This window comes from Salmo salar, chromosome 27 (assembly GCF_965601325.2).
Source record: "Salmo salar chromosome 27, fSalSal1, whole genome shotgun sequence".
Classification (NCBI taxonomy): Eukaryota; Metazoa; Chordata; class Actinopteri; order Salmoniformes; family Salmonidae; genus Salmo; species Salmo salar.
In genome coordinates, this window is record NC_138317.1 from 22234858 (window position 1) to 22305798 (window position 70941).

Genomic DNA, 70941 nt, shown 5'->3' on the forward strand with positions numbered 1-70941 from the left:
GCTGAGCTGTAGTCGATGAACAGCATTCTTACATAGGTATTCCTCTTGTCCAGATGGGTTAGGGCAGTGTGCAGTGTGATTGCGATTGCGTCGTCTGTGGACCTATTGGGGCGGTAAGCAAATTGGAGTGGGTCTAGGGTGTCAGGTAGGGTGGAGGTGATATGGTCCTTGACTAGTCTCTCGAAGCACTTCATGATGACGGAAGTGAGTGCTATGGGGCGATAGTCATTTAGCTCAGTTACCTTCGCTTTCTTGGGAACAGGAAAAATAGTGGCCCTCTTGAAGCATGTCGGAACAGCAGACTGGGATAGGGATTGATTGAATATGTCTGTAAACACACCAGCCAGCTGGTCTGCGCATGCTCTGAGGACGCGGCTGGGGATGCCGTCTGGGCCGGCAGTCTTGCGAGGATTAACACGTTTAAATGTTTTACTCACGTGGGCTACAGTGAAGGAGAGCCCGCAGGTTTTGGTAGCGGGCCGTGTCAGTGGCACTGTATTGTCCTCAAAGCGAGCAAAGAAGTTGTTTATTTTGTCTGGGAGCAAGACATTGTGGTCCGCGACGGGCTGGTTTTCCTTTTGTAGTCCGTGATTAACTGTAGGCCCTGCCACATACCTCTCATGTCTGAGCCCATGAATTGCGACTCTACTTTGTCTCTACATTGACACTTAGCTTGTTTGATTGCCTTGCGGAGGGAATAGCTACACTGTTTGTATTCGGTCATGTTTCCAGTCACCTTGTCCTGATTAAAAGCAGTGGTTCGCACTTTCAGTTTTGCGCAAATGCTGCCGTCAATCCACGGTTTCTGGTTGGGGAATGTTTAAATAGACGCTGTGGGTACAACATCACCGATGCACTTGCTAATAAACTTGCTCACCGAATCAACGTATTCATCAATGTTATTGTCCGATGCTATGCGGAACATATCCCAGTCCACGTGATCGAAGCAGTCTTGAAGCGTGGAATCCGATTGGTCGGACCAGCGTTGAACAGACCTGAGCATGGGCGCTTCCTGTTTAAGTTTCTGTCTATAGGCTGGGAGCAACAAAATGGAGTCGTGGTCAGATTTTCCGAAAGGGGGGCAGGGGAAGGCTTTATATGCGTCGCGGAAGTTAGAATAAGAATGATCTAGGTTTTTGCCAGCCCGGGTCGCGCATTCGATATGCTGATTAATTTTAGGGAGCCTTGTTTTCAGATTAGCCTTGTTAAAATCCCCAACTACAATAAATGCAGCCTCAGGATATGTGGTTTCCAGTTTACATAGAGTCAAATGAAGTTCTTTCAGGGCCGTCGATGTGACTGCTTGGGGGGGAATATACACGACTGTGATTATGATCGAAGAGAATTCTCTTGGTAGATAATGCGGTCGGCATTTGATTGTAAGGAATTCTAGGTCAGGTGAACAAAAGGACTTGAGTTCCTGTATGTTGTTATGATCACACCACGTCTCGTTAATCATAAGGCATACAGCCCCGCCCTTCTTCTTACCAGAGAGATGTTTGTTTCTGTCAGCGCGATGTGTGAAGAAGCCAGGTGGCTGTACCGACTCTAATGACGTATCCCGAGTGAGCCATGTTTCCGTGAAACAAAGAACATTACAATCTCGGATGTCTCTCTGGAAGGCCACCCTTGCTCGGAGACTGGACATTGGCGAGTAGTATGCTCTGGAGCGGTGCGCGATGTGCCCGTCTACGGAGCCTGACTAGAGGATCGCTCCGTCTGCCCCTTCTACGGCGCCGTTGTTTTGGGTTGCCGGCTGGGATCCGATCCATTGTCCTGGGTGGTGGTCCAAACAGAGAATCCGCTTCGGGAAAGACGTATTCCTGGTCATAATGTTGGTAAGTTGACGTTGCTCTTATATCCAATAGTTCCTCCCGACTGTATGTAATAAAACCTAAGATTTCCTGGGGTAACAATGTAAGAAATAACACATAAAAAAACGAAATACTGCATAGTTTCCTAGGAACGCGAAGCGAGGCGGACATCCCTGTCGGCGCCGGAAGTACTCATTAGTGCAGGATTTAGGAATGGGAGAAAATCCATTGTAAAATTCACAGCACATCAAAACTGCTAAACCCACCGCTACTTTGTAACTGTAACAGCACACCAGCTAAATCCAATCAGTGCCCAGTTATCCAGCGCATGGGGTAAACAGCAGAAATGACGAAAGCTACCTTGCACTGTATAAGAAAGCAACAACATTGATTGACTCCATTGAATCTATTGAGACACGCTCAAGACGATTTGCTGGCAAAGCAGTGGATCACTATAGGGCAGAATTTTTTTACGTGTTGGATGGTGTGGAGGTTCAGTTTGGTGACCATTTTGACCAGGACAGTCTAAACGTCCTGCAAAAGTTGGAAAGAGTGCTTCTCACGGGGGAGTTGGATGAGTCTCTAGATCAGTACCCTGAGCTGAACATAGATTCTCTTTCAGTGCAGTTGCCTCTCTTTTGGAACAAATACCCCTGTAGCAGCTGTGGAGAGGCAGCAGAGGTCCTCAGGAGGCTTCCAGTGGAGGTGTGGGGTTGGTTGACCAAGTTGAGGTGCTGATCAGAATTTTGTTTGTGGTGCCAGTGTCTTCATGAGAGGCTGAGAGGAGTTTCAGTGCACTCCGTAGGTTAAAGACTTGGCTACGGGCTAGCATGGGCCAAGAGAGACTGAACGGCATAGTTGTCCGTAATATACATAAAGACAGGCTGGACAGTCTAGAGGGAAAATATCTGCTAGCAATTTGTTGGATCCATTGAAACCCACAAACATATGTTTGGTTCTTTTGTTCAGTAGTGTGTATAGCACTGGTTCTCAACCTTTTTTGGGTACAGGAACCCCTGTATATTTTGAGGCAAGGCAGGCAAGGTTTTGAGCGGTCCTCAGGGATCTCCACCCCCTCTATATTATATGTAAAGTTACTGGAATCCTTGTGCTGAATATGTTCATTACACCTTTTTATTTCACGAACACCTTGCAATTACACCAGGGACCCCTAGGGGTCCACGGACCCCTGTTTGAGAACCTCTGGTGTATAGTATGATATTTGTTCTTTTGTTTAGTAGTTTTAGTACCTGACAGTATACTTACAAATTATTTATTTTGTTATTTTATTTAAAATTGCATACTTTGTGTGACATACTTGTCCATAGCTGCTGTTTGAAGAGTTGAGACACTGACTGAACAATTAATAAGTATGCCCATGCCATAACCCCACTGCCACCATGGGGCACTCTGTTCACAATATTGACATTAGCAAAATCAGCCCGGTTGGACATACTGCTAAATTCTCTAAAACGACATTGGAAGCGGCTTATGGTAAAGAAATTAACATTCACTTCTCTTCCCAACAGCTCTGGTGGACATTCTTGCAGTCACCATACCAATTGCAAGGTCCCTCAAAACTTGAGATCTGTGGCATTGTGTTGTGTGACAAAACTGTACACTTTAGAGTGGCCTTTTACTGTCCCCCCCACAAGGTGCACCTGTGTAATGATTGTGCTGTTTAATCAGCTTCTTGATATGCCACACCTGTCAGGTGGATAGATTGTCTTGGTAAAGGAGAAATGCTCGCTAACAGGGACCCCTGTTTGAGAACCTCTGGTGTATAGTATGATATTTGTTCTTTTGTTTAGTAGTTTTAGTACCTGACAGTATACTTACTAATTATTTATTTTGTTATTTTATTTAAAATTGCATACTTTGTGTGACATACTTGTCCATAGCTGCTGTTTGAAGAGTTGAGACACTGACTGAACAATTAATAAGTATTTTAGAAGGATATTTTGGTTGATTTATTTGGGTTATTCATTGAAGTAGTTCTTTCGCTTTAGAACTGTACTTATTCTGAGCTTTTTGTTCTTGTAAAGCTATTGTAGTAGACTCAGGCCAGTGGCACATATTTAATGACTATATAAATGTATCAGAAAAAGGTCAATTCAATACGGAGACCAACTTTGTGATGGTTCTCAATGGAGAGTCTTTTAGATGAGATCACACCATGTTCATTGTATTTATGAAAACAGCACCCACACACAGTGTACAGTACCATTGCCACCTACTGACCTTTCTTGGTATTGCGGGTTGTAAATACAAATACCTGCATGCATACTGGACTGATAAGGAACACTGCTATAACTATTATTAGTAGTAGTATTATAATGATATAAACATTTGAACAAGTTGGGACAACACTTCAGTTAACTACTGTACCTTTCAATTATCCAGTTGTAGTTATTATGGTTCCTCAATATACATTTAACATAGTACAACGTAGGCTATGTGTTACAGCACTACCTTACTCAACAATAATCTGCCCAATTTGCGCGCGCTACCTTTCCTTCCGACTGTAGGCAATGCGATTTAAAACAATCCAGAACTTTAAAAGAAGCGAATGATCCTCTGTGGCCAAATCTTGCTTTAGCAGCCTATTTTGAGTGATGTAATGTATTTCTGTATAGACAGGAGTAGGCTAATTAGACTATATCATTTTGCCAATTCAATTTACTTTAGGACGCGCCACCTATGCATCACTTAAAAACATAACAGCCATTTGCAATTCGTGTGCAGGCTAGGGATGACGTTTTTTTGTGGGCCATACTAAATAAAAAAATGTATCCACCTATAGGCTATAATATAATATATGTAAAGACCAGATAGTCTGATGGGTGAGAATATTATCAAGTGCTGGTCAAATTGTGAATGAGAAACTGATTAAGTGTTTGCAGCCTACACAAGAAACAGAGCAGAGATCATGCCATTTCTGCAACTTTTTTCAAATCATCACTAAGAGTCCCATCATGCAGCCTTAGAATGCATAAAAAATCTAAACATATAGACTAGTGTTTGCATCACAACTAATGTTGCATAAATAACTCTAAATTAAACATATAGGAGGACGTGTTTCTTTGTAAACCACTCGACAAAGAATAGCCTAGTGTGCGCTCCCTCAGGAAATCGTTTGGAGAAAATATCCTTTCTATTTTATAGTTCCATTGTATTATTCATACTATACAATAATATAAAATAATGCCAAGGAATTCAAAGCAAATCTTGTCTGCTATAGTGAACAAAAATATAAATGCAACATGCAGCAAATTCTAATAATTTACACAGTTATATTTCATATAAGGAAATCAGTCAATTGAAATATATTCATTAGGCCCTAATCTATGGATTTAACATGACTGGGAATACAGATATGCATCTGTTGGTCACAGATACCTTAAAAAATAATAAGCCTCGCAATGGACAGGATCTCATCATGGTATCACTGTGCATTCAAATTGCCATCGATAAAATGCAATTGTGTTCATTGTCCATAGCTTATGCCCATGCCATAACCCCACTGCCACCATGGGGCACTCTGTTCACAATATTGACATTAGCAAAATCAGCCCGGTTGGACATACTGCTAAATTCTCTAAAACGACATTGGAAGCGGCTTATGGTAAAGAAATTAACATTCACTTCTCTTCCCAACAGCTCTGGTGGACATTCTTGCAGTCACCATACCAATTGCAAGGTCCCTCAAAACTTGAGATCTGTGGCATTGTGTTGTGTGACAAAACTGTACACTTTAGAGTGGCCTTTTACTGTCCCCACCACAAGGTGCACCTGTGTAATGATTGTGCTGTTTAATCAGCTTCTTGATATGCCACACCTGTCAGGTGGATAGATTGTCTTGGTAAAGGAGAAATGCTCGCTAACAGGGATGTAAACAAATTTGTGCACAACATTTGAGAGAAATAAGCTTTTTGTGCATATGGAACATTTCTGTGATCTTTTATTTCAGCTCATGAAACATGGGACCAACACTTTACATGTTGCATTTATATTTATTATACTTTTTATATTTATACTTAAAAAAAATTATTTATACTTTTATTTTTATATACTTAAGTATATTTTAGCAGTTACATTTAGTTTGATACTTAAGTATATTTTACTGGGTGACTTTTACTCAAGTATGACAATTGGGTACATTTGCCAATATATATATATATATAGATTCCGTCTCTCACAGTTGAAGTGTACCTATGATAAAAAATTACAGACCTCTACATGCTTTGTAAGTAGGAAAACCTGCAAAATCGGCAGTGTATCAAATACTTGTTCTCCCGTACAGACAGTATGGTGACTGTTTAACTGTCTGATGGCCTGGGGATATAAGCTGTTTTTCAGTCTCTCAGTCCCAGCTTTGATGCACCTGTACTTTCTCCGCCTTCTAGATGGTAGCGCGGTAAACAGGCAGCGGTTTGGGTGGCTGAGGTCCTTGATGATCTTCTTAGCCTTCCTGTGACATTGAGTGCTGCAGATGTCCTAAAGGGTAGGCAGTGTGCTCTAGCTGACGAGTTGGGCTGACCGAACCACTTTCTGGAGAGCCCTGTGGTTTGCGGACGGTGCAATTGCCTTAACAGGCTGTGATAGAGCCCGACAGGATGTACTCAATGGTGCATCTGTAGAAGTTTGTGAGGGTCTTAAGGACCAAGATACATTTCTTCAGCCTCCTGAGGTTGAAGAGGCGCTGCACTTTGTAACACAATAAAATGTAAAGCAATCCAAGGGGGGTGTAGAATTTCTATAGGGACTGTAAATGAGGACATTTGTTAATCATTTTATTACATGTACCTTTTGCAAAAGTACAATAACCTATCTTGGGAAAATATTGGTTGATCTAAGCATTGTTTCGCTAGGCTAATTTGGGTCATCTGGCTGGTGGAGAAGTCTACTGATAACCTAATCAAATACCATAGAATTCTGGGTGACATGTCATACACATCAGGTAGGCCTCTGCGCTTCAGCAAACAAAGGAAAATAGGAGGGGTGCTCAACAATAATGTAATATAGAATAAATACCCACTCACTAATGAATGTGCAGGTAGACATTTATTTTCATGAATCTTGCCTTGGAGGACTAAGCGATTTCCACTAGATGGGTCAGCTGCAATGTCAAAATTGGCTATATCGTAAAAAATCATGAAAAATTAGGTTAGGGTTAGCGGTGTGGTTAAGGATAGTGTTAAGGTTTAAGGTTTAAAATCATATTTTACTACTTTGTGGCTGTGCCAGCTAGTGATCACTCTGCAGAGCTGTCTCCAAGGCAGGATTCATGACAATAAATGCCAACCTGCGATGAATGCTCCCACTGTTAACAATGCACAGTAAAACAACATTGGCGTTCATCAGCGTGCAGGTATCTTTTCAGTATTTCTTAAGTACATTTTTTGTACCCAGCACCTATAAGTCATTAGATGTGTGTACACTACATTTGAAATGAGTGCTCAACAACAAGGACAGGAATCCAAAAAAGGGCTTACCCAATAAGAAATATTAGAATGCTTAGGCTTCGTTCCATGAGATGGACAGAACAGGTATACTGACGTGGAATTCAAACTTTCTGTTTGAAAAGGAAACTCTAGCACACTTGCTTTTTTTTGTCAAAATACCACCATCAATGTTTAGTACCAGATCCATTAAACACATTGTGGAGCATAAAATTGAGGGCAACATTTCCCACCTGACATGGGTCTTTATGAGAGGAAAATGTTTTCCAAGTATTTTTTTTCTTCTACCAAGTCTGCAAAAATGTTTTATTTCAACATTACCCCATTTGCCAGGTGTGTCATTGATAATAACTTCCATAGTACTGATAGCTATGTGCTTTAACAAACATTGATATTGGAGCATTGCCAAACCTTAACATATAAGTACCTCAAGGAAGCAACGTTCAACAGATCCTCACTGAGACCTCACTACAACAGTCATGATGTACCAGGCTTTTCTGCTGACGATCCCTCTACTGATGGTGTTTCAGACGTCATGCATAAACACTTCACCGCTTGATTCTGTAAAAACGATTGAGCAGGCAAGAGCTCCAAAAGTTAGCTTGAGCCGTCTTGGTGAGCTAAGAAATAGGGCTAAATTCATTGGCAGAAGCTGCAAGGAAGTGAAAGACCGATATGGTCAAGCTGAAGACGGTCTGTACTACCTGACCACATCTACTGGGGTGGTGTACCAGACCTTCTGTGACATGACCACAGCGGGCGGCGGCTGGACTCTGGTGGCAAGCGTGCACGAGGACAACATCTACGGGAAGTGCACAGTTGGCGATCGTTGGACCAGCCAGCAGGGCAACAATGCCAACTGGCCAAAAGGGGAAGGCAACTGGGCCAACAGGAAGACTTTCGGAACAGTGGAGGCAGCCACAGACGATGACTTCAAGAATCCTGGCTACTACGACATAGATGCAGAAGACATGTCGGTGTGGCACGTTCCCAACAAAACGCCCTTTTACCACTGGAACCTGGCTGCGATCATGCGCTACCACACTGAGAGGCGCTTCCTCCATCTGTACGGAGGAAACCTGTACTACCTCTTCCACCGCTACCCGGTCGAGTACAACGTTGGGGCACACCTGTCAGACAATGGACCCTCCATTCCCATAGTGTATGACCTCGGGGACAAAGAGTCCACCAAAATGTTCTATGGCCCTAACACTAGAGGGGAGACTGAGGGAGGCTTTATCAGTTTCAGAGCCATAAACCATGAACGAGCGGCAACAGCCATCTGCTCTGGGGTCAAACCCAAAGGCGGTGAGGTTGATGCATACTGTATTGGTGGTGGTGGGTTTTTCCCTCAGGGTAATCCTCTTCAGTGTGGGGATTTCACCTCCTTTGCCTGGAATGGCTATGGGACCAATGTAGGCTGGAGTGCATCAAAACAGATGCTGGAGTCAGCTGTGTTACTCTTTTACCGCTAATTCACAGTGCATTTACTTTTCTTTGAATGTTTCATAGATTGATTGATAGATTTTTGGGTAAAACAATTCGTACAGTTTTAAATGAAAAGTACATTTAAAAGTAATTTTGGTAATAATAATATTTTTTATCTATTCATTCCATTACTATAAAGAAATAGCATAAAGCAATAACCATTCCATCAATCATAAAAATATTTGCATCTCACACAATCATTAAATGCTTATAGCTTATAGTGACAAGTATTATTATGTCATGTGTTATTATGTCAACCACTTTGTGACACCTGTTGTGTTGGGGTGATGGGCGCTTGAAATTCAGTGTATGGATTGTGTGTGCTTGTTTGATCATTCTTCCTGCAGTAATGTAACAATAAAGTGGTCTATGGATCTGAGAACATTAAATGAGCCTACTGTACTTTTTCATTATACTATTTCTTTTTTGGTGGGGGGGGGGGTTAAGATGAACTTACCTTTTGTCAAGGAGGGAGAGAGAGATGAGAGGACATGTTCTGAGGAGAGAGGGGAAAAACAAAGAGAGGAGAGAGCTATAAGGTGAGAGAGAGAGAGAGAGAGAGAGAGAGAGAGAGAGAGAGAGAGAGAGAGAGAGAAAGAAAGGAATCAGAAGGAGGGGGAGCCGAAAGGACATAGAGAGGACTTGTTCTGAGTGCTGTAATGATGCCCCATTGTTTTGACACAACTAGCTACACTCAACAACAAAAAATGCTGGGTTGTTTGAACGACCCAACTGCTGGTTTGCAGGGATTGTGTCACTTAGTTGTGTTTTCTTTAACAAGAGCAAGGTTCTGATCTTAATGCTGGGTTATTGAGATATGACCCAGTGGGTGGATTATTTCTCCCACAAATGTAGAAGATCAACGTGATCCAGCAAGCTCGTGAATGAGGATTGTTGGAGCTGTGTACCATACAGTGCAGCTGGCACTGAGTGGAATTACTGACAATTACTGGCACTGAGTGGAATGACTTTTAGACAGGCAAATGGGCAAGGCTTTGTAGCTGACCAAAAACGGTAAGTAAAAAAAAAATAATCTAGGAATAAATGACCTAGCTATCATAATGACATGTTATCTCAGTAATTGACAATTTTATATAATCATAGCTAGCAAACTACTTATCTAACATTTTCTAATTTAGCTGGCTAGCAAGCTATTTTCTTGTGCTGTGTGTGGTACTAAACATTTTAAGTTTGGTTGTATTTTTTTTATCCTAATTGTTTCTGAATTAGCTAGCTAGCTGGGGATACCTAGTCAGTTATACAACTGAAATGTGTCTTCCGCATTTAACCCAACCTCTGAATCAGAGATCGACATAATTGGCATATCAGGCTGCATGGCCCTGATACTAAAGACTGCATGGCCCTGATACTAGAGGCTGCATGGCCCTGATACTAGAGGCTGCATGGCCCTGATACTAGAGGCTGCATGGCCCTGATACTAGAGGCTGCATGGCCCTGATACTAGAGGCTGCATGGCCCTGATACTAGAGGCTGCATGGCCCTGTTACTAGAGGCTGCATGGCCCTGATACTAGAGGCTGCAAAGCCCTGATACTGGAGGCTGCATGGCCCTGATACTGGTGGCTGCACTTGGTACACCACCAGTGTACTGAGTGCAGGTATCTACATATTGAAATGAAAGTAGTGTCTCAAATGGTTATCCATTTTGGCTGTCCCCTAAAACCTTGTTGTCTTTGTCCCCCAGATACTAAAGACGACATGGTCCTGAGAGTGCTTTTCCCACCACCAGTGTAACAAGTTGGAAAGAAGACTGTCCATCCAAGCATTGATGAGCTCAGAAAGTCATAATATAGCGTAAGTATAATGAATCATATTTTATATGTAATACTGTATACCATGTTCTGATACCACACTGTGTGTGTGTGTGTGTGTGTGTGCTCATGTGTGCAAGAGTGTTGCGAGTATCTTGATTATTGTTCAACATTTTATACTCATATTCTCTAGTCGCCAGGCTGGAACCAATATGGCTGAATATCTCCCCTAAGCGACCAAAAGAACAAAAGACTCTTGGGGACAATCGCCTCTACTCCCTGGCATTCACCATCATGAATGGGCAGGCTCTGGAGAAAACATTACGTTTCGTTGTTGTTGTTTTACATTCATTCCTATTGACAATGTATACCTGCTAGTGGTTGGGGGAGTAGAGGGTAAAGTGTTTACTTTTCTTCAGCCCCGTTCCTCAGCTTTAATTGGCAGGGCTGCTGGGATTAACAAATTCTGGGTTGTACTTCTAAAGTTTGTTTATTTGTGTGTTCCTTATTTGTTGTTTATCTTTGGGATTACATAATTTTGTAGCTGAAATTAATACCTGAAAATTAACATTTTGTATTTTATCAAAAATGTGTCATGATTAGCCATATGTCATTTTAAGAATTTCATAGACTGTTTAGTTACGTTGTAACATTGATTGTTATTGTTAGAATTATTTGTACCTTTAAAAAATGTACACATTATGTAGACCAAAAAAAAAACAGCAATAAAATAAGAAATAATCAACTGCTGGGTCTAAAACACATGAATAACAAAAAGAAAAAAAAGCAGCCCACTGCTGGGTCAAAATAACCACATTTTGGTGGTAAATCACATAACCCAACAGTGCTGGATCAAAATAACCCAGTGCTGGTTATGTACTGTAGTTACCCAGCGCTGGGTTACAGAAATTACGCAAATTGGTCATAATTGACCCAGCATTTTTTAGAGTGCATGTGATGTTCTGAAATGTAGATATGCATTATATGCTGCTGGCTGTCAGATTAAAACATGTTTGTCACTTGAAGAAAGACACTGGGTATGATCATATTTAATTAATAGTTATCCTCTGGCACACAGACATGGCTGAGAGGCAGCATGTGACACAATGATGAAGGGAAGAAAAGATGCCAGCCTGGCCTAAGAATGTCCATGGCCATACAGTATCATTATTTCTGGGTCTGTTTCCCTGGTTGAGGCTTTCCTGGAGGTTGAGAGCCAGCGATGCTACCACCACTATCAGAGGAAACGACACATAACTGGGGTGTTCTGGCTAACACACTTCACCTTGTGTTAGGATCACAGTCACACACAGTCATACACACACACCAGTGGAGGCTGTTGAGGGGAGGACGCCTCACATTAATGGCTGGAATGGAGTCAATGGAATGGTACACGTGGTTTCCATGTGGTTGATGCCATTCCATTGACTCCATTCCAGCCATTACTATGAGCCGTCCTCCCCTCAGCAGCCTCCACTGCCACACACACGCATCAAATCAAACTTTATTTGTCACATGCGCCGAATACAACAGGTGTAGACCTTACCGTGAAAAGATTACTTAAGCCCTTAACCAACAGTGCAGTTCAAGAAAGAGTTAAGAAAATTAAGATATATTATTTTTGACTAAGTAACATAATAAAATAACAGTAACGAGGCTATATACAGGGGGTACCAGTACCGAGTCAATGTGCGGGGTTACAGGTTAGTCGAGGTTATTTGTACATGTAGGTAGGGGTGAAGTGTCTATGCATAGATAATAAACAGCGAGTAGCAGTAGCGAAAAAAACAAATGGGATGGGGCGGGTCAATGTAAATAATGATTTGATTAGCAGTCTTATGGCTTGGCGGTAGAAGCTGTTAAGGAGCCTTGGCGCTCCGACACTGCTTGCCGTGCAGTAGCTGAGAAAACAGTCTATGACAATTTTATGGGCTTTCCTCTGACACCGCCTATTTTAAGTCCTGGATTGCAGGAGGCTTGGCCCCAGTGATGTACTGAGCTGTACACATTACCCTCTGTAGCGCATTATGGTCAGATGCCGAGCAGTTGCCATACCAGGCTTTGATGCAATCGGTCAGGATGCTCTCAATGGTGCAACTGTAGAACTTTCTGAGGATCTTTTCCCCCTCAGTCTCCTGAGGGGGAAAAGGTGTTGTCGTGCCCTCTTCACGACTGTCTTGGTGTGTTTGGACCATGATAGTTTGTTGGTGACGTGGACACCATGGAACTTGAAGCTCTCAACCTGCTCCACTACAGGCCCATCAATGTTAATGGGGGCCTGATCGGCCCGCCTTTTCCTGTAGTCCACGATCAGCTCCTTTGTCTTGCTCACATTGAGGGAGAGGTTGGTGTCCTGGCACCACACTTCCAGGTCTCTGACCTTCTCCCTATAGGCTGTCTCATCGTTGTCGGTGATCAGGCCTACCACTGTTGTGTCGTCAGCAATCTTGATGGTGTTGGAGTTCGGTTTGGCCACGCACGTAGGCAAACGGCTGAGAGGTTGAGCACAGATACAAGGTCTGTGTGTGTGTGTGTGTGTGTGTGTGTGTGTGTGTGTGTGTGTGTGTGTGTGTGTGTGTGTGTGTGTGTGTGTGTGTAGAAGCACAGAGAGAAACACAAGGGTAACCTACAGGCTAGTGCAATAATAGGAGGGAACCCTCACTGCACACACAGCAGAGGTATGTCATAGTTTTGAAACAAACTCTACATAGGACACTGAGTTATGCACCTTTAAGTGAGCCATTGAGAGCATACGTCATCACCCAACAGACGTCATCAGAGCGCACAACAGATCAGTGTGCTGTCTACACTGTTGTTTTCATGACATACTGTAGTTTTGATTAAATCGTTTTTAATCATGTCAAGAACAACAACATCTTTAACGATTGGAAGTTCTGATAGCTAAGGATTCCCTCTGATAGCTAAGGATTCCCACCCCCTTGGTGCCTTCCCCTTCCCCCCTGGGAACAAATGAAACAGAAAAGTACCAACAATTTCAATAATCAAAACTCTGAGAAACACAGGATTTCAAATAAGCTCTATCTGACTGAGCAACAAACTAACATAGAACATAACCATCAGCTCTCTCAGCAACAACTAACATAGTACATACCAAATCTTTTTCTGAGGAACAACCAACATATGATATAACCCTCAGCTCTCTTCTGAGCAACAGAACACTGGCTTATATAGCTGGAGAATGGGTCTAATGGTATACAGCTGTATCCTGACGAGGGGGCGGGGGTCAGCTCCAATTAGCAATGGGGTCGACCAATCAGCTGCTTGGGGGAATTTCAGGAAGCTATCCTGAAACACACACATACAAAACCATAACACAGAAACTGGGGAACATAACAGTTTCATGCATGTTAACATTAGAAGCCTCCTCCCTAAGTTTGTTTTATTCACTGCCTTAGCACACTCTGCCAACCTGGATGTCCTAGCTGTGTCTGAATCCTGGCTTAGGAAGGCCACCAAAAACCCTAAAATTTCCATCCCTAACTATAACATTTTCCGACACGATAGAACTGCGAAAGGGGACGGAGTTGCAATCTACTGCAGAGATAGCCTGCAGAGTTCTGTCATACTATCCAGGTCTGTGCCCAAACAATTCGAGCTTCTACTTTTAAAAATCCACCTTTCCAGAAACAAGTCTCTCACCGTTGCCGCTTGATTTAGACTACCTTCTGCCCCCAGCTGTGCCCTGGACACCATATGTGAATTGATAGCCCCCCATCTATCTTCAGAGTTCGTACTGTTAGGTGACCTAAATTGGGACATGCTTAACACCCCGGCCATCCTACAATCTAAGCTTGATGCCCTCAATCTCACACAAATCATCAAGGAACCTACCAGGTACAACCCGAAATCCATAACCATGGGCACCCTCTTAGATATTATCCTGACCAACCTGCCCTCTAAATACACCTCTGCTGTCTTCAACCAGGATCTCAGCGATCACTGCCTCATTGCCTGCATGCGTACTGGGTCCGCGGTCAAACGACAACCCTCATCACTATCAAACGCTCCCTAAAACACTTCAGAGAGCAGGTCTTTCTAATCGACCTGGCCCGGGTATCCTGGAAGGATATTGACCTCATCCCGTCAGTAGAGGATTCCTGGTTGCTCTTCAAAAGTGCTTTCCTCACCATCTTAAATAAGCATTCCCCATTCAAAAAATGGAGAACTAAGAACAGATATAGCCTGTGGTTCACCCCAGACTTGACTGCCCTTGACCAGCACAAAAACATCTTGTGGAATTCTGCATTAGCATCGAATAGCCCCCACGATATGCAACTTTTCTGGGAAGTGAGGAACCAATATACTCAGTCAGTTAGGAAAGCTAAGGCTAGCTTTTTCAAACAGAAATTAGCTTCCTGTAGCACTAATTCCAAAAGGTTTTGGGACACTGTAAAGTCCATGGAGAATAAGAGCACCTCCTCCCAGCTGCCCACTGCACTGAGGATAGGAAACACTGTCACCACCGATAAATCTACGATAATCGATCATTTCAATAAGCATTTTTCCACGGCTGGCCATGCCTTCCACCTGGCTAACCCTACCCTAGCCAACATCTCAGCACCGGCTGCAGCAGCTTGCCCAACCCCCCCCCCCCCCTCCCCCCCCACCCCCCCCCCACCCCTCCCCCCCACCCGCTTCTCCTTCACCCAAATTCAGACCGCTGATGTTCTCAAAGAATTGCAAAATCTGGATCCCTATAATCTGGACCCTCTCTTTCTGAAATTATCTGCCGAAATTGTTACAACCCCTATTACTAGCCTATTCAACCTCTCTTCCGTGTCATCTGAGATCTCCAAAGATTGGAAAGCTGCCGCGGTCATCCCTCTCTTCAAAGGGGAGACACTCTAGACCCAAACTGTTATTGACCTATATCCATCCTGCCCTGCCTTTCTAAAATCTTTGAAAGCCAAGTTAATAAACAGATCACCGAACATTTCGAATCCCATCGTACCTTCTCCACTATGCAATCTTGTTTCCGAGCTGGTCATGGGTGCACCTCAGCCACGCTCAAGGTCCTAAACGATATCATAACCGCCATCGATAAAAGACAGTACTGGGCAGCCGTCTTCATCAACCTGGCCAAGGATTTTGACTCTGTCAATCACCGCATTCTATTCGGCAGACTCAAAAGACTGCCTCGCCTGGTTCACCAGCTACTTCTCAGATAGAGTTCAGTGTGTCAAATCGGAGGGTCTGTTGTCCGGACCTCTGGCAGTCTCTATGGGGTGCCACAGGGTTCAATTATCGGCCGACTCTTTTCTCTGTATATATCAATGATGTCGTTCTAGCTGCTGGATATTCTCTGATCCACCTCTACGCAGATGACACCATTCTGTATACATCTGGCCCTTCTTTGGACACTGTGCTAAAAAACCTCCAAACAAGCTTCAATGCCTTACAACACTCCTTCCGTGGCCTCCAACTTCTTTTAAATGCTAGTAAAACTAAGTGCATGCTCTTCAACCGATTGCTGCCCGCACCCTCCTGCCCGACTAGCATCGCTACTCTGGACGGTTCTGACCTAGAATATGTGGACAACTACAAATACCTAGGTGTCTGGTTAGACTGTAAACTCTCCTTCCAGACTCACATTATGCATCTCCAATCCAAAATTAAATCTAGAATTGGCTTCCTATTTCGCAACAAAGCCTCCTTCACTCAAACATACCCTCGTAAAACTGACTATCCTACCGATCCTTGACTTCGGCGATGTCATTTACAAAATAGCCCCCAACACTCTACTATACAAACTGGATGTAGTCTATCACAGTGCCATCCGTTTTATCACTAAAACCCCATATACTACCCACCAATACGACCTGTATGCTCTCGTTGGGTGGCCCTCACTACATATCCATCGCCAAATCCACTGGCTCCAGGTCATCTATAAGTCTTTGCTATGTAAAGCCCCGCCTTATCTCAGCTCACTGGTCACCATAGCAACACCCGCCCATAGCACCCGGTCCAGCACTGGTCATCCCCAAAGCCAACACTTCCTTTGGCCGCCTTTCCTTTCAGTTCTCTGCTGCCAATGACTGGAACAAATTGCAAAAATCTCTGAAGCTGGAGTCTTATATCTCCCTCTCTAACTTTAAGCATCAGCTGTCAGAGCAGCTTACTGATCACTGCACCTGTACACAGTCAATCTGTAAATAGCACACCCGACTACCTCTTCCCCATATTATTACTTACCTTCTTGCTCTTTTGCACCCCAGTATCTCTACTTGCACATCAGCATCTGCACATCTATCACTCCAGTATTAATGCTAAATTGTAATTATTTTCGCCTCTAGGGCCTATTTATTGCCTACCTCCCTACTCTTCTACATTTGCACACACTGTACATAGATTTTCTATTTTTCTTTCTTTTGTGTTATTGACTGTATGTTTGTTTTTGTGTAACTCTGTGTTGTTGTTTTTGTCACACTGCTTTGCTTTATCTTGACCAGGTCGCAGTTGTAAATAAGAACTTGTTCTCAACTGGCCTACCTGGTTAAGTAAAGGTGAAATAAAAAATATATTAAAAAAAGAAACCACATGGAAAAAGTGGTAAGCAAGTAAGGTCCAAAAAACAGATTTTCACCAAGTCAAAATAATTTATTGTGTTAGAGGTTTCATGATGCTTGTATCTAAACCAAAGTAGATCATTTTAAGATTGATTAAATCAAATCAAATGTTATTTGTCACATACACATGGTTAGCAGATGTTAATGCAAGTGTAGCAAAATGCTTGTGCTTCTAGTTCTGACAGTGCAGTAATATCTAACAATAATATCTAACAGTAATATCTAACAAGTAATCTGACAATTCTCCAACGACTACCTAATACTCACAAATCTAAAGGGGTGAATGAGAATATGTACATGTAAGTATATGGATGAGCGATGGCGAAGGTGCAATAGATGGTATAAAATACAGTATATACATGTGATATGAGTAATGTAAGATATGTAAATATTATTAAAGTGGCATTATTTAGAGAGCATTGTATAAAGTGACTAGTGATCCATTTTAAAGTGGCCAGTGATTGGGTCTCAATGTAGCAGCCTCTCTGAGTTAGTGATTGCTGTTTAGCAGTCTGATGGCCTTGAGATAGAAGCTGTTTTTCATATAGTCCGGCGGTTATGGATGGGTTATCAACAATTGCAGGTGGGTGCAAGTGAACAAACAGCTGACCTGTGCACCACTACTCCTCCTGCCTACATGCCCAGCCCTCAGACGCTCTGACTGTTCAGTGTAAGGAAGACATCCCATATAATAACCAGCAGGGCCCAGGTGCCAGCATCGCACGCGACCAGTCCCACGCCCTTCATGGATACATCACATGACAGGGCGGATTAAAGCCTGCAGAGCAGTGGGTGTGATAGAAAGAATCCAGTGTCCAGACAGTTTATGCGTGCTGTCTATATTAATGAAGGACAAGGCAGAAGCAATCCTTGACTCAAGCTCTGCAACCTGCAATGAAATAGACCTCTGCTGCTCTCTAGTGGTGATATAATGACATGACTTTCTTCCTTTCTTTCTTTCTTTAGGAGCATACAGCAGGCCCTTCAACTCAACTCTGGACCTCGAAGCCAGTTCCACCACAGGAGGTTGGTGGGACCTAAATTGGGGAGGACGGGCTTGTGGTAATGGCTGGAGCAGAATCAGTGGAATGGTATCAAAACATCAAACACATGGTTTCCATGTGATTGATGCCATTCCATTTCCCCTGTCCCGGCCATCATTATGAGCCGTCCTCCCGTTCATCAGCTTCCTGTGAGAGTCACTGCATTTTTTCATTGTTTCCCCCTAATTAAGAACTCATTTAGACCTGGGACACCAGGTGGGTGCAATTTATTATCAGGTAGAACAGAAAATCAGCAGGCTCCGGACCTCGTAGGTTGAATACCAGAGGTGGGACCAAGTCATTGTTTTACAAGTCATAAGTAAGTCTCAAGTCTTAGCACTCAAGTCCCAAGTCAAGTCCCAAGTCAAGAGAGGCAAATCCGAGTTAAGTCTCAAGTCAAGACCGTCAAGTATCAAGTCAAGTCTCAAGTCATAAACTTTGAGTTTATAATGTGCTCTTCACCAATGTAATTCCATTTAATATTTTTAACAAGAGTAATAGTTAGTATATTACATTTACGCAAATCATGAAAACTTGTACAAATATCTATATATTTATTACTTTCCAAATAAATGTTATATTTCCATGGAAATACATAGGTAGCCATGAGACACACACACACACACTCTCTCTCTCTCTGTGTGGTTACAGTAGGCTAACGTATGTCAATGGTTTTAGGAACAGCAGTAACATCAGGCAGGATTTAGGCTTCCAACTGCCTAGTCAGTTGTAGCTCAATCTTGGGTACAATGATCACGTTCCCACACTGACTGACTGTGTGGAGGCTCATTGATTTAACGTTACGTTAGCCTACATGATACACTAGTAAAGTAATAAAATATATAGCTGTCGGCTATATTAGCCCTGACTTACCGTTCTTTGTGCAGCTTCAAATGTCAAACAAAGTTGGAAATTGTTTTGCCTCCGTCTGTAATTCTCTTCCCACATGTTTTGCAAGTTGCAATCGTTTTTTTGTTGATACAGCGTTATCTTTATATCTGAAAATAATAATTTTTGGTATCATCTTTCCAAGGGCTCCATCTGAATTCACCCGCCAACGTTCCTCTGCACTGCCACGCACAACTTTTTCTCAGCTGGCACAATTTGATTGGCTGCTGTCCGATTCAAACTGTAATCTGTTAAATGAAGAGTTGATCCGCTGCACACTTTTTTTAATAGCATAATTTTTTTTGATTTGGGCTTGGGGAGGGTATCAAGTCAGGTCGAGTCATAAGGCTCAAGTCCAAGTCAAGTCACAAGTCAGTGATGTTAAAGTCAAAGTCGAGTTGCAAGTCATCATATTTGTGACTCAAGTCTGACTCGAGTCCTAATCATGTGACTCGAGTCCACACCTCTGTTGAATACCCCACGCAGGCAATTGACAACTCCTCTCTATAACACTCTGTTCTGGGCTTCTCCAGCTCATTCTACCCCATGCCGGATCTTTTGGCATCTGCTTCAAGCGCTCACCTCCAGGTGTTTTGTGGATGCCCTCTCTTCTATTTCCCTAGCGCAGAGGTATTCAACTCTTACCCCATGAGGTCCGGTGCCTACTGATTTTCTGTTATACCTGATAATTCATTGCACCCACCTGGTGTCCCAGGTCTAAATCAATCCCTGATTATAGGGGAACAGTTAAAAAACTCTGTTGAACTGTCTTCGAGGTCCAGAGTTGAGTTTGAGGTCCCTAGCTGGATCCAGGACAGAGCTTGCCTGGTGATGTTGGAGGGGGGCTTTAAGAGGGTGTGGCCGATCCATCCATCTCCATCTCCTTTGGATCTCCTCCTCCACAGAACATGACTGGTGAGCTCCTAACCACCACACCCACACCAACCACCACACCACTACCAACCACCACACCCACACCAACCACCACACCACTACCAACCACCACACCCACACCAACCACCACACCACTACCAACCACCACACCCACACCAACCGCCACACCACTACCAACCACCACCAACCACCACACCCACACCAACCACCACACCACTACCAACCACCACACCACTACCAACCACCACACCCACACCAACCACCATCAACCACCACACCACCACCACTACCAACAACCACACCACTACCAACCACCACACCCACACCAACCACCACACCCACACCAACCACCACCAACCACCACACCGCTACCAACCACCACACCACTACCAACCACTACCAATTTTTTTGTCTTTTAATTTGAATAATATTGGAACACATTACAAAGTCATTATGGAAACAACCTCTGTTTACTCAAGGCTTGAAAAGTTAACTATAGAAGAGGTCATTACAGATATATTAGTTAACTTCAAATACCCTGCAGGTTTGTTCACATTCATTGACCAAAATAATTGAATGGATTTATTAATTTCTGTCTCAACACAGCACTTCTGTGTCTGAAAGCGATCAGGATCATGGAACTTTGCATGTTATTATGAGTAAAGAAAACAAAGTAAGAACTTTTGTTATTTGTTCTAGGCTGGGCAGCGGTTTGGGGAACACTTTATGAAGGTTGTTATGAATGATACTGCAAGCATTACATTTTAGTCTTTTAGCAGACGCTCTTATGCAGAGCAACTTACAGGAGCAATTATGGTTAAGTGCCTTGCTCAAGGGCACATCGGCATATTTTTCACCTAGTTGACTCGGGGATTTGAACCAGCGTTCATTCTGTTAGTGTCCCAACGCCTTCAACCGCTAGGCTACATGCCGCCTCAAACACTGACTTCTCACATAAATGCAAATATTAATTCAGGTTACAGACCATGTAACTAGGCCTAGGACCCCTAGACAAAACGAGTGCAACAATATCCGTAGGCTAGTAAATGGTTATGAATGGTTTCATAAAGGTGTTATGAATGCCGTATGTATACCCCCTTCCTAAATTGTTAACAGCATTTTGTTCAGCTTGACATTAGAGTCCCTGTTATTCTACTTTGACTTACATAAATAACCATCTTATTCATACTTTAACTTTAGGTCCATTTCTGTCTATTAAACTTGTGAGGCAAAATAACCACACACTAAAAATCATAAACAGAGAAAGAAAATGCAATGGAGAGAAATGTGTTGTTCTCTATGGAACTTGCATATACAGTACCAGTCAAATGTTTGGACACACCTACTCATTCAAGGGTTTTTCTTTATTTATTACTATTTTCTACATTGGAGAATAATAGTGAAGACATCAAAACTATGAAATAACACATATGGAATCATGTAGTAACCAAAAAGTGTTAAACAATTCTTCAAAGTAGCCATCCTTTGCCTTGATGACAGCTTTGCACACTCTTGGCATTCTCTCAACCAGCTTCATGAGGTAGTCACCTGGAATGCATTTCAATTAACAGGTGTGCCTTGTTAAAAGTGAATTGTAGAATTTATTTCCTTCTTAATGTGTCTGAGCCAATCAGTCGTGTTGTGACAAAGTAGGGGTGATATACAGAAGATAGCCCTATTTGGTAAAATACCAAGTCCATATTATGGCAAGAACAGCTCAAATAAGTAAAGAGAAACGACAGTCCATCATTACTTTAAGACATGAAGGTCAGTCAATCTGGAAATTTTAAAGAACTTTGAAAGTTTCTTCAAGTGCAGTTGCAAAAACTCTCAAGAGCTATGATGAAACTGGCTCTCTTGAGGACCGCCACAGGAAAGAAAGACCCAGAGTTACCTCTGCAGCAGAGGATAGGTTCAAGTAACAGACACATCTCAACATCAACTGTTCAGAGGAGACTGCGTGAATCAGGCCTTCATGGTCGAATTGCTGCAAAGAAACCACTACTAAAGGACACCAATAATAAGAAGAGACTTGCTTGGGCCAAGAAACACGAACAATCGACATTAGACCAGTGGAAATCTGTCCTTTGGTCTGATGAGTCCAAATTTGCGATTTTTGGTTCCAACCGACATGTCTTTGTGAGACGCACAGTAGGTCAACAGATGATCTCTGCATGTGTGGTTCCCACTGTGAAGCATGGAGGAGGTGTGATGGTGCTTTGCTGGTGACACCATCAGTGATTTATTTAGAATTCAAGCACACTTAACCAGCATGGCTACCACAGCATTCTGCAGCGGTATGCCATCCCATCTGGTTTGAGCTTAGTGGGACTATCATTTGCTTTTCAACAGGACAATGACCCAAAACACACCTCCAGGCCGTGTAAGGACTATTTAATCAAGAAGGAGCGTGATGGAGTGCTGCATCAGATGACCTGGCCTCCACAATCACCCGACCTCAACCCAACTGAGATGGTTTGGGATGAGTTGGACCGCAGAGTGAAGGAAAAGCAGTCAACAAGTGCTCAGCATATGTGGAAACTCCTTGGAAAAGCATTCCAGGTGAAGCTGGTTGAGAGAATGCCAAGAGTGTGCAAAGCTGTCATCAAGGCAAAGGCTGGCTACTTGGAAGAATCTCAAATATATTTTCATTTGTTTAACACTTTTTTGGTTACTACATGATTCCATGTGTTATTTCATAGTTTTGATGTCTTCACTATTATTCTACAATGTAGAAAATAGTACAAATAAAGAAAAACCTTTGAATGAGTAGGTGTGTCCAAACTTTTGACTGATACTGTACATCTACTGCATTTATCGCCATACAGTCAATCACGTGAAAAATTATGCAAATCTTGAAAAGAAAAAGCTTCCAGTGAAGAATACAATAAGTGTCGATTCACAGAACTGACAACGGTGAGCTCAACATATTATCTTTGTTTTGTTTTCCAAAACTGCAGAAAAGACGGTATGTGGTAAAAAAAAAAAGTGGTATGCTTTCTATTTAATGAAAGAAATGTAGAGCAGACTTTATTGTTTTAGAACTGTTGCGGTCATCCCACAGTAGACCTCTAGCCACACACACCAAAAGGGTAACACACGTGTTACAAAACAAACAACATAAGACACCGTGCCTTGCTGTGTTGTCGTTTTGATAAAAATGAATGAAACAACAATGAAAATAATGGACACTCTGGCCTAGCTGCTAAGGACCACAGCTTCTCTAAGAAGGCTAGGTCTTTGGCAGCTCTCTGTGTAAATAGCATACTTCAAACACTTACTCACACTACAAGTCTGCCTGCATGCTCTTTTATGTTCGGACTATGAATCCACCCAGCTGTTTTGCCAGCTCTTATGATCATTGTCACAGAGTTGGCAAGACAGCACAAACATATCTGGAACCAGGCTAGTCCATCCCTACTGTCTCACATGGCAACATGGAGAGGAGAGGGTATTGTCTCTGTCTGCCAAGCAGAGCTGGGTCATTTGGCCTTGTCCTCTTCCTGAGTCCCCTCCTCGATCACCATTATCCTTAGGCATGAGATCTGCCCGTTAGCATCCAGCTCTACCCCCTCTACCTGGCGCTGCTGCCCAGCTTCGAGAACCTCCCCCTGGGCATCCTCTGACTCCCCCTGAACCACCATTCCCTCCCCCGAGACCATGGTCACATCCATCCCACCATGGACGACCATGGCGGAACCCTCCTCCCTAACCTCAGCCTTTCCTTCTTGGGCCAGCTGTAGCTCCATCACCGCCCCCATGGTCTGGTCCTGGTCGCCCGGTGCAGGGTCGATCTCGGTCACGGTCGTTTGTGCCTGGCTCTTGTCCCCTACTCCCTCCTGTACCATCCCCTCCTGGTGGAGTACCATTGTCCCACTCTCCACAACTTGGCCCATGGGCTGCTCAACCATCATCTCCCTACTGACGGGCACCCCTCCCTGGGTGAGTTGGACCAGCTCCAAGGGACTCATCATGGTTCCTCCCAGCTGACTTGGATCCTGGAGGGTGGTGCCCACCAGCGTCAGCCCTTGGGACGGTTGGAGGGTCAGGGTCTCTGTCTTGCCGTCGGCCCCAACCATGGTGGTGATGTATTGGGTGAAGGTCTGGGCGCCAGCCGGTAGGGTGTGGAGGGTCACCGTGTTGTTCTGTTGACCCAGCGTGGCCATGGGGAGGCCTGACAGGCCAGACAAGCCGGACAGGGAGAAGGGCCGGCCCATGGAAGAGAATGAAATGGGGGAAAGTACAGTGAACTGCTGGGGCTGCAGGGTGGCTGTCTGGGGCTGGGAGAGGGAAGAGGTGAGGAGGGTGGTGGAGGCTGGGCGCTGCAAGCGAGGTCGTTTGGCCTTGGGCTTGGTGGGTTTGCCTCCTGGGGTGTGACTGATGTTGTTGTGGGGCTGGGGGTGGCAGAGCTGAGCTCTGAAGTGCTGCTGTCGTCTCTGTTCCTCCAGCTGCAGCTCCAGGTCTGTGGAGATCAGTCAGAGGTTAGAAATGACTCAGATGGTGCTCTACAGTAATCAACCATATCAATTAGCAAGTTTGAGGCAAGATCCAATACAGGTCCATCTTTGCTATTGAATGTAGACTTGGCTTTTTTGTTTCCTGACCATTGACATTAAATAATATGACTAAAATGGAAATGATCCGGAACAAAACATCATTGGAATATATATATATACACATATCTCAATCTCCCTTCCTCTGCCTGAAGTTACTGAATTGAAAACTGAATTGATCATTACTCACTGGTCAGTGTGCTAATGACCTGCTCCTCTCCAGGGTCAGTCTGTTCTCTCCTTACGTTCAGGATGTGTTTGACCGAGTCCAGCAGGCCAAACACCTGGGCCAGGTTACTCAACACTGCCACCTCTACCAGACAGGAATCTGAGATCCATCAGTGGGCAACCAATCACATGGTCAGTAACAACACATGCATCAACCAATCACAGGGTCACTTACAACACATCCATCCACCCCCCTCCCCCACTCACATCGTCTGTAACAACACATCATCAGTCAATCAATTAATCAAAGCAAAGAAGTGTAAACTTTATTCACTTACTAAAGTAAGACAATTCAACAAGACATAAAATGTGTCCCCTATTTTGGGGGATGCTCCACAAAAGACCCATAATGTAGACTTTACTTTATTTAATCCCCAGACTTGATCAACAGAAACCAACATTGCACCTGTGTGACACCATGCATATACCCTTAGAAAGTACCGGTACCCTGTACCCTATCCCCTGTGCACTAGGTACCAGTAACCACCTGCGTCCTGCAGGGCTGCCTGCTCGCTGCGTAGCTGCACTCCTCTCAGCATCTCCAGCAGCTCTGTCCTGATGTTGTCCACCACCTCCCCCATCAGGCCCACGTCAGCTATGCCTTTCCAGAAGTTCAACGTCTCCTCTGGGGGAACAAAGGACACAGCCAAGTTCAAAGTAGTTTATATGCCATTTGAGTAACGAGGTAGAGAGAGATGAGAAAGACCTTAAGTCAATTACATGTGTCACATACTTTCAAATACTTGAGATGTGGTTGGTTTAGCTTGACCGGCATATAGGGTGGGCGAAGTTTGCACTTTGGATATTATTCCATTGGTTCCATGGAATAGCAAGTATCTGACATAATGTAATTGACCCAGGTATGAACCTTAGATTAGTCTTGTATCAATGACCAGAAACCTACATTGAACAAAAATATAAACGCAACATGTAAAGTGTTGGTCCCATGTTTCATGAACTGAAATAAAAGATCCCAGAAATGTTCCTTATGCAAACATTTCTCTCAGGTTCTGAGCAAATTTGTTTACATACCTGTTACTGAGCATTTCTCCTTTGCCAAGATAATCCATCCACCTAACAGGTGTGGCATATCAAGAAGCTGATTAAACAGCATAATCATTACACAGGTGCCCCTTGTGCTGGGGACAATAAATGCTGACTGCAGGAATGTCCACCAGAGCTGTTTCCAAATAATGTAATGTTTATTTCTCTACCATAAGCCGCCTCCAACATCATTTTAGAGAATTTGGCAGTACGGCCAACCGGCTTCAAAGCGCAGACCCCTGGTGTGTGCGAGGAGTTTGCTGGTGTCAACGTCGTGAACAGAGTGCCCCATAGTGGCGGTGGAGTTATGGTATGAGCAGGCATAAGTTACAAACAACAAACACAATTATATTTTATCAATGGCAATTTGAATACACAAAAATACTGTGACGAGATCCTGAGGACCATTGTGAGGCCCATTTTTTTTTTTAAAGGTATATGTGACCAACAGATGCATATCTGTGTCCTCAGTCATGTGAAATCCATAGATTTTTTATAGATATTTTTTATTTATTTAACTAGGCAAGTCAGTTAAGAACAAATTCTTATTTTACAATGACGGCCTACCCCGGCCAAACTCTCCCCTAACCCGGACGACACTGGGTGCGATTGTGCGCCGGCCTATGGGACTCCCGATCACGGCCGGTTGTGATACAGCCCGGGATCAAACCGGTCTGTAGTAACACCTGTAGCACTGAGATGCAGTGCCTTAGACCCCTGCGCCACTCGGAGCCAGATTAGGGCCGAATTAATTTATTTAAACTGACTGATTCCCTCATATGAACTGTAACTCAGTAAAATCAATGAAATTGTTGCATGTCACATTTATATTTTTGTTAAATATATTTGACATCAGAGTTGTGAGTGCAACTACAGTAAATAGTCACTAGTGGGAGCTGTTTGGGTGAAGAACACACCTGATATCTCACTGGTTTCCTTCTTCTCTGTCTCCATGGCTACAGCCCCTGAACTCCACTCCACTGTTCCGGTCAGAATCTCTGACCTCTCCTCTGTTGTCATGGCAACCTGGCCACCATTACCTATCACCACCTGGGCTACATGTCCAACAAGGGAGAGACATGGTCAGCTACACTACTTACAATATTCAATACACAGAATAACACAGATGGTTCAGGTCCTGGATGCTTATTGACTGATACTGTATTCCCAACTTGTATATATATATCCCAATTAAAATGTAAAGTTAATGTACATGTGTACGATATCACCAATTAAAAAACAAGTTAAATGGGAACAAATAGGATTTAAAGGTTCCTTACAGACAATAACTGCCTGACAAACTTTTAAATTGTTTTGCCACAGACAACCTGAGATCTTTACAGCCCTCAGTGAGAGGTGTGTCTGGTCTCACCTTGTGAGGAGATGGGTGTGGTGAGTCCGCTGCCATCAGGGGGGAAGCGCGTGTTGTTGATCAGCAGGTCAAACTTGGTGCTACGACACGTGTTGGTGCACAGAGTGCTGTGTTCATAGAAGTCTAGCTGCCCAGAGTCCATCATCTTCCTGAAGGAGAGAGATTATTAGATAAAGGACTAGAGTGTGGAAAGATAGAGGTACAAGAAGGGACACATCGTCTACATCAATCCTCAGATTGATTTTCCCCTCAGACCTGGGATCCTAACAGGCAACCCTCCAGTTTCTGGTCCACCTCTAACTTCTGGACTACCTCTACATTATGTCTATCTAATGATCTCAGATCTCTGCACAAGTGCTTAGGGGCTAGAGGCTGATTTGGGACTGGTCGACTCTGCTCACCTGAGCATGACCCCGCCCATCCGGATAGCTCTCTTCCAGTCCTTCAGTGTAGCCTTCCCAGACATGTGGACAAACTGCTTTGGACTGATCAGTTGGTCTTCATACTGTATGGGGCAGACGTTATTGGGAGAGAGTTTAGAAAGGAACCATGCCTGTTCACTGGGATTACAAACATATAACTATACAAACAGGATTATAAGTATATCAATAGCTGGCAGGCTGAGCTGTTCCTTCTCTGCATACTAACATTTGAAAAACTTGATGATTTCTGTAGAAAATACAATGACCGTGACAATACTAACCTTGACACATTTGACGTTTATTCCAGGACAGACAAACTTCTTGACCAGCAGCACAGCTTTACACTCTCCACATGTGATTGGATAACCCAGCTCTACCTCCTCCCCATCAACTGTGGCTTCTTCTGAAGGACATTTTTTTATGATATACTTTGTGTGTGTTTATTTATGTGTAATATATATATATATATATATGTGTGTGTGTGCGCACACACATATATATATATATATATATGTGTGTGTGTGTGCGCACACACACACACACACACACACACACCTTACCTGGGTATGCCTCCACAGCTGTGTCTGTCTCTCCTGACTCTTCCATACTGCAAGGGGAAAATGAAACACAACAAATGAATATGTTGCCAAAAAACAAAGCGGGGTCTGACTATATTAGCTCACTAAAGTAAAGCCTGGGCAATTAGCTTGGGGAGCCATCATGTGAGCATGGTTCACCGAACCAACTCTCTTATACTAGTCTTGTCCCCTTTTCCCCTAATCAGGCCCAAGTAAACATCAGTGTGTACCTACCCTGCTGTGATTGGTTGTAGCTGGAGGATGACCTGTGTGTTGCTGTCCTCATCATCACCATTCTCTTCATCAGTAGCATTTATCACCACCAGGTCCCCCATGGAGACCGTTGTCACCTCGGTTTGTGCCATCCTCCCAGTGTAGCCTACTGAAGGCCCCAGGTGAGTATAGGGAAGAAGAGCACAATGGTTACAAATAAAGTAGATTAGAATAATGTGTGTGTGAGCGAGAGAAAGACTACAGGAGGACAGACTGGACAAGGCAGAATCTGGATAAGATGCTCTTAGGGCAGACCATGCCCGTAAACAGATTCCATTGCCTCAACGTTTCAGCCAATGACAGTATGGTTTTTCAGCATTTTCACCTCCAAAGTGTTACTCAGTTATTCTGTCATATTTAGAAAAGGGGGCACAACATGGTTACTAGCTAGTTTCCTTTTTTACTTGATCTCTACAAAACTTGCTGTGCATAACTTTTTACTAGTAGCTAGCTATTGTTACACCGGATCTCCTAACTTAAACTAGTGTACTGCACTGCCCATACCCACAGAAACGTTGCGTTAGCTAGCTACTAGTTAAACTTCATGCACAGCATGTTTTCACTATTTCTCTACGGGTATGGGCAGTGCAGTGCATTAGTTAGTCATAAGATCAGGTCTAACATAGATAACTAGCTGCTAATGCACCATTTGCCCGAATAGCCTACACCAGTGAGGTATATATGAACGGCTTACGCCCATGCAATGACAATGTACTATCTTGCTAGCACGGTGGCGGCTTGTAGCTAGCAAGATGGCTAGGCTAACTAAAGTAATGGACTTTGGGCAGAGGTTTGGAGCTTAATAAGCAACCTGAGGCTGGGCTGTTACTAGCCACCTTGGATATTTACATAGTGACGGAGGTTACGTGACGCTTTTTTCTGAACAAGCGTGCGCCCGTTCGTTCAACTTTTTCCTTTTCTCCGCTCCTTCAAAATTACGTCCCTGTGCGGCAGCACGTACACGAAAACAACAACGCGGCGACGGCGTTGCCCCGCCATTCAGAGCGAGCCCGGGGTGTTGCCCCTTTACAAATACCAAACTCTACGTGGAGATAGACATTACCTAGCATATAAATCAGTTCGCCTTTATAAGCCGAATAAACCTAAAATTACAAAGCCATCGTTCTGATTTTCCTTACCGTTTTTACGAAGTCGAATACATCCCTACAAGCTGCTGGGCATGCGCACTTCGTGCAATTACACTTCCTGCGATATAGCGCGGCTCGCCAGTCATGCATGCTGTTTCCCCCAAAATAGGTCAAACATAAAACACAAGCCTGTTGACAATCAGTCTCTGTAAAAAAACATTTTTGACGGCAATCATCACTTATATCACTGACGTTCGGGTTACGACCTGCTTTAGCGATTGAATATTTAATTTTGTGGACTAGTGGCACAGGCCTGTCTGTGTTTGTACAGGCGCCGCACAACAATTAATCACCACTTTATTTGTACAACATATTGGGGCGCAAAGATTCACGATCATTCGCAACCCCAGAAAGTAAAAATTATGCTTCCGAAATCTCTTGATATAGATTCCGCAGGAAAAGTGGAGAATCCCCACCTTCCCTGTGCTAAACATAGCAGAAGCCCTTTTTTACGTTAAAATACACAGTTCTACAATCCGGTCTCTGAACACAGGGACTTCAGTCAGGATAGAGAATATAATTACCTTTATTTTACGAAACATGTTCTGTTTGTGATTTTCAGTTGGGTTATGTATTTAAATCATATTTTAGATGGCAAAACAAGAGATAGCATTGAATCAAACAGAATTAATTTCATTTATCTGTAATTTTTTCTGACGCAAAGCATCATGGGATAGATAGGCTGATCTTGCAATTTTGTTCCAAATCGACACTACCACCGACCCTCTTGCGTCCCATTCCTCCTGAAGTGTGTACTCGTTCACGACTCCCCCGCAAATGTACAAATATTGGATCGGTGTACTGGCGTGTCCATCCATATACCATTCATTTCTTTTCAAATCCCAAAAACGGATCTCATTATGAGGGGCCGCAGTGGCTCGTGGTTCAAGTACCCACATCCATAACGAGTTCCAATGTTTTATTTAATTGTATTATTATTGGTATGATTGCCCATCCCTGATCTAGACCAATCTAGACTCGGTACCAGGCCAAAATCCATGCTCAGTAGGCTTACAAAATACCTTTACTGTCACTTTCATAAAATAATTAACTTTAAAAAGATATGATCATATAAATGCAACAAGTCTTTCTTTAATTTAACATAACATTTATTTTATCTTTCACCACATATCAAATAATCACACATTTTCACAGCTTACAAAACCATATGATACAGCTCAGCTAAACTAAATGTACATTAGAAATTGCACAGAGGGATTTGCACTGTCATTTTAATGAATTTGCACCTTTAGCTTGTGTGTATCTGCATTTCCTCACTCCAGATGTTTCATTGAGAACCACGGTTGTTTCTACCATAAGTCTATATATGGTTTCTTAAGGTGAGCTTGGACAGCAGTGGAGGGTGCAAGTGAAAGCAATATCAGTGAACGGCTTCATTTCCACAAGTGATATTAATCCGTTATTGTTGTTATTGATTAGTTATACCAATTAACAGTTGTGATTTTCAACAGAGGCTTATGAAAATTAAAACACACCATCACTATTATTACCATACACAGTTTTATGTTTATTAGTTGAAGTTTAGTATTTTATTTGCACTGTGATTCAGCTAAGTGGGTCAGGTATGCAGTTCTGTTGTTACCAAAAGAGGACGCCACAACCCTGGCATGGAGATGGTCAATCATAATATGGCACCATGGACATAATGTTGTTTATTGACTGAATACCCCTTTAACAGTAGAGTACCTTGCCCAAAACATTTAGAATAGAAAATAAATAACATTTATTCCGTCAGGCTGTGAACTGTGATCAGACTTAGTCAGAGGCAAAATAGAGGCTGATCAACTGCACTGCTGTGATGCAATGTCTAGTTCCAAGCTTGCCAAAAAACTGAATTTGCAAGACAAATGCATTAGTGATTTGTCATATGTTGTTGTACTATCAAGGACCTGTTGGATACTACAGATTTAAATAGATTGTTTTGTCGATTGATATTCGAGTTACAGTATTATGATATAACTATCATCACAATGAAAATTGCCATTTATTACTTATAATCAACTAAACACTTTCTAAAATATCAATTATTTTGCATTTTTCTGCTCTAAAATCTAAACTTTTCTAGTTCGACTGGCAACGTGTCAAGATCCAAGAACCAAGCTCAATCTCTTCTTTCAAGTCCTTTAGCCTGAGTAGGCTGTTGAATATAGCTGGTGCTCCATCTCAGTGACATGGGCCTTTCTCCAGATACACCTTTTTCATAGACCGTCATCGGCATCATCATGACCACAGCTTGCTATTTCCTGTTTTCTTCATATCTCATGTAGCAATACAGCCAATAAGATTCCTTATCAAACTCAGTGATCAGGAATATGTTGCATTCACTGACAAGCAGCTGTATTACAGCACATATTATCATTATTATAAGCATTAAAAATACAGCTGTACAAAAGAAACCCTGTTATAAATTACACACAAAGCTGAAAAATGAAAGAGGTACATACTATAAGGAACATGATTTGACTTTAACTTCCTATGTGGATTAGAATGGAAATATTTGCTGGCTTTTCAAAAGGAGTTGAATTGCGATGACCAAACAGACAGCAGCCTACATTATCATACCTCTGAAACCATGTCTGAAAAATATAATTCTCTATTTCTATACATTCCCAGGCAAGACTGTTTTTGTTCATTTAAAGGGCATGTCTCTTCTCCCTAGGCCTCGGTATTTCCTTCTCTTTATAGATGTGTCCTTCCTTACTGTAACAAGAACACGGATCAATACAGATTGTCATAGATATTAGTTAGCCAACTGATTTAACTTTTAAAGAAATGAGACATGGGTTATGACCTGGGTTATAACAGAGGTTTAATCAAAGTCTGTGAATGTTCACTAGAGCTAAAAAATTGACCACTGCATAACTATAAACCCGGTTAAACCCATGAGTGTGGGAACAACTAAACTATGTTTGCATCAGACTTTGTAAAGCAAGAGGCAAAACATAAGGACTGCATGTAGACAAACACATACTGTTGTCAAGAAATTGTTTGCTGAGGCTTTGTAAATTGTTTGCCAGAATGTATATAAAGGCTTCCAAAAGATTAGTTAGTTAGACATTCCTTTCAACAAGTCAAGTCGCATGACCATTATACAGCCCGTATGCTCCTGGAACTTGCCCAATGACCACTGAAACACAAAACCAACATAGAACACAATATCCTATAAAGTCACTGTTGCTGAATGCACAATGTCTCTCCTGTCATCTACAGTGTGTGAAGTGTCTGGTGAGGTGTGGTGCTGGTGAGAGGTGGACAAGGTGAGCTGAGGGGAAGGAAGGAGGGAGGTTGTCTAGGCCCTGATCCATGGCTGTACACTCCTATGGTAACACCAGAATCTACAGCCAAGTCTCAGCGCAACTGTTATCTGCACTGGGGTTTGCTGTATAGAGGTAATAGCCAAAGGAAACTAGAGTTATCTTCCTGTGCCTCTCTGCAAGCAGAAAGGGCCTATAGTCAGAGCAGTGCAAAATTCTGGCTGTCTTGATATCGGAACCATTCTGATGGAGCATGGAAGCCATTAGGGCCGAAATGTCATGTTCTCAACCAGATAATGTAATAATGCCAATAAATTGTTATTATGGCTACAAAAGCCCCATGTGAGCAGTCTTAAAGTCAGCCAATACCTCTCTCCAGTTAAAGGAAAATAGTTTGGTGTGGTTTTCCCCCTTGAAGACCCACCTTGGAAGGTTTGTTTTGTTTTTTAATATGCCATATAGTATACAAATACAAAGAGTGGCTACCAAATGGTTTGTGACTTCAGCAATGTACTACAAATGATAGATGTGTTTTTAAAAATGTTGAAAACATTACTCATCTGCTCTGAAGTAGGCAGTCTACAACATGATGCAACATGAAAATGATTTGGCTTATGTGCACTTACATAGATTAGTAGTCTACAGGACCATATTGATTAGCAGGGGACGGGGGGGGGGGTTGTGGTGACACATACAGAGTACAGTTTATTCTCCCTGCCTATTATCAGTAACCTTTTAACGCCAAAACGAACCATACCGAACATGATGTACAGTCTCAGGGGACTGCAGGCAGAGCAACGACATATGCACACACACACACGCACAGCCAAACAGGAGCCAACCAACAACAACGTAATGGGAGTGACGCCAGACCGCAATAATGCATTGTTCACAAGTCCAGACCTTGCCTGCTTGACTCCAGTAAGTCCTGCGGCAGCAAAGGGCATCCAGGAATGAATAGGATACGTACTGGAATAACTCAAGGCCTGATCGCTCTCATACAGGTGTTTCTGGCTGCAGCCCAATTCTGATCTTTTGCCCAATTATTGGCAAAAGGCCTTTTCTCATTGGTCAAATGAACAATAATTGGGCAAAATATCAGAATTGGCTGCCTGTGAAAATGCAGCCTCTGTGTCTGCCTTACCTAACTGGGCCCAAAGCTACCCAGGTGATGCTAATTTTTGTACTTTAGCATGTACATGTATGATGCTTTTCCACTGCAAGGATTTACACTGGTGTTTGGCCTAAAGACTCAGACTTTTGTGTTTGTAGAGAAGCTTTTGTCACATCAAGATGTGTACTACAGGATGTGTATCGTGTACTCCCATCAGAAAGCAGCTCCATCCTGACCTCTGTAGGAACTGATACAGAGGGGACTGGCATCCTATCTACACTAAGCATAGGGTGACACGTTGACGCGTGATGATGATGTCGTAGGACAAGGGCCTCACTTTAGACTGTGGCTTAGTTTCGATGGGAAACTGACTAAACTGTGAGACGATGTGAGATACTTGTGGAGATAAGAGAGGGGGAACAACAGTGGAGACATGAGTCGTGTTTATTAGGGCACATATCGGAACACGTTTCCTAAAACGTTTCGCAACGGAAAATAAAAATGTGCGTTTCTTAATGGACAATTCCAAGTAGTCCCTCTCTTTTTCAGTCCGTTTTCTTCCATTTAGTGCCTAATGAACATGACCATGGATGAGGTCAGGGGTCAGAGATCGAGGCTCAGTCTCTCAGCAGTTGCAGCTCTTCTCCCTCGGCTCCACCTCAATGTCCTCTTCGCCCGGGTACAGGACCCCGGTGGTGAGGCCGCTCTTCACCCCGTCCCATCCGTCCCTCGTGGTGATCTCCCCCATCTTCATCAGCTCATAGATGTCCCTGCTGAGCAGCTGGAAGGCCCGGTCCACGTTGCTGTTGCACTTAGCCGATGTCTCCACATAGCGGATCCCCATCTCCGCCGCCAGCTGCTCAGCCTCGTCCCGCGTCACCTTCCGGTCCTTGTTTAGGTCGCTTTTGTGGCCAATCAGAATGTAGACCATGTGGTGAGGCAGAATGTGCTCGCTCACTTCCTTGTGCCACTCCCTCACGTGGTCAAAGGTCTTGCGATTGGTCAGGTCGAACACGAGGAGCCCGCCCACTGAGTTACGGTAGTAGGAAGTAGTGATGGACCTGGAAGATGGAGTAGGAGATGTTACAATTCAGCTCTGACCCATAGTGTAACGGGAATTTAAACAATGCTGACTTGAATCTCAGTGTAACCCTGAACCAAACTACACTCATAGCATGACAACAGCCATATTGGAGTTGGCAAAACAGCATAACAAGATCTGCGACTCCTTGCAGATCCAGGGAAAAACATCACTTGTGGCTTACAAAGGAATGATAACTAACAGTACAGACCTGTAGAGACAGTTCATTCATGCCACTGAGAATCTATTTTAGGTGTGTACTGTGAACCTCCTAGGGGAAAATAGTCTTTCTTCCATAATATGCTGTCAGAGACATGCAGGTTTGGCTTCAAGAGGAAAGGGAGATCTGAGAGCAGAGTCTGCAAACACAGTTATAATGATCTTAGAGGAATTGTATCTGAGACTACAGGCATCAGTGGGGAATGAATTATGTTGTTTACATGTTTTTTTTCAATTACAATATACTGGCTCCTGGATGGCTACTGTACATGTCTGGGCATTGCAGACTAGGCTACAAAGAGGCACATTACAACATGTATGTAACAGAGAGAGAGAGACATGCCTGTGGATTTACAGGCCATCTCAGCAGCAACAAACGACACTTAAAAAATAACTGGATTTGAGTGTACTCCATCCAAAGACAGGCATCAAAACCTTCTTATCATTGTAATTTAAAGGGATATTTAATTAGTGTATTACACAAAACAATATCAAGCCGAGGTTGTTGCCCATCATCCGTAAATGAATGTAACTGATGATGCGCCACAATTTTGTGACTGTTTTTATGATGGAGATTGGAGTAAGGGGCCACGGTTATTACAGTCATAGGGTAAAACATGACTGACGATTACTGACCTCGTTTCTCTGTGGGTGACTAGAGAGACAATAAAAACGAACATTTTTCTCCACTGTTATTCACCAAAAATTGTAAACCGATCACAATAGATATCGTGAGGGCTGGTGCGTGTTACTTATTTGATACAAATCGGTTAATTTATACTGATGGAAATAATGAAGTACATGATCTTGTCAACAGATTTTTGATAACAGATATAGGCCTAGGATAACATGTATTGTCTACATCTCACCTGAATCGTTCCTGTCCAGCCGTGTCCCACAGTTGAAGCTTGATTTTAATCCCTTGCTCGATGTCTAGCGAACGGGCATAAAAATCAACACCGACCGTTGGATCCGCTACATCGCTGTAAATTCCATCTGTAAACCGCTTCAGCAAAGACGATTTGCCTACCGTCGAGTCTCCGAGCAAAATTATCCTGAACTGATATTGCCACAAAATATCCATGACATGGCTAGAGAGAGACCCACAATGGTGGTGGTTCTGAAACAAAGCTGCGCAGCACGTTGTGTTTACAAAGCCAGTGACTGCTGCTGCCTATTGCCTTCTGGTCAGACAGAGATGGGAGCGCCAGCTAGCAAAGAGCGATAGTGCTGCAGTGATAGGCTACCTACCCAGGTCCATGCACGGGCTTTATTATAGGGCCTATTGCTTCAGAACATCACCATAAAAAGAATACAACGTCACATTTATGTTATGACAACTCTATAGCCTTATTGTATTGTATTCTAGCCTATGGGCCAAGGCCACGAAGCGTAATTTCGATCATGAAAATATGAATCGTACGTGAGGCCTATACAGTGTGAAAATATAGTTAGCAGATGATAAGGCAAGCTGTTATCCGACTCTCAAATTGGTGTGAAATTCCATGGAGCCAATGCCTGGTCCGTCTATAAATTGCTTATTGACTTGACATGGCCATGACTGCATAGCATGAGCTGTAGGCGAAACTATTTCCTGCGATGTACACGAATTGTGATATGCATTGCATGATATTCTTGTATTTGTTGTGTTAAGTCCGTTCGAAAGGCAATTAAATCCTGGCTTTTCAATGAAACTTTAGTCTCAGCAGTCATGGAACTGTCCCTGGTGCTGAAATGTTGAGACCGGTTTTTGGCGTCAGTCAGTGTGTGCGTTTGTTGGGTTGTTGACTTTGCTCAGTTGAAATTTAGTTCTCACTTAGGCTTGCCTAAAAGCATTGATTAAAGTAACCACTTTCAACACTATTGGCCTACTAACAATATACACCTCGATTGCATAGATGTCCCACTGTCACGACAATTTATATCTCAATGTTTTAACTGAACTATTTTATATCTCTGTCTAATTCCCGAAGGTTGTAAAGCTCCAGTTCAAAGAAATAGACAGTCTCAGCCTGTAATAGATACATTCTTTATTCAGAGAGCGCTCTGTCTTCAAAAGTTGCTGTGAACCTTGTGGGATTGTCCCTTGTGGCTCAGTTAGTAGAGCATGGTGTTTGCAACGCCAGGGTTGTGGGTTCGATTCCTACGGGGGACCAGTACGGAGAAAAAAAATGTATGAAATGTATGTATTCACTACTGTAAGTCGCTCTGGATAAGAGCGTCTGCTAAATGACTAAAATGTATAATGAGAACACAGTCTTCTTATAGCACACACACAAATGAACTCACATCAGTAGGAACACCACCTCGCTTTAGGTGGGCTGTATTTTTCCAAAGTTCACATACATTGTTTATCACACTTCTACAACATGTTTTATTATCTTCTGCAAGCCTAGCCGTTTCTAACAGTTGCTCTCCTCCCTAGGCTGGGGAGGCCTCTTTCCAGTTATTAGTTTCACCGTTATCACAAGTCGACAGTTCAGTTGTCCTTGAATGTCTCAACTATACCCTGCTCATATTGCAAAATAGTAACACAATGGCCTAGTCTAAAAGGTCTAGCCACACACATTATTGGATTATGACTCTAACACATTTCATACAATTATATGGTTTCAGGGTGGAATACTTTAGTCATTATCTTAAACATACAAATTATTCTATCACCTACAGACCTACACATCTATTTTCAAATCCGGAAGTGTAATTTCCTATTGTTGCCAACTCGTATAGGCATAGGACGTCTGGAATAAATACTAGTGTGTGGCCTTTATCAACCTCAGATGCCTTAATCCAAAAAGCACAAGTGTTGGCACTGGCAGCAATCCATTAATTTGTCTTGGTCAGAACTGCATTGACCAGGTGTAATAAATTAGCAATAGCTTCAAGTGAAAATGTTTTTGTTTGCCTCTCTTCAAACATGTATTTTTTTTTTTTTACCCCGTCTATTTTCGTTGTATTATTTGTTCATTATTTATTGTTAGTCTTATCAGTAGCCATTAGCTATCTAATTTATGCCACATTTTAGCATTGGTAGCTATGTTGATAGCGGTCTATGATTTATGGCGAACGTCATATACCGTCATACATCTCGTCCATGTGACACATGTGGACCAATCGCCATGTTGTCCCACACTATATAAACCAATAGACGGCGGGTTTTCTTTCTCTCTTCAGTTCAAGCTAAATGCAAAGGTGAGTCACCAGCAAAAGAGTTATCGCCTGACATCACCTTTTATATTCAAGTGAAAGCTGGTCAACTTATTTGCCAATATCACATGTTTTGGGAAAAGCATGTACTTTAATGTTTGAATGGGTTTTCTGGCGTTTTGCTTTCGGTTTTCTGGCGTTTTGCTTTCCTAGGACGAGTAGACTAACTTCCGGCGGGACCTGCACGTTCTTGTGATCTACTTGGCTATATAGCCAGCTACGTTAGCAATTAAAGTAGTTGCTGTGAACCTTGTGGGCAAGCTAATGTTAATCGTGACGTTACATGTACCATTTCGAACATGCATACCTACGCTAGTTTGATGCTCATTGTTAGTTATGTTGGCCTGTGATTTCCACGTGGCCGCTGCTGCTCGCGGCCCTTATCGAAGCCGATTCAGTCCACTCTTCTGGCAGAATCGGTGAACAAAGGAGCCATGGTTTTACCGACGGATGCTGTGAAGGTGTAACTTATTAGCAACAATTTGGGAAAGAACAGTAATTTTTTTTCTTCTCCTTCTGTGAGCCAGCAACTATGGCTAACCATGTCACATTGCGTAGATGGTTATTCTAACAATTGTTAGATTTTGTGCAGTGAGTGTAGGCCCACAGCTAGTTGGTTAAGGTTAGCCATACTGAGTACCTCATCATTGATCTCTGCTTCTAGGTGGACAAACCGCATACGATGAACCCTGCCCAACCCAATATGGCTGCATTACTACTGCAGAATAGGTGAGCAGTGTCAATGAACTATGATCTCTGTACAACCCATTCTAAAACCCAGGCACCTATCGAAGCCGTTCCTGCGTTCTTGTAGCAGACATGGTCAACAAGATGCCAAAAACAACACTTTCACCGACGGTCGCTGTACAGTTCGAAAGTAACTGACGCAGCAACATTAAGGGGAAGGACATTCCATGCACCATTGTACGTAGAACATGTAAATGTATTGGTCATATGATGGATTCATTTTTCTAATCGATTGCTTCCCTATGCGCTCGAAGCCCAATGATATCTTCTGATCAGACCCCAGACGGTGGATTAACAAATGGATATGCAGAAGGTACGTTTATGTTGGATGATTTCAAGACGTTTCACCATCCTTCATTCTGGCTGTGATGAGACACTTGCCCTCACTTAGAGGAATGCCTCGATGCTGAGAACTTCTTAGTACTCGTCTGAGCCCAGATATATCATTGATTTAACTGAATGTAAATTCTGTGGTTTTGGCTATACAACGAAGTATCTCTACCTGATCCTATTTTTCTAATGCACTCTACAGGGTTAGTCAATCGGAAGACCCTATAAAATGGAATTAGAATGAACCAGTGGAAGTTCTAATTGGAGGTAATTCTGATTTTCTAAAAAATCTCTTAACCTTTTGGCTGTGATGACAAACTTGCCCTCACTTAGAGGAGTACCTCGTTGATGAGAACTTATAGTACTCGTCTGAGCCAAGATATTGCAATGAGAGTAAAACCACACAATTTGCTATGTAAAAAAAACATGTAGCTGTCTCCTGACTCAGTTTTCTCTATAGGTTTATAACATCAGATGGCTTGAGAATTAACCACTGAACATTCTGAAGGTAATTCAATGTCTGCCTTTCATTCTGGCTGTGACACACTTGCCCTCATTGCCTTGATAATTTAACCTACCTGGTGAAATGATAAATGTGGGTATTCCACTTCTGAGCCTGTTTATAGATAGTAGTAATGAATTACAAACATCCTCAATGCTTTGTAATGCAAATGAGCCTAGATTGATCATCCCACGAAGGTCACTTTGTTTCTCATCAGGTCTCGTACCAACTGAAGTGGTAACGACCCAATCACCTTGGGATTGAACGGCTGGTAAGGATTTTTCTTTTAAAACAAGTGTTGTCTTGTCCCCATGATAGCATGCTATCCTAAGGACCCGGGCTCTGACTAGCCTCTGGTTCTCCAAGTGTATGCCAGAGAAATGGGGAGTCTTTGACTGTCCTAGCCTCTCTGTGCCTGAGGTAGTCACTCTACTGTCCTACAGATATTTAGCTTAATCTTTGAACCTTAGTAATTTTGCTTTGATAGCTCCACCAATGTAAATCCTGCTGTTAAGAGCTTACTTTGTGCACTGCTGAATGTACAAGTGTGCCTCAACACTTGAGATGGAATGGCCCAATCCAGGTCCCTTGATGGAATGTCTATCTGTAGGTATATACTGAACTGTCATTTTTTGGGGGATAAGTGCTTGTGATTTTTCTTCAGAGGGCCTGTTATGTTCTGATCAATTCTGATACCTTTTATGTGACTGTTGGATGAAACATGCGGATATGGGACTTAGATCAGAGTCAATCCTTGGATTGTGTGTGTATCAAGAAGCTGACATTTATTTCATTTGCAGGTCTTGCAACTGCCTCTGGGTGAAATGACTGGCATTGACCAATTACACTTCAACGTTGATATACCCGTAATCAGGGTTAAGGTACGTCATGCTTTGCCTCACGCTAATCACTGAATATCTGTGCAGTCTCTGGTGTGTTCTGATCAATGATTGAAATCTTTAAATGTGACTGTTGGATGAAACATGCGGATATGGGACTGAGATCAGAACAGCACCTTCAAAGTGTGTATGATACAAATTGTCTCCAGCCACTAAAACATTACTTTTTTATTTTCAGGTCTTGCTAAAAGATGGCTGAGGCCTGTCATACACCATAAGGGCTTTCTCTTGCCAGCATAGCATCAATCACATTAACTGTTACACTCTAGTGGGAATTCCACTAAGGGTCTGTATGTAGCTGCTGCTCAAATGGATAAGGCCTACATCCTTCCATGCACACTGTTCACGATTTTCAATGAAAGTGAGGTTTGTAAGATGGCTAAATAAAGAAATTATTTGTGTCCTATATCCCTTCCCATGAGCCAGGTTGACAACTACTTATGTATTGTGTGGCAGACTTACAGTGATGGGAAAATATTTTGCTCTATACTTGTAAAGCCCTTTGACTAAAATAAACATGAATTAACCCTGATGTACAAAGACCTCATTTTTTTTGTCAAATATTGGGGGCACCTTTAAATTAAAGGCAACCCCTACAATGTGTTTAGGGGACAAAAGGACTGCCAGAGTATCAATTTGCAATGAAAAGCTCCCATTATAAGTCCTGACCAATCCATTGAGGGAATTAAACAAGTCACATTTATTGCATATAAATGTATTGTGGTTGTGAGGCATGTTTGACCCAAATGACAGTAGCATATACACATACTAACAATCCCTTTCAGGAAAACATCTTAAGAGCTAATTTAGCCCTTGTCTTGGTCCTCCATGTGAAAAAGGGATTTCCTGTTTCAGCTGTTCCTTTCCCTCTGCAAGAGAAATTGTGGGCAGATTAGAATCCAAACTGACATGCTCCAAAAGTCACAATTGTAGTGTTGCTTACCAGTCACACAAATTCCTGTGATATGGACTCCGCTATTTCAGAGTCTGGGGTGCTGCTGCCGCTCTGATCACTGTACGTGTCCCTACAGAGAGATGGTATTCAAACGACACGTTACTTACACATCCAACAATGTATTAAATGTTGAAGTTCCACGGCACTTTAACTTAGCTAGTTCTTGTAATATTCGGTTACCGCGGAGACAGGCGGCAACCCTTCTGTAGGTAGCTCTGTAATTTCCCAGCTGATGCCAGTAGGAGGCCGAAGTAGGGAGGCGATGGTTTGATGGGGCGAGAGGTAAACTCAGGATGATACTGCACCCCTACGAAATACGGATGATCTAGAAATAAAAGCAGAGGAGAGGTGGTTAAGAGCATACGTGCAGACCAAAAACATTTTGTCCACTCATACACATGATCCCGGACACTCTTACCGTCTAGCTCAATGACTTCCATTCGCTCTCCTTCTACGTCTTGACCCACGAAGTGAAAGCCTTTACCCTCAAAGTGATCCTTCAGCTCCGGGTTCACCTAGACAGGAAACAAGGTAAGCACACTGAAACACTAGTGAAATGTAGAGAAGGTATATAAAGAGAAAGTGGTGTGAACATGAACCTCAAAGCGATGTCGGTGTCTCTCATCCACGTACTCAGCATCTCCGTAAAGTCTTCCTGCAATGAGAAACAGCAGGTACAGTGCATTCAGAAAGTTCAGAATCCTTGACTTTTTCCACATTGTTACCTTAGCCTTATTGTAAAATGGTTTAAATAGTTTTATCCCCTAATCAATCTACAAATCTGTACCCTATAATGAAGCAAAAAAGGGGTTGACATTTTTGTAAATTCATAAAAAATAAACAAATCTATTTACGTAAGTATTCAGACCCTTTACGCCATAGTTAGTTGAATCACATCCGGCAGCGATTGCAGCTTCGAGTCTTCTTGGGTATGACGCTACACGCTTGGGGAGTTTCTCCCATTCTTCTCTGCAGATCCTGTCAGGTTGGATCAGGTTCGAGTCCGTGCTCTGGCTGGGTCACAGACATTCAGAAACTTGTCCCGAAGCCATTCCTGCGTTGTCTTGGCTGTGTACTTAGGGTTGTTGTCCTGTTGGAAGGTGAACCTTCGCCCCAGTCTGAGGTCCTGAGTGCTCTGGAACAGGTTTTCATCAAGGATCTTTCTGTACTTTGCTCCACTCATCTCTCCTTCGATCCTGACTAATCTCCCAATCCCTGCCACTGAAAAACATCCCCACAGCATGATGCTGCCACCACCATGCTTCACCGTAGGGATGGTGCTTGGTTTCCTCCATACGTAACGCTTGGCATTCAGGCCAAAGAGTTCAAACGGTTTCCTCAGGCCAGAGAATCTTGTTTATCATGGTCTGAGATTCTTTCTAGGGGCCTTTTGGCAAACTCCAAGCGGGCTGTAATGTGCCATTTACTTAAGAGTGGCTTCCGTCTGGCCACTACCATAAAGGCCTGATTGATGGAGTGCTGCAGAGATGGTTGTCCTTCTGGAAGGTTCTCCCATCTCCACAGAGGAACTCTGAAGCTCTGCCAGTAACCATTGGGTTGTTGGTCACCTCCCTGTCGAAGGCCCTTCTCCCCAGATTGCTCAGCTTGGCCGGGAGGCCAGCTCTAGAGTCGTGGTGGTTCCAAACTTCTTCCATTTAAGAAATGTTATAGTACCCTTCCCCAGATCTGTGCCTCGGAGCTCTATGGGCAATTCCTTCGACCCCATGGCTCTGTTTTTGCTCTGACATGCACTGTCAACTGTGTGACCTTATAAAGACAGGTGTGTGCCTTCCCAAATCATTTACAATCAATTGAATTTACCACAGGTGGACTCCAATCAAGTTGTAGAAACATCAAGGAAGACCAATGGAAACAGGATGCACCTGAGCTCAATTTCAAGTCTCATAGCAAAGGGTCTGAATACTTTTGTAAATAAGGTATCTTTTTATATTATTATAAATGTGCAAAAATCCTAAAAATCTGTTTTCGCTTTATCAATATGAGATATTGTGTGTAGATTAATGAGGAAAATGTTTTATTTAATCAATTTTAAAATAAGTCTAACGTAGAAAAATGTTGAAAAAGTCAAGGGGTCTGAATACTTTCCGAATGCACTGTATAGTGTGTGATTATGACAGTGACTTTACTCTCAAAGTTTGGTCTCTTACTTAGTATACTGTTGGTGGTCTTGAAAATGGTCCGTCTCTTTCCCAGCCTCATGGTCCCACCCATCTGCCCAGGATTGTGTTCTGGCATGTCAATCACCTAGAAAGAACCAGTAAGGAATCAGATTTCTGTTTGTTGGCCTTCACGACCAGTAAAGGGGAGATCTTATGAAGGTGGAACCTACAACAGGATGCTTTGATTCGGGGTGAAACTCTGTGGAGTTGGCATCTTCCCATTCTAGCACATTCCTGGCAAATTCACACACAGCCAGCTGCATCCCTAGACACACACCTGTAAACCCATAGGAGTCAGGTTAACACTGCACATACATGAAGGAATGTGAATGGAAAGCTTTAAATTCCATCCTCAGGTGTAATTTGTTCCTTGATGTGAAGACTGCATCCTCGTAGCTGCCTGCCACTGACACAGACAATTCTCTACCTAGGAAGGGTTTCTTCTGTTTGCGTGCCCAGTTGATGGCGTGGATCTTCCCCTCGGTCCCTCTGACTCCAAACCCTCCAGGTACCAGGATGCCACTGTGGAGGGAGGGAAACACCATCATCATGAACATAGTCACAATACCGACCCTGTTCTCTACCAGTCCAACTGACCCCCTGTGATGCCATATCTCAGTGTTTCTCCCCGTGTCCCCCCCAGCCACTTCTACTTAATTGATGTGTTTAAGTTCAGGCATACCCTATTCAACTGGATGAATCAGCTGTGCTGGACTACCGTACATAAAATAAGTAGAACTGGCTGGGGGTACAAGAAGAGGATTGGAGAACAATACCATAAAAGGTGCCACATCCCACCGCTAGACCTTCTACCCCAGACCCTACCATACTTACTCAGCACTGCAGAGTTTTTGCCATGCCTCATGGTACTTCACAGGCTCTTCCTTCAGTGTGTTTGGCTCCAGGTCTGCTGAGTCAATATACTGAGAAAAAAAATAGAAGAGGGGAGGGGGAGACATGAGAATGGGTTGCTATTGACCCGATAGGACGTAGCTTATCCAATACTGAACAAATGCATAACACAAAAATTTCAAACGAGTTTACTGAGTTACAGTTCATTGAAGGAAATCAGTCAATTTAAATCAAATTCATTCGGCCCTAATCTATGAATTTCACATAACTGGGCAGGGGTACAGCCATGGGTGGGCATAGGGTCATCCACTAGGGAGCCAGGCCAAGCCAATCAGAATGAGTTTTTCCCCCACAAAAGACTTTAAAGACAGAACACTCCTCTGCAGCAGCCCCCCCCCCCCATTCCAGCTGTCAGCATGCCAATTGCACGCTCCCCCAAAACAAAACCCGTGACAGTGGGTTGTGACAAAACTGCACATGAGTGGCCTTTTATTGTCCCCAGCACAAGGTACACCTGTGTAATGATCATGCTGTTTAATCAGCTTCTTGATATGCCACACCTGTCAAGGTGGATCGATTATCTTGGCAAAGGATAAATGCTCACTAACAGGAATGTAAACAAATTTGTGCACAACATTTTTGCAAAATAAGCTTTTTGTGCATATGAAACATTCCAGGGATCTTTTATTTCAGCTCTTGAAAAACGGGACCAACACTAAATGTTGCGTTTATATTTTTGTTCAGTATAGTTGACATGACTGCACAAACAAGTAAGACTTAAACATGAAATCACACTTTATAGCAGCAATATTCTTCAAAATAAAACCTATTCCTGAGAACATCCAAGCCAGATGAACAGTATAATTTAGCCTTGCTGTGTATGAAACTAAATAGAAAAAGGTGCACTGTCATGCACAGGGGTTAAGATGCTTGTGATTGTAGGGCTGGTTTCCCAGACACCGATTAAGCGTAATCCTGGACTAGAATGCGCTTTCTACATTGAAAGTGTTTCTTAGTCCAGGACTAGTCTTATTATATGTCCAGGAAACCAGCCAGTAGTGCCTTTCCAAGTGTGTAGTTTGTACATGTGTTTTAGCCTGGCTGTGTGTGTTTACCTTGATATCCAGTTTGTGGCAGATGGCTAAGGCCGAGTGTTCTAGCGCTTTGATGACTGACGCGTAGGAGTCTGTGAACTTGGTGTATTTCCCCACCAGGGCTATAGAACACTGCTCTAGGAGCCTGTCTGACCTGGGATTCAAAAACACCATAGGCAAAGTTATATGCCGCGTTCAAAACGGAGAACTCTGATATCTCCAACTTCAGTGCGTTCAAGACAACTGGGAACTCGGGGGGGGGCGGGGGGTAGCTCCAACTGGGAAAAATTGATTTGAACGGTCATCCAACTCGGAAACTGACATCTTTCTAGAGCTCCCAACTTGAAGATAACCGACGTCATGATTTGACCCGCTTTTTCAGAGTTCCCAGTTGGCTTAAAGCACCAATCATCTGAATACAGGTCACTCCATAGTGCTGCAATACAACAGGTGAATAGGCAGAGCAACCAAACAGCATCATTACATATCTCTGTAGTTTTCTCATCCAGATATGTAGTCCTTTATCCAGAGGTCAAACTCAAACGTGGTGGGTCTAAATCAAGGCTGTTCAATTCTGGTCCTGGAGGGTCGACACACTTGTTTTTTGGTTTCTACCTGGTAGTTAATTGCACTCACCTGGTGTCCCAGGTCTGAATCGGTCCCTTATTAGAACCGACAATTAACAGCCCAGGGCCCGGTTTCCCAAAAGCATCTTAAGCATGGGAAACTGAGCCCTGGTGTAAATAATCGAGCACTACCAGTCCCAGAGACTGCCTGCCCGCACACCTGTCAGACACACCCACCTGTCAGACATCTCCTTCCACTTGGTGAGCATCTTCCTGGGGCGTGTCTCTATAGGAAGGTCTAGTCTCTGACAGAAGTAGCCCACCACCCCCTGGTTCTCCAGTAGCAGAGGCACTCTGTAGATGGACGACACGTCTGCCACGCAGATCACCTGGGAGAGGAGGGGAGAGCTAACACTCAGTCACAACTAGAGGCTTCAGTGCTTCTTTATTCATCTTTCCTTGATTCCTCACATCCTCCAAGGGGAGATTTATTGGACCTTCTCTAATACAGTTGAGAAGGAGGTGACAAGGTAGGATGTGAGGAATCACTGGGAAGATTAATTGAGCCAGTGTCGTTTCATCCTAGTGTGTGAATATACGATCAGGTCTTACCTGTTCAGGTTCTACATGACAGAACATGGAGATCTTCTCTTTGACAGAGTTCTCCAGGGGAGTGGAGCAGCGACACATGATCTGGAGGGAATTGACAACACAAACACAATTAGCTAACAGACTATCCTTGCACTAAATGTACAAATGGACAGAAAAGTGGTTATGACGGCTTGCTAGGATTAGAAAAACTTGGGTTAATTTAAACTCACCAGATCAGGAGACAGGCCGAGTCCTCTGAGCTCTCTGACACTGTTCTGAGTGGGTTTGGTCTTCTGCTCTCCTGTGGCACTGGGCTGTGGGACCAGGCTGACGTGGATGTTACAGAAGTTCTCCCTCTTCACCTTGAACTGGAACTGCCTGAAGGCTTCGATGAAAGGCATGCTCTCGATGTCTCCCACAGTGCCTCCTAGCTGCACACATAAAACAGACATACCGGGATACACAATTACACAGGAATACAACTAGTAACTACCCAGCCCGAAATGACTCCTCAAGTAACATATGTCACACTATTATCAAACCAATAAAGGTTCTCTGGAAGTCATTGATCTACCAGTGTTAACCATAATCTTTTACCTCGATGACACAGATCTGAGGCTCCACACCGTCATCGTCAACAGGTACTCTGGCCTGACGCATCACCCACTCCTGGATCGCATCAGTGATGTGGGGCACCACTGTAAGGACACACCAAACAGGGACAGTTAGTCTGGAGATGCAGAGAATGTGACAAGAGAACTTGATAGCTCATATCCTTCCTTTTTGTCATTGGTTCTTCATAGGATATTGGACAGAACTGCCATGTCAAGCTAAATCAAATGCATATCAGCTATTCAACAAGGGTCTGAACTCCTGTATACCCAGTCTCTCTCTCAGCATGACTATGTACAGTCTTTCCCAGGTAGTCTCCTCTTCTTGTTGATGACAGATTGGTAGCTCTTCCTTTAACCCCTGTATATACACAGTTTCTACAAGTCATCCCAGCACTTGTCCCGCACCGTCTTATAGGTAGTCTTACCCTGTACGGTCTTTCCCAGGTAGTCTCCTTTCCTCTCCTTGTTGATGACAGACTGGTAGATCTTGCCGGTGGTCAGGTTGTTGTCTTTGGTCAGTCTGATGTCCAGGAACCTCTCGTAGTTCCCCAGGTCCAGATCCACCTCACCCCCATCGTCCAGCACAAACACCTCACCTGGAGGGAGAGCAGAGGAACAGCGTTAAAACACCTCACCCGGAAGAAGTCGAGTGGTATGGTTAAAACCCTAGTTTTAAGGGAGGGACAGGATTCTGGATATTGGAATAGATGTTCATGTCTCCATCTGTATCGATGTTGATCTAGACCAGGGGTATTAAACTCTTACCCTACGAGGTCCAGAGCCTGCTGGTTTTCTGTTTGACCTGATAATTAATTACACACACCTTGAGCCCCATGTCAAAAATCAGTCCCTGATTAGAGGGGCGGAACTGACTTCAAGGTCCAGAGTTTAGTTTGAGGGATCTAGACTATTGATGTTGATGTACCCTTCTGTGTACACAGGACACCAACACACATTCCTAGTAACATTTATTGTATGGCAATAACCTTTTCTGATTCCGACAACTGTGCGTGAGCAAAGAAAGTAATTCCATAACAAACAGAGAATAGTACTTAGGAGGCCTCATCATGGCATATAATTGCATTGACAGTGTCGTTTCAACCTATAATAGTTTGTTAGCATTTTCTTCTGTTTCATGACCCTGGACTCACCATTGTGAACCAAATTACACAGCATACACACAAGGCAGATATTAAAATCACTATTTCTATAACACAGAACATTTCCTGAGCTCACCATGCTCGTACGGAGAGAAGGTCCCTGCATCTATGTTGATGTAGGGGTCAATCTTGATGGCGGTGACACGCAGACCACATGACTTGAGGATGGTTCCCACACTGGAGGCGATGATGCCCTTCCCGATGCCTGAGATGACGCCACCAGTGACCAGGATGTACTTCATTGTGGCACTGGGTAGGAGACAATAATACGGATTACAGTAATGTAGTTAATTGATTCTAGTAGCTACTTGAGGCGGCAGGTAGTCTAGAAGTTGGAGAGGTGCACCAGCAACTGGAACATTTCTGGTTCGAATCCCAAGTCTGACTGGGAGGATTCTAGGTATCCTACACCTAGATGCCATCTCCTGCCGTTGTGCCCTGAAGCAAAAAACTTTAGCCCTGTCTTTTTCATTTAGTGTTGCTCAACCAAGCAAGTCTACCCCTCTGAGATGGTGGAAAAATTGCACAAGAGTTTTTTGTAATCAACATTCCTTCCCCTCAGGTCTTGCTGATTCCTATCGTTCGATAGTACAGTACATGCAAAAACCGTACAGTGAAACCTGCGTGGTGGCTAACGTTACATTGGTCAGAGAAATAAAGGACAAAGAGGGCGCGCGCATCTAAGGCATCAACGTTACTTTTTTCTAAAATCGGAAATCTAAAATATCTACTCTGTGGCTACAACCACCAAGTAAACGCAACAATGTACAACAACTGAGTTCGTTAGTAAACATTGCAGTCAGCCAGGTGCAAAGGTTGTAACACAAGTTACCTAACAGTAAAGGACTTGCAACATATAAAGTAACGTTATCTACAGAACAGTTAGCTTGATATCCTATTCCATTATCAATAACTTTTAGTCACACTAGCCGGATAGCTAGCTAAACTGAATCCTAACCTAGGACAATGCATTGATGTACCATGCGACCAACCCTGTCATAATACAGTACAAGGAATATATAAAATGCGGACTCCAAGGTCACCTAGCCCGATGATTCCATCACAGATAGAACAACGAGCTCTACAAATATTTGACTCCATCGCGTCAATTGAGCTAACAAGCTAACAGCAGGCTAGGCTACCTTAGCGCTGCGGTGTTCACAAAGGAAGCATGTTTTTCAACTCACCAAAACTAAATAGTGTAAGGCGGTCAAATGGTAAATATTTGGACTTGATTAATTTAAAATTGTCAATGTATATACATTTAAATTATTCCTTCAAATCTTGGATAATAAAATAAAAAAAGTTACTTAATTAGAATTGACTATCCATCCACTCCAAGTTCCAACACGTGTTGACTGGCCAAATGTTCTACCAGAGCAGTACAGAAAAAGACGCGCGACTAAGCAAGAGTGGCCTTGTGGTCGAGTACGTCACGGTTGCGTCGGATCTGCGCACGCACCACGCTGGAAATGTAACTATTGTCTTTTTTCTTCAGGGTTTAAGCTATATCAATATGCCAATCGTTATTGCATATTGTTATGTCTACATATTTATAATAATTGCATGATTTTGAGTAAAATAGTCAAATGATGTCCGGTACAAACCAGCAAACGACATTAATGTTTGTACCATGTTTTGTGTTGCTACCATGCTGTGCTGTCATGTGTTGCTGTCTTGCTATGTTGTTGTCTTAGGTCTCTCTTTATGTAGTGTTGTCTCTTGTCGTGATGTGTGTTTTGTCCTGTATTTATGTTATTTCTTTTTCCTTTTTAATCCCAGCCCCCGTCCCCACAGGAGGTATTTTGCCTTTTGGTAGGCCGTCATTGTAACCAAGAATATGTTCTTAACTGACTTGCCTAGTTAAATAAAGGTTAAATAAAATGTAAAAAATACGCTGAACAGTCCACATGATGGTGAAGGTGTGTTTACAGCTGATAATTAGTGGGGCAACCGGCAGGTGACAGTATTGCTCCATCTAAAATCCTTGGTGGCTGCTCTGACGGGCTGTACATGGCAGAAAAACGCAATAAATAAATTAGGAAACAATAAACGTTGTCTTTAATGCATATACATCTTTTGAAAAGTATATTATATATTCTGCAATGGAGGGAGTACAATAGTGGTGCAATGCCTCTTCGCTCTACCCCTGGTACCTAAGGCCTTTATAATTATGTTTACATGTAAACACACAAGATCACATCCACTTTCATACTCATCTGTTCTACCTGGGGGCAGGTTGGCAGATTTGAGTTTTTTTTTTTTAACCACATTTTTATTTGTTTTGTTATTTTTTTGTTGGGGGGGTTACAGGTACATTATCCATTTCAAATGATACATTTATAAAACATGTACTAGTAGGCTGCCACTCAAAAGAAGAAGAAGGGGAAAAAATCCAGAGTTTAAGTAATAATACATTCAGTATAAACAGGAAAAGAAAACAAAAAGAAGTGGGCCTCAACCCCCAACCTCCCGTGTCTCCACCCAACTCCCCCACCCCCCTCTCCCGAAACCTTCCCACCTCCTAGCAACTATGGTTGCTCATCAGGCAACCCTCACCCTCCCGCCACCCCTCCCTGAGACCAGAGAAAACCTTCCCCATATCAACCCTTTCTCGTGGCCCTGAAAGCAAAGAATGTAAAAAAGATTCAAATAGGTATATATACTGAGTGTCTAAAATATTAGAAACACATGCTCTTTCCATGACAGACTGACCAGGTGAATCCATGATCCCTTACATGTTTGTGTTGGGCTTTATGAATTGTTAATTTGTAAGTGTTGGGCTTTTGCTGAGATAATTCTTTAACTCGGCAAGTCAGTTAAGAACAAATTCTTATTTACAATGACAGCCTTCTCCAGCCAACGCTGGGCCAATTGTGCACCACCCTATGGGACTCCCAATCACAGCTGGATGTGATACAGCCTAGATTTTAACCAGGGACTGTAGTGATGCCGTTTGCATTGAGATGTAGTGCTTTAGACCATTGCGCCATGCAGAAACTGAATATACTTGACTTTAAAGTAAAGTATATTTGTCCAGGCCTCAATTGTTCTATGACTAGCACCATTCCTTCTCACTGTCGAATTGTATAACTTTTAATAGTAACTTTATCCGCTGGCAAATGGGGAGAGAGTGAGGTGATTGCCTTCTAAGAGCCAACATATTTTTTTGCTGCAGTGCTGCCTGCCAGCAGTAATCGTCTCTGATTTATGGAGAGATTCAAGGAGCTATCATCGTTAAGTAACATAATAGATGCAAATAATTGAATATTTACATTCATGCACTAAAATAAACTTGACCCTATAAGTATTTAACTGCAGGGCACTCCCACATCAAATGGAGGAATGTGCATACCTAATTCAGGGTTCCTGTGTGGTGCAGAGGTCTAAAGCACTGCTTCTCGGTGCAAGAAGTGTTACTACAGTCCCTGGTTCAAGTCCAGGCTGTATCACATCTGTCAGTGATTGGGAGTCCCATAGGGCGGTGCACAATTGGCCCAGCTTCATCTGGGTTTGGCTGGGGTAGGCTGTCATTGTAAATAACTATTTGTTCTTAACTTACTTGCCTAGTTAAATAAAAACTCTGGGAACAGTGAAAAGATGGGAGTTGGGGCCAATTTCATCATAAACTGTTTCCTTGGTGTTAAAAACAGTTTGTGAGCAAACTGTTGATGGTTCTGTTTACGGGATGCCAAGGACATATTTTTCCATATTCTGTTCCAGATAAAGGTTTGTTCAGATTCAGTATAGATCTGTGGACCATACTTTTTTAATGGCTACCTCAGACTATGAGCTTTCCAAAAGTTGACCAGATCATTTATTTCTAAATACCATCATTAGATGGTTCGGTAGTTGGGTTTCCCAAGGGACTCCATAGGCAGCATAGCTGACATAAATTGTAAATATAGAAAAAGGATTTGCCTGCTAATGTGTATGTATCTTTCAAATCTTGGAATGTTCTCAAACCATTACTGTCCATGATATTGACATGGGTATGGATTACACATTTGGATCATTGGGGGGATGCAAAAGGCAGCCCTCCAGATTGCAAGTCATTATTGTGAAATATTGGAGTAGGAGCATGCCATTTTGATTCCCAGTTACATTGTTTTAAAATGTTGCGCCAAATAGAAATTCTGGGAGCAATAATAGAACCAAAGCATAGTTTGCATTGTTTAAAGGATATATCAGTGAAGATCACCTCTTCCAGGGCAATAGGAGACACCATATTTTTCTCTATACTCAGCCAGGGGGTAAATCATGTCTAAACCAATTTAGGACTGGGTGAGATGCTAGTGCCTGGAAATACTATTTATGTTTGGTACGGATAGTCCTCCTACGTCTTTCCCTTTTTGTAGGTTTGTTCATTTTTTCCTGGGATCCTTTAGCCTACCTTGCCATATACATTTAGAAAACGGCATTATGAATTTTGGATCGCCTTGTATGCTGCTTCTAGTGATTCTGAACGGAGTAGAGAAGATATTGTCTCTTATAACTATGGCTGAGGGATTGGCATCAAGCATTTTAATCATATTCATGAAATTGGAGCCAATTCCCATATGTTCCAAGACAGACCAGAGATGGGGCCATTCTTGTCTGTCAAAACCTTTTTCTGTATTGAGGAATAAGCTGTTGTTTCTGATGAAGCATTTAAGATATGTAATAGTCAATTGAGGTAATCCGGGGATAAAAGTTTTTTTTTAACAAACCAGTGTGGAACAATTTGGGTAAGTAAGTGTCTAGACAGAACCACAACATTTTGTAAAACAGTTTAATATCTATGTTCATCAAAGATAGGGGAAGATAGTGAGAACACTGGGTGGCATGTTTACCTTTTTTTGTGAACGGCTTTGTTAATCATTTCGTGCAATAGTGGACCTAATTGATTTAAAAACGTTATTTATTTTTAATTTAACCTTTATTGAACTTATTTTTTTTTTAAATAGACCTCAGGAGGAATACTGTCCCATCCAGGTGATTTGCTTTTATTCATGCTATCCAATGTCCTTTTGAGTTCATTGAGAGTGATTTGGTCTCCCAGTGAGGTGGCTACCTCTGTTGAAAGAGGAGTTCTTAATTATTTTGTCTTGCATTTGGAAAGAGTATCAGCTACCAAGGTCTGAAATTAGTGTTTGTTGAGAACGCTCTATCACAGTTAACAACATTTCAAATTCTGATATCTTCTTTAATTGTGATTTATTCAACCCAGATGCAAACGCAGTTGCATTATTTTTTAATAAAGCCTTTGGTGGCATCCCATAGAATCCAGGGGTCATCGACTGAATTTTTGTTAATTATTATGAATTCATTCAATTCAGTTTAAAAATCTTCACAGAAAGTCATGATTTTGTTGTAAGGAAACATTAAAGCACCATCTTGTGGCTCTTTTAGGAAATTCTGAAATGTGTAACAGGCATGAGTAAGCATGATGATCAGATAGGCTCATATGCCAAATTTCTATTTTCGTGATTGAAGAAAATAGAGTAGCAGATAATCGTATTTAAATGGGTTCAGGAGAGTGTTTTGTGCCTGTTTGAATGGAAAGTGTACTCTTTGGCTTTAGGGTTATGAGCTCGCCTGGCATCAATGAGGTTGTAATCAGAGAGTATATGTTGGAGAGCCTTAGTTGCCTGTGGATTGTTGTTGGTCTTATTAGATTTTTCCCACATGTCCAAAATGGCATTCATGTCTGTCCCAATATCCGGTTGGAATTCAATTAATTCTAACAATATGCTCTTCGGAGAATCATAAAACATGAAGCTTACATATTAATAAAGGCAATTTTCGTTCCATTTTGGATATAATTAAGGAAAGTGATTCTGCCTTCTTATTCTGCCTTCTTGGTCTTCACCTTTGCCAAGGATGGTGATTTTGAGTTTCTTATGTATCAGTATGATTACACCCTTAGTTTTGTATGGGGCTGATGAACAAGCAGCCAGTTTGTACAAATGGTTCTCTATTCTATGTGAGTCCTTTTGGAGTTTGTGTGTTTCTTGGAGCATTGCTACATTATATCAATATGGTTTCTTGCCAGTGACATGTTGATGTGCTTCCAAGCATGCAGGCAGTTTATCAGGGTACAGCAGGAGTCGGCTAATATAATTTGTGGGGGGAGTAAAAGCACATGTTTTAGGGTGAGTTTCAGTTCAGTGTAGTTGAACAGACAAAGGCCACCCTCTCTTATGTAGCAAACTCCAAAACAAACCATCCCCTCATAGAGCTTCCTGGGCAGGACAGAGTGGTGCATCTTACATGATCTCCTTCTGACTCATAGTAATTCATAGGAGCACTACACTGACTGACATGATGTCTGATGATGACTGACTCCACTCCAACACACTGGCTCCGTGTGTGTGTGTGTGTGTGTGCGTGTGTGTGAATTTCCATTAGCAGGTACATTTTTTGTTGTTGAAATGCAGATAACTAAAATTCACACTGGGAGTGTAGGGGAAATAAATACAATTTAGAAATAATGCTTTTCAGCCTATTCATTGATGGAAATAGAAGTTGATGTAAATACATTTGAGTGGTCATGCATATCGCTCTATGAGTTAATTTGCATAATTTAGTGGAATTCAATTGGTGCGTGTGTATATTCGTTATGTATCTTATTTATCACACTTGCACAGCATACAGATACAGAGCCTGTCAGACAGCGCTTTTATAAGCCCAATCATTGCGCAACAGTTCTAAACGCAAGATTAAAATGAGCTACTCTTTTTATTTCTCAACTGGTAATTGAAGCAAGCTTCCCATTCGCCGTTCAAATGAATAGACAACGGAAGGCAGACTTCATCAGCGCTTCACACACCACTTTGCAATGATCTGGAGTCAGTACGCGTTTTGAAAACATATAGCTACTTCATTGTTTGAAACCTGAATGTTTTACTACAAATTATGAGGCATGTTTTAGCTTGCTTCAAAGCAGCCTAGGCAAAATTCGACCATATCAGAAGAGGCAATTATTTTATAAGACTTCCACATGCATTGAAACATGTAGCCTATTTCTCTCATGTTCTTTGGTTTTCAACTTTTTTTCATTGCCAAATGCAGATTTGCGCGTAGCCTACTGCCTTGTGCTCATTGACGTGCTAATAATGTTAAGAAATAATAGTTTCTCAAAATTTTAAGCTAAAAGTTCTGATCTGTTGCATCAGATTCAATAATTGTAAACGTATTTTTATGTGGCCTAGGCCTACTGGTTATATGGATTTGGGATCTACCTTCCCACAACTGTCCCAGAGTCTGAGCTATTTCTTTCTCGACAAGCTGACCAATAGAATACGTACACTTTTCTACTATGGGGGATAGTATACTGAACAAAAATATAAACATGTAACAATTTCAAAGATTTAACTGAGTTACAGTTCATACAAGGAAATCAGTCAATTGAAGTAAATAAATTAGGCTTAGGGCTTTATTTGCAAACATTTCTAAAAACATGTTTTCACTTTGTCATTATGGGCTATTGTGTGTAGATTGATGAGGACATTTTTGTTAATCAATTTTAAAATATGGCTGTAACTTAACAAAGTGTGGAAAAAGTCAAGGGGTCTGAATACTTTCCGAATGCATTGTAACTATTTGTTCAGCTCTTTTGAAATGTACAGCTACATAATTCAGAACATGAGCCATTCTTACAGTATTTTCCCTGTACACCAAGTCAGAATTTTAGGATAAATAAAGGGGGCAAATAAGTTGACAGCTCTTTCAATATTTGATGACATTTCTCTAAAACAGGCTAAAGGCTACATGTCCACCACCAAGTCAGAACAGTAGGCTAAATTCTGAAAGGAAAAGGGACTAAATTATAAGTGTGAGGCACATGGGCTGTTAGGACCAAATGATTAGGGTGAGGCACATGGGCTACCAACAGCTTACACAACATACACTTAGTATTACTTTCTTAGCTACAGCATATCATTTATGCAGCAACATACGATACATTTTTGGACTCACCTTGTTGTGCTGTGCTCACTTGAACAGGAAGGTGGTACGGCGGTCCTTCATGGGCAAATTCTGTCATCCAACTTTGTCATCAAAGTCTGGCATTCTCTGGATTTATGGTGCTTTCAAAACAACTGGGAACTTTGAAAAAAATCAAGGTTGAATCATGACATCAGTGATCTTCAGGTCGGAGCTCTAGAAAGAGGCCTGAGTTTCCAACTTGCAATTCCAAGTTGGATGACTGTTGAAAACTTATTTTCCCAGTCAGAGCTAGTTTTTTCAGAGTTCCCAGTTGTCTTGAACTCAATGAAGTCTGAGATTTCCCAGTTTGAAGTTTCAAGTTGTTTTTAACGTGGCAGAAGTCATGGTGGATTGAAAAGAAACCTTTAAACCCAGATTTGGACCACACAGCCACTCCACTGAATAGCAGGCTAGTGATTGTTTTGCAATACTTGCAGTTAGTCACTGATTCCTTCCAAACCACTTATTGTTTAATTTGTGATTTCTAACTTGTTGTGTAATGTATATGTCCAATGGCCGATGAGCACCGATACATTTGATCTATAATTTCTCTTCATTATTTCTCTTCAAATGACAAGGATTGAAAAGAATTTGCCAGTAGATAGTCGACTTGATTCATGATGACTGCTAGCTTGCTAGCTAAGATTTAGAAAGTATGATGTTGACATGATCAGACCAATCAAAGCTATGGTAGATATAACGTGATTTGACATCATTTTAACTGTGGCCAATGACCTTGAGCCTTCTTGGATGGGCACTTATATGGCAGCACCCAAGGTGCTTGAATTTTTGAGCTCTCCCCGTAGAATTTGTGGTGACTTAGCGTCCCCATCTGTGACAGAACGCTGAGCCAATCATGGCGCAACTAGAGAACCTTACCAACCCCTACGCACAGTATTTTCCACTGGCTGCCCCACCACCACAGAAAGCACTGAGCTAGGCTCAAACACCTGCATTTTGGAGCTGCCTTATTGAAGAAAGCAAAAAAGACACCATGTTGGTATGCGGCTTTATTAACTCAATAATTATTAACATTTTTTAACGTAGTTTGCAAACTGATATGTGACACGTAATAATGCCAAAATTACATGACATTTCCATTAAGTTTTTGCTAAACAGGTGATGCTCAAAACAGGTGGGGCTCTGTCCCACCTGCCCTGAATGACGGGTCGCCACTGGCCAATATACAGGAGAGCAGGGTTATCTTCAATATTCCAATATGGCACACAGTAGGAAAACATTTAGTAACAGACAATGAAAATATGTGTTCAGGTAATACCTCCCCGTTTCAGAACGTTCATCTATATTGAACACAACCCTGGGCATTGAGTATTGGAGTGTCTGACTGACGACTGGACCAGAGGGGTGACGACCACAGAACTTCCTTGGGCTAAATGATTCCTTTAGTCCAGAAACAGTCATCCTACGCTAGTGAATATTATCATCAGGCCCCTGTCTCTGGGTAGTAACGCCTAATGAGTCCATTTTAATATGGAATCTGACCATGGCAATGATCTCATTAAACCCCCACAGTGTGACTGGCTGATTGGCTGCCTGCCTCCTCCACAAGCCATTTCCTCTGGTTAGAAATGGAAAAGCAGCACGGCAGCTGATTAACCACATAGTGTACTAGGCCTAAGTCCCATATGCCTTGTGTGATAAAAGAAAAGAACAGGGTTTCATCCCTTTCTCAATGTTTTTCATGAAAACCTCCCTCCCTGGTCTGAGGCTGGAGACTGGGAAGTGCAGGTAACAACATAGGGGGTGGGAAAAGAGAGTAATAACTTCGGGTCAGGCTGGGTTGTAATAAAGGTAGGGGTCAGACCTAGTGGAGGCTCTTTAATGGTGGTGTGGATTACCTTGACATGCTCAGAGCATACCACTGACCAGGCTGATAGAGTGAGTATGTGTGTGAGGGGGGATGGGTAGTGAGGACTGTGTGTTCTTGCTCTCTCTCACCGTCTTTCTCTCTCTCTCTTTCCATCTCTCTCGCACTGTCTTTCTCTCTCGCTCTCTCTTTCCATCTCTCTCTCACTGTCTTTCTCTCTCGCTCTCTCTTTCCATCTCTCTCACTTTCTAATCTACAGCTATCTCCCTAGGGTCCCAAGTCAGGAGGACGGCCACATGTATCCACACATGTTATCTCATCAACATCAGAACAACCAAAACCCAGCTAATAGTCATGGTAGTGTGTGCGTGTGTGTGAAGAGTGTGGGTGTGTGGGGCTGTTCTCCTCCACCCACTGTGACTTTAATCTCATTTGATTATTCTGAGAGGATGACATTCGACCAGGGGGTTTATACATGGTGCGATATCGCGCTGTCATATTGGAGTGTCACACACACACACACACACACACACACACACACACACACACACACACATACACAGCCAAACCCAGGCCCCGTCTCCCACTCTCCCATCCATTGGCTAATTACATTTAGCCTCCTGCTCCACGGTGACTGTTGGAACAGCTGGGCTTGGTGGTTCCTGGAGAACAGATAACACAAATCATGAATCAAACTACTGTTGCTGCCATGGAGAGAGAGGCAGTGAGGGTGGGGAGCGATGAGAGGGAGAGGAGTGGGGAGAGAGAGAGAGGACAAGGACACAGTGATAATATTTAAAGCCTCATCCCCCACATATCTCATTCATATCTATATCACAGGCTGAAAAGAGGGGGAGGGAAAGGCCAGCATATGACTGTTTCATTTCCCTGGCCCAACAGAACAGCGTGATGTTGCTGGTTGGGTGTCTTCCTGGCCCAACAGAACAGCGTGATGTTGCTGGTTGGGTGTCTTCCTGGCCCAACAGAACAGCGTGATGTAGCTGGTTGGGTGTCTTCCTGGCCCAACAGAACAACATGATGTAGCTGGTTGGGTGTCTTCCTGGCCCAACAGAACAACATGATGTAGCTGGTTGGGTGTCTTCCTGGCCCAACAGAACAACATGATGTAGCTGGTTGGGTGTCTTCCTGGCCCAACAGAACAACATGATGCAGCTGGTTGGGTGTCTTCCTGGCCCAACAGAACAACATGATGCAGCTGGTTGGGTGTCTTCCTGGCCCAACAGAACAACGTGATGCAGCTGGTTGGGTGTCTTCCTGGCCCAACAGAACAACGTGATGTAGCTGGTTGGGTGTCTTCCTGGCCCAACAGAACAACGTGATGCAGCTGGTTGGGTGTCTTCCTGGCCCAACAGAACAACGTGATGTAGCTGGTTGGGTGTCTTCCTGGCCCAACAGAACAACGTGATGTAGCTGGTTGGGGGTCTTCCTGGCCCAACAGAACAACATGATGCAGCTGGTTGGGTGTCTTCCTGGCCCAACAGAACAACATGATGTAGCTGGTTGGGTGTCTTCCTGGCCCAACAGAACAACATGATGTAGCTGGTTGGGTGTCTTCCTGGCCCAACAGAACAACATGATGCAGCTGGTTGGGTGTCTTCCTGGCCCAACAGAACAACATGATGTAGCTGGTTGGGTGTCTTCCTGGCCCAACAGAACAACATGATGTAGCTGGTTGGGTGTCTTCCTGGCCCAACAGAACAACGTGATGTAGCTGGTTGGGTGTCTTCCTGGCCCAACAGAACAACATGATGCAGCTGGTTGGGTGTCTTCCTGGCCCAACAGAACAACATGATGCAGCTGGTTGGGTGTCTTCCTGGCCCAACAGAACAACGTGATGCAGCTGGTGAGGGGAAAGGAAAAGAGAGAGGGACAAAAACATATTCATGCTGAAAAACAAATCCCGTAAAATCTTCTAGGATGTTACATTGTGTGGGGTCTTGCTAACCTATGTATTCCTCTATGACCTTGGCAGTACAGTATAATGGTGCATACACGAGCTGCAGGTTTCACATATTGTATTATACTATCCCAAGGTATCCTTTATATCATTCCCTTGCATAGTGTATATCCAATTGGTTCTACTGTATATCTACTGGTTGGTTGACGTATCTTCCTGATATATGCCATTTAGCAGAGACGTTTATTCAAAGCAACGTACAAATCAAATTGTATTTGTCACATTCGCCGAATACAACAGGTGTAGACCTTACAGTGAAATAAAATAAGGGGGTCAATGCAAGTAGTCCGGGTGGCCATTTGATGAACTGTTCAGCAGTCTTATGTCTAGAAGCTGTTAAGGAGCCTTTTTGTCCAGGACTTGGCGCCTCAGTACCAGAGAGAACAGTGTATGACTTGGGTGGCTGTAGTCTTTGACAATTTTTATGGCCTTCCTCTAACACCGCCTGGTATAGAGGTCTTATAGTAGGCTACAGTATGTGCATTCATTTTGTATATGACTCTTGCAGGAATCCAATTCACGATCTTGGCGTTGCTAGCATCACGCTTTTACCAATTGACCCACACAGGACTACTATTTCTCTGTGAGAGGCAGATGTGTGTGTGGGTAAATTCCTACCGCTGGCTGTATTAGTGACCTTCCTAGACATGATGGCCAGGCCAGATGATTGGACATCACTGCTGTCTTCAACAGCTGTTTGATTTGCTGTCTTTAGTGGTAAGGAGACGGACATGCAAACCAATATGTCTGTCCATTTGGGGATGGGGGGTGTGTGTGTGTGTGTGTGTGTGTGTGTGTGTGTGTGTGTGTGTGTGGGTGCGGGTGGGCGGTGGTAGCTATGATTCATAATAACAGTTTTGGCACTGCCCTAACTCATTTGCTTATATCCGATTCCTTATCAACTTTGTCGATGGCTAGCTGAGGCTTGCGGTCACATGGTCGGGGGTAGGGAAGGTACTAGGGAGAGGAGGATCAGTCACATGTTTACTGGAATGTTAGGCTGGTGTGAGAAGGCTGGACACAGTGATCAGTGTACAGAATTGCAAAGAGGAAGCAAAAGCCTTTTGGACACAGCATCGCTGCCTTGCCACTATGTAGACACTCATATCTGGAGGAGCAGGAGAGGAATGGAAGAGCGCAGCTGTATAGAGAAGAAAAATATTCCATAAACTGTAATGATTAATGGTTACTAGTCTAGCACCCTATATCTCCCCCCCCCTTTTCTCTGTGAGAGATCTCCAGCTCTATTCCTCTTCTTTACTGGTTTGAATCCCTACCTTTCCCCCTCCATTTTTTTCTCAATGTAGTTTATCCCCTCGCTCTCTCTCTCTCTCTCTCTCTCCCTCTCTCTCTCCCCCCACACTCTATCTCCTATCTCCCTCCCCTGCCTCCTTCCTTTCCCTGCTATGTGTTTGAAGTGCCCTTGTGACGCTAGGTGGGCGTGGTCTTTGAGGAGCCCCGTGAATTGCTTGTATAATTGTGTCTTATATAACAGTGAATTAGGCAGGATATATGTTTCAAACAAGGGCAGCAGTGGGGGGAGTGTTCTAGCTTCACTGTGTGTGTGTGTGTGTGTGTGTGTGTGTGTGTGTGTGTGTGTGTGTGTGTGTGTGTGCGTGTGTGTGTTAAAGAGATTGGGCAAGAGAGATGGAGAAGGATGTTTGCATAGGCACAATGGTAACAATGAGTCACAGCTGTACTGAAGAACAAGTGACATGAATCCTTAGAAGCCTCATGAAACATAAGCTATCTGACAGATTCATTAACACTTTGCACCGTAGTACATGCTTAACAACACAAACATTTAATTGAATGAGGTAAAATTGTACTCTTGCATAAGGTCTAAGCTACATCTACAGTCCACAACCCATATGATCGGTGCCTTTCTACAGTAATCGGTTGGCTGTGTGGGACAGGGGTGTAGTATGTAGTAACCACGTAGACTCAACACTTCTACTGCCATGTTGCTGGACTTCAATCTTGTTTGTGAGAGAAAAAAAGTCAACCTTCTATGGACCTTGGTGTACATGGAATAAAGGTGCAGTAACTCACTTTTTTGTCGCCCAGCAGTCGAGAACGCAATATGCCAAGTCAAATAGCTGGAATATAACTGGAGTTCAGTGAAGGTGACTCAGGACTTTGCAACACACAATGACCTGATATTGTTTATACTTCCAGACCCATTACGGTTAGTAGGGTTTATTCAGTTGTGTTTTGAGTTCAGGGTGTCATGTTTTAGAAATGATGATAACGATGATGATGATTGTGATGAAAATTGGGATGGTTGTGAATGAGGCCAGCTGCGTCCACACTGTCCAATCAGAACGTCTGGAATGTTGAGAATGTTCTGTTTCTCTCAGAGCTCACAGCAAGAGAAAACAGAGCGAGAGGAGGGGAGGAAGAGAGGAAGAAGGGAGAACACAATATCTGTGTCCTAAATCTGTTTGTTTTGGTTCTAAGAACTAGTGGCAAGTCATACGAACGTAGCACAACACCGTGGAACAAAATGTATTCTGCTTGCTAGGAAAAACAAGACAGAGAGAGAGAGATAAATGTGTGTGTAGCACATGGGGGAGATGTAAAACGTTCTCCTCAGCCTGAAGTGGCACCACTTGCGCCAGCGAGTAGCTAGCTTTTCATGTGGCGCGACTGGTAAGGTGCTTCAGGAGGGTGGTCATGTGTGCTAGCAAAGCAGAGGTCCTCTGTTCTAGCCTTGGTGTGAGCCGAATCAGGAGGAAGTGGTACTAGCTAAGCAAGCAGTATTACGTCTCTTACGTGTGTGTGTGAGAGAGACATGCCCCTTACTCAACTCTCTCTCAGCATCGTGACAGAGTCCTGTATCTTGTGTGTCATCAGAGCTGTTCTGAGCAGCTTAACATGCACCCAGCAGGCTGGGACTCAGCAAGCAGGCCACGGGACACTGGGCAGCTCCAGAACTGACCAGTATGTATGGAGAGCTGATGTGTGTCACATCAATGGGAAGTGAAGCAATGGTTTGGTCCCCTCTTAACCAGCAGTAGGGTCTTCCTATGCTATCATGACATGGCATCTCTCTCCCTCCTCTTTATCTCTCTATCAAACCCTCCCCCCTCTATCTCTTTCTCGGTCTCTCTCTCTGTCTCTCTCGGTCTCGGTCTCTCTCTCTCTATTGGTCTCTCCCTCTGTCTCTTTCGGTCTCTTTCTCTCAGTATCTGTCTCTCTATGGATGGGTAGCCATGACAGTGTTATATAGCTGACTGTGTGTAAGTCGTGATTAAGGACATAGAACTGCTGTGTCGACGTGTGATGAATACTGAAAAACCAATATGCACGCTATCTTTTTTCACTCAGGAAAAACACATACTCCCCTGCCTGCCCCCTGCCACTCTTCTCCTCCTCCTCTCATTCTCTCTCTCTCTCTCTACTCCTCTCTCTCAGAGCTGCTATACATGGCACACTGCACTGTCCCTGTGTGTTGTTGTGCCTTGTTAAGAATGATCAGGTCTCCACAAGACCTTTACAGAGGCCATAAAAATATCAACCTCCGTAAGGTATACATACGCACCCATACAATATGTCGGTGTGAGTATGTGTGTGTACATGCCTGTTGTGTACATGCCTGTTTGTGTACATGCCTGTTTGTGTACATTCCTGTTTGTGTACATTCCTGTTTATGTGCCTGTGCGCTCTCTCTGTCTCTCTCTCTCTGTCTGTCTCTCTCTCTCTCTCTCTCTCTCAGGGAGAAAACTAATCCTGGTCCCCATGGGAGCAGATGTCACAGGCACAAACAAGTGACAGATTGCCTCAGAGTCAGCTCCCAGCTCGCTTCCCCTGGGCCAGGCCTCGGCCAGGCTGAAGAAGGGAGGGAGGTCATTAATGATGGGCTTCAGCACTGGGTCAGGCTGAATGTGTTCTGCCTCAGTCCTGCTACCAAACAGAGCATGGTTGTGTTCAGTAGGGCAAGCAAATAATGTAGCGAAAATTAAAATGTAGCAAAAGGTTTTGCATAATGCTCAGTCTCAGCCCCAGTCTCTGTGGCGTTGGGGTGAGGTAATTACTGGGAGAGACAGCACTGGAAGGCACAAATGAAGAGTCCCTTGCACTCACACTGCTTTCTACAAGGCTATTTTCCTACCAGCAGCTCTGCAGCTTTAGGTGCTCAATGACCCCAACAGAAAAGCTGCCTGCTATAGAAACACAGCAGGAGTCTCACTGGTGATGGTCTGAAGCCGTAGCAGCGTGAGGCGGCAGGCAGGACGACAGCATCAAAACACAGAAAGGCTAGGCCGTGACCCCTTTCGCAGATCAGACCTGTCAAACTGTCAAACCCCAGCTCAGATGTAACAGAGATAAATTGAAAGATGGAGAGACACACACACAGTCTGCTTCTCATCCTGGAAGTGAAGTTCTGCAAGTGAAGTCTTTTTCAAAGCATGTTGAAAGAGGTTTGAATCCCCAAAGGGAGAAACCCTCTAAGCTACATAATTAACTTGGGTGTCAGGGAAAGGAAGACGCAGGGTCCCATGGGAGGAAGGCTGTGCGGCAGACCTGAGTTCCCTATTCCAACTCTTTCAAATACTGCGAGTTTGCTTGAACCTGCCCTGGTGATGCCGATGAGCTGGGTTTGCACTTTTGGTACTATTCCATTGGCTCCATTGGGCCAGACAAGCTCAATCAAGCACAGTGTACGTGTCTGCTGTGCAGTGTGTTTCCTTTAAACAGAGAGAAGCAGACAGACCAGACAGACAGACATCTCCATTCTGCATGCTTCAGTCAGAACTACAGCTTATGTCCAACAGACATTGTGTTAACCTCGACACAAGGACACACATCAGACTGTCATCCCTCCATTACTCAATAGTACCCATCCCCCTCTTTCCCTCTTCCCCTCTCTCCCGCTCCTCCTCTCCCCAACCAGATGTGCTGAGGAGAATTCCTGTAGTTAAACAGGATTTGGGATATTTTGTGAGAACACTTCTACCTCATCATAGCTTACAGGTGATTTGTGAGACTGAAACACATATGGAATTAAAGCTCTCTCTGTGTTGTTCTCTCTCTCGCAGTCTCTCTTTCTCTCTCTCTCTCTCTCTCTCTCGCTGTCCTTCACTTTCTATTCTCTATCTAGGCTAGGCTAGGCAGGAAGGCAGACAGACATGGCTGGTCTTCTGGGCTAGATTATATAACATCATCCTCCATGGTAGAGGGAAGTAGAACCATCTGGGCCTTGGGCTACTGTACTCACTGACCTCTTCTTCTATGAACACTACAGCTATAGGAGGGGGGGATGGGTGTGTGTGTTTGTGTGTGGGTGTGTACGTGTGTGTGTGTTTGTCGTTTGTGTTTGTGCGTGCGTGCGTGCGTGTGTGCTTTACAAAGTGCCTGGGCCTGGAGTCAGATAGCCAGACGTGCAGGTCCTTAAATAGCTCTAATCCTGTGCTACCCCCAGCTGCTGCTTTCCTATGACTACAATAGGGCTGCGTGTCAAACAACACCCTATTCTATTAGTCAGCTACTTTGATCAGCGCCCATAGGCCAGGTATCTGACAGTGCATGGTGAAGTATTAGCCATCCACAATACTGTTCTGGGGGGTGTCATGAGGGTGGATATAGGTGTAGAACCGTTTCTTAACCCTGAACCCAAGCTGCAAGTGATCAATCCATAGACAGTCAATACATCACTATAGGAATACATCACATTAGTAAGGATCAGTGGTCCATTACGTACATGCTAAATGACAACGTATGAAAGCCCTCTCCACTTACAAAGCAGAGAAAGACACATAGCCAGACATTCATTCAATATACCAGTACACATAGTACACAGACTGCTTCACCCCTCCCTCCCTCCCTCCTCCCTGCATCCTTCCACCTGTCCATCACAACACCCCCTCTGTTCTCTTTCTCATCTCTCGCTTTCTAATTCTATCCATTCTCTTTTCTCCTGCTTTCTCAGTGGCCCTCTCCGCTCCTCTCTTTGTCCCAGTCTTTCTTTGTTGTGTTTGTCTCTCTTCCCTCGACAATGGACTCCATTGGAGGATGTGTGTGTGTGCTTTTCCTTCCACCCAGACTGACTGCCTGCTGCAACAATGGGCTCCTTCAGCCACTGTGTGTGTGAGTATGTGTGTGAGCGTGTAAGATTGTGTGAGTGTGTGAGTGTGTGTAAGTGTGTGCCGCTGTGTGCTGTTGGAAGGAGTCCGCAGGCTGCTTCTTTAAGCCAGGAGTGTAACAGCTTGCAGCTATGCACCAGCCTCTACCCCCCACCACTAAACATACTGCCACACACTGCCTCACACACTCAGCTCAAAGCTTTATTTGCGGGTTCACAATGACACATTGTAACACATTGCCATAGACTCGCCATGGACTCCTCAAGAGTCTAGATAAATCCTTAGATAATATTCGAGGGTATAATAACACCAGCACACATGCATAGAATAATTGTTTAAAACACCATTCATTAGACTGTCGGTTCTAGCCAACAATTGACCAGAATACAACTTGCCTGTGGCCAGCCATAGTGAACTATGCTGGTGGTCAACCAACATAGGCAGTCAGGACTAAATATGAATACCCGAGGCTGGGTTTGACCGCCAGCCAGCCTTGTTGTGTGTGTGTCAGTGGATGCTTCTCAGAGGAGGAAGGGGAAGACCATCCTCCTTATGGAATTTCTTGTTTTTAAATGGTAAAACATTTAAAAAGTTATTCTTTTTAGATAAAACTATGCTAAATATCATCACATATCACCAAATAATTGATTAAAACACACTATTTTGCAAAGAACGTCTACAGTAGTCTCAGCAGCACTCTTTAGGGTAGCACCATGGTGTAGCCGGAGGACAGCTGTCTTCCATCCTCCTTTGGGTACATCTACTTCAATACAAATCCTAGGAGGCTCATGGTTCTCACCCCTTTCCATGGACTTACACAGTAATTATGACGGAGGACATCCTCCAACCTATCAGAGCTCTTGCAGCATGAACTGATATGTTGTCCACCCAATCAAAGGATCAGAGAATTAATCTAGTACTGAAAGCATAAGCGACAGCTAGCTAGCACTGCAGTAGTGCATAAAATGAGGTGAGTAATTGACTCAAAGAGAGAGAAAGACAGTAGTTGAACAGTTTTGAACAAATTAATTTCTTCCAAAATGAAAAAGAAGCAAGAGAGAAATAGAGAGAGAGATTTCCAATTTTTTTTCACCTTCGGTTTCACTTAACGTTACTTAGCTAGCTAGTTTAGCCTACTGGAACACCCTGGTCAAACAGAGGGATGCTATGTTAGCTAGCTGGCTATGACTTTCCAACATAACACTGGAACTCTTCCATGTCAAAGTAAGCTTTTGATTTTACTAATTTAATGCCACCGGGACCCGCCAGTGTAACTGCTTACTGACTGTACACTAATGTTACTGCATGATTGTTGCGGGTTTACTAACGCGTTAGTTCTATTAGCTATGCTGACTATGACATTACTTTAGCTAATATTGTGACAACGATGTAGGTTGTTTGTAGAGGTTTGGCTTGGAAAGATTATTTTCGCCTGGTCACATACAACTGATCTGTTGTGCATTGAAGTCCACAAGCGAAGGGAAGAGGGGAGAGGAGGAGAGCGCATAGATGCGAGAATTAATACAATGTGGCTGCTATGAAAGTGAACTGTGTTTACGTGTGATCAGGGGTGTATTCATTCCGCCGAATCTGTTGAAAAACATTTCTTCAATGGAAGCAAATGGAACAAAATGGGATTAACATACCTGAATTTGTACAATAGAAACTCTCGTTTGCAGCTATTGGACTAATGATTACACCCTATATCAGCTAGGTGTAGGCAAGAGTGTGCAAGACAGTATTGAATGTCACTGTCTGTCCATGTGTCACTGTCACCTCAAATTTGTCTCGCCCTTTGTGCACCTACGTTGTAAACTTTCATTCATAGGCTAGGTTGTAGCAACCTCATGATGGGTACAGGGAAAATTAGAGTATCATGTAGTAGCCTTAACCTATCAATGTTACATTGAACTGGGTGAATGGAATATGAATGACAGTCATCCAATATGCCGTAATAGAAATAAGGGCATGCTCATGAACAAAAAATTGTCCTTCCTCATCATAAACGGCACTGACCGCCACTGGTGTGTGCGTGCGTGTGTGTGTGTGTGTGTGCTGGTTGTGCTGACTAACCTGGTGGGTAATTGAAACAGCTGTTTGGCAGATTGTGAGTGCCAGGCCTTGGGTGGTCAGTGGGGAGTGGCCAGGGTTAGTGCTATCCAGTATCCTTGGGACATCCCTACCCTAATCCCTAACCTTAACCCCTAACCTAACCATAACCCTTACCTAACCCTAACCTTAACCCTTACCTTAACCCTTACCTTAACCATTTTAAATGTCAACTTCAATGGGGTGACGTCAGACTTGGGTGTCCCACGTATCCCTGATAGCAAGGACCGAGTGGCCAGGCCAAGGAGAGCAGCTGCATCCACTGGAAGGATGTGCTGCTAGTGGTATACCCTCTTTTACCTTGCCCTCTCTCCCTCTTTCCTCTGTGACTAGGTCCCTCAGTGACTGCAGGCAGTTTTTTCAATTCAATTCATTGGGCTTTATTGGCATGGGAAACATATGTTAACATTGCCAAAGCAAGTGAGGTAGATAATATATAAAAGTGAAATAAACAATAAAAATGATCAGTAAACATTCCACTCACAGAAGTTCCAAAACATTACAAATGTCATATTATGTATATATACATTTGTAACGATGTACAAATGGTTAAAGTACAAAAGGGAAAATAAATAACATAAATATGGGTTGTATTTATAATGGTGTTTGTTCTTCACTGGTTGACCTTTTCTTGTGGCAACAGGTCACAAATCTTGCTGCTGTGATGGCACACAGTGGTATTTCACCCAGTAGATATGGGAGTTTATCAAAATCGGTTTGTTTTCTAATTCTTTGTGGATCTGTGTAATCTGAGGGAAATATGTGTCTCTAATATGGTCATACATTGGGCAAGAGGTTAGGAAGTGCAGCTCAGTTTCCACCTCATTTTGTGGGCAGTGTGCACATAGCCTGTCTTCTCCTGAGAGCCAGGTCTGCCTACGGTGGCCTTTCTCAATAGCAAGGCTATGCTCACTGAGTCTGTACATAGTCAAAGCTTTCCTTAAGTTTGGGTCAGTCACAGTGGTCAGGTATTCTGCCACTGTGTACTCTCGGTTTAGGGCCAAATAGCATTGTAGTTTGCTCAGTTTTTTTTGTTAATTCTTTCCAATGTGTCAAGTAATTCTCTTTTTGTTTTCTCATGATTTGGTTGGGTCTAATTGTGTTGCAGTTTTTCCCTCTCTCTCCCTTCTCCGTCCCTCCATCCCTCCCCTCCCAGCCACCCTGTGCTGTCCTCCTGCAGGCAACGAAACAGACCCTTTGTTTTGGGTCAAAGACATGCCAAACAAAAGGAAGACTTTGTTCTCGTTACTATCTTCTTCCCTGTCTCTCTCTCCTCCTCTCTCTCCTCCCCTCTCTGCTCCCCTCCCCTCCCTTGTTCCTCATAGCCAGCAGATGGTTAATGATTCATGGAGAGTGTGCCACACGTGCTTCTGTGAGGGTAGCGTTAGTGTGAGGACATGCAGGCAAAGGGCGATGACCTGTGTGTTTGGTGTGTGTGTGTGTCTGTGTGGTATGTGCGTGTGTGAAAGAGATAGAAAGAAACAATGACAGAGAGAGAAAAAGGAGAGAGAGAGAGAGAGAGAGAGAGAGAGACAGAGGGGGAAAGACAAGAGAAAAAGAGAGAGGCTGAGTGGTAATTATTGAGTGAAGATGCTACCCAGATAGCATTTCAACAAGCAGCTTTTCATTTGGTATCTCTATTTAAACTCTATCTTCCTCAAACAACTTCCTGCTTCTCTCTGTTTTCATCTCCCCCTCTTTTCACACTCAGATTCACATGTACAGGGTTGCAGGTGTGTTTGCAGGGTACAGTGAAACTCTTATCCTCCGAGCTCCAACATGGGCTATGCAGGACTATGTGAAATAAAGCAATACAAGTGTTAATAAAACAACAACAACAATAAAAATAGAAATAGCTCTATATACATAATAACAACCGTAGCAGTATGAATAAACACATTTCCATTGGGGTGGGTGGAGGCAGAGTAAATCAATAGACTTTTACTGTATCCTGCAATCACACCTGCAACCCTGTACATGTGACTATTAAACACTCTGAATATCTGAATCTGTCCTGCAGG

General features: G+C 43.2%; 3 protein-coding genes, 1 long non-coding RNA gene, 8 other non-coding genes and 1 pseudogene across 15 annotated transcripts; 9 read left to right on the top strand and 4 right to left on the bottom strand.

Annotated features, from left to right (window-relative positions):
* Positions 1-7715: 7715 nt before the first annotated feature.
* LOC106588634 (intelectin pseudogene) lies at positions 7716-9153 on the top strand (annotated as a pseudogene). Its single transcript, XR_014382930.1, has one exon. The product of XR_014382930.1 is annotated as an intelectin pseudogene (transcript).
* Positions 9154-20344: 11191 nt separating this feature from the next.
* Positions 20345-29737, bottom strand: LOC106588649 (glucocorticoid modulatory element-binding protein 1). 2 transcript variants are annotated; one of them, XM_014177835.3, is made up of 10 exons: positions 29557-29737; positions 28379-28526; positions 28127-28173; positions 27848-27966; positions 27546-27649; positions 27145-27293; positions 26690-26827; positions 25216-25353; positions 24691-24828; positions 20345-24409 (listed from the first exon to the last, which is right to left on the bottom strand). In XM_014177835.3, exons 2-10 carry the CDS (start codon positions 28507-28509, stop codon positions 23430-23432), a joined length of 1944 nt encoding a protein of 647 aa, XP_014033310.2. In that variant the 5' UTR covers positions 28510-28526; positions 29557-29737; the 3' UTR covers positions 20345-23429. The 2 variants fall into 2 exon arrangements, with proteins under 2 accessions (XP_014033310.2, XP_014033305.2); XM_014177830.3 differs by having other exon boundaries at positions 27848-27969.
* A 142-nt stretch (positions 29738-29879) lies between these two features.
* Positions 29880-30015, bottom strand: LOC123731010 (U11 spliceosomal RNA). The gene has a single exon (XR_006762515.1). It is a non-coding gene; the product is annotated as a U11 spliceosomal RNA (small nuclear RNA).
* A 4367-nt stretch (positions 30016-34382) lies between these two features.
* rb39b (Ras-related protein Rab-39B) lies at positions 34383-36612 on the bottom strand. Its single transcript, NM_001140706.1, is given in 2 exon segments — positions 34383-35015; positions 36124-36612. Coding segments are annotated over 2 exon segments (651 nt in total). The 5' UTR covers positions 36339-36612; the 3' UTR covers positions 34383-34579.
* Positions 36613-38389: 1777 nt separating this feature from the next.
* LOC106588652 (uncharacterized) lies at positions 38390-41471 on the top strand. Its single transcript, XR_001324687.3, has 8 exons — positions 38390-38446; positions 39126-39190; positions 39463-39521; positions 39741-39805; positions 39999-40046; positions 40258-40311; positions 40841-40921; positions 41118-41471. It is a non-coding gene; the product is annotated as an uncharacterized LOC106588652 (long non-coding RNA).
* LOC123731001 (small nucleolar RNA SNORA16B/SNORA16A family) lies at positions 38834-38959 on the top strand. The gene has a single exon (XR_006762507.1). It is a non-coding gene; the product is annotated as a small nucleolar RNA SNORA16B/SNORA16A family (small nucleolar RNA).
* LOC123731000 (small nucleolar RNA SNORA16B/SNORA16A family) lies at positions 39239-39374 on the top strand. The gene has a single exon (XR_006762506.1). It is a non-coding gene; the product is annotated as a small nucleolar RNA SNORA16B/SNORA16A family (small nucleolar RNA).
* Positions 39567-39647, top strand: LOC123730999 (small nucleolar RNA SNORD103/SNORD85). Its single transcript, XR_006762505.1, has one exon. It is a non-coding gene; the product is annotated as a small nucleolar RNA SNORD103/SNORD85 (small nucleolar RNA).
* LOC123730998 (small nucleolar RNA SNORD103/SNORD85) lies at positions 39839-39917 on the top strand. Its single transcript, XR_006762504.1, has one exon. It is a non-coding gene; the product is annotated as a small nucleolar RNA SNORD103/SNORD85 (small nucleolar RNA).
* LOC123731009 (small nucleolar RNA SNORA44) lies at positions 40356-40485 on the top strand. Its single transcript, XR_006762514.1, has one exon. It is a non-coding gene; the product is annotated as a small nucleolar RNA SNORA44 (small nucleolar RNA).
* On the top strand, positions 40719-40787 carry LOC123731013 (small nucleolar RNA SNORD99). Its single transcript, XR_006762518.1, has one exon. It is a non-coding gene; the product is annotated as a small nucleolar RNA SNORD99 (small nucleolar RNA).
* Positions 40979-41049, top strand: LOC123731012 (small nucleolar RNA SNORD99). Its single transcript, XR_006762517.1, has one exon. It is a non-coding gene; the product is annotated as a small nucleolar RNA SNORD99 (small nucleolar RNA).
* A 144-nt stretch (positions 41472-41615) lies between the features above and the next one.
* On the bottom strand, positions 41616-50393 carry LOC106588651 (CTP synthase 1). Of its 2 annotated transcripts, none has more exons than XM_014177837.2 (17): positions 50262-50393; positions 49028-49200; positions 48217-48387; positions 47775-47875; positions 47408-47608; positions 47199-47279; positions 46824-46975; positions 46042-46174; positions 44909-44997; positions 44502-44596; positions 44245-44351; positions 44063-44159; positions 42494-42549; positions 42313-42409; positions 42075-42219; positions 41883-41964; positions 41616-41808 (listed from the first exon to the last, which is right to left on the bottom strand). In XM_014177837.2, exons 2-16 carry the CDS (start codon positions 49191-49193, stop codon positions 41886-41888), a joined length of 1770 nt encoding a protein of 589 aa, XP_014033312.1. In that variant the 5' UTR covers positions 49194-49200; positions 50262-50393; the 3' UTR covers positions 41616-41808; positions 41883-41885. The 2 variants fall into 2 exon arrangements, with proteins under 2 accessions (XP_014033312.1, XP_045565706.1); XM_045709750.2 differs by having other exon boundaries at positions 50139-50369.
* Positions 50394-70941: the final 20548 nt, after the last annotated feature.

Bases quoted from the DNA above. Each gene is read 5' to 3' on its own strand.
- LOC106588649 (XM_014177830.3), bottom strand. From the start codon at position 28,509: ATGGCACAAACCGAGGTGACAACGGTCTCCATGGGGGACCTGGTGGTG. The intron at 28,174-28,378 runs GTAGGTACACAC...TTCCCCTTGCAG, and splicing joins CTACAACCAATCACAGCAGG to TATGGAAGAGTCAGGAGAGA. The intron at 27,650-27,847 runs GTTAGTATTGTC...TGCCCCATACAG, and splicing joins TAAACGTCAAATGTGTCAAG to TATGAAGACCAACTGATCAG.
- LOC106588651 (XM_014177837.2), bottom strand. From the start codon at position 49,193: ATGAAGTACATCCTGGTCACTGGTGGCGTCATCTCAGGCATCGGGAAG. The intron at 46,976-47,198 runs GTAAGACCTGAT...CTCCTCTCCCAG, and splicing joins GTCATGTAGAACCTGAACAG to GTGATCTGCGTGGCAGACGT. The intron at 41,965-42,074 runs GTAACCGAATAT...ATCTCTCTGTAG, and splicing joins GGTTGCCGCCTGTCTCCGCG to GGACACGTACAGTGATCAGA.